Raw genomic sequence first — 72,089 nt, 5'->3', positions numbered from 1 at the left:
ATCGGTGACGAGTTCGGCTACATCCGCAGGGCGAAGCCTGTGCGTTAAGCTGCTCCGGAACTCTGCAAGGGCTTCGTCGTCGGTAGGTTTATTGGACATCAAGTCAGTGTAATAAGTTTGAACGGCGTCTCTGATATCGTGTTGCCGAGTTAGAATCGTGCCGTCTTCGGATTGTAGTTCAGTTAAGATCTTTGTCCGTGCTCGTTTAGTTTCACGTATCAGGTGATAAATGGATGGCTGTTCGCCTTTTGCCATAGTCGAAACCCGACCTCTAATTTTGTAACCTTCCATCTGTTTTCGTTTCAAAAGTAATATTTTTGCTTGCAGTCTTTTAATGCGGGGGTAGTTGTCAATCACAGTGGCATCAAGAGTATATAAGTCTCGAAGACATTGATAATAAAACTCCATCGTTCTCTTAAACCACCAGTTCTTATTCCGGGAATATTGTATCATGGATTTACGAATTTTCGGTTTAGCGCATTCGAGCCACCATTGCAATGCCGAGCCGTACGTACTGAATTTGGCTTCACTTTCATTCCACGCTCGAGTGAAGGCTTCTCTGCATTCAGGATCGTCTAAATGTGCAACATTTAGTTTCCATAGTCCTTTGCCTCGGTAGGTTTCCTGTTTCCCCAAATTCAGCGTGCAAATATAAGCCGCATGGTCGGAGAAACTGGTTGGCCAGACCTCAGTTTGTAAAATTCGCTGTCTGAGAGTGTCCGATACGTAAATGCGGTCCAATCTACTCGCTGAATGATTCGTGACGTGAGTAAAACCAGGTGTTGTACCAAACTTGTGCTCCCACGTATCGACTAAACGTAAATCCTTGACGATCTGTTCTAATTCAATCGATTTATTGAAATGCGGCGTCTGATCTTTGGCGTTAAGTACACAGTTAAAATCTCCCGCCAATATTAGGTGGTCATATTGTGTTGCAAAAAGCGGAAGTATTTCTTCCTTGAAAAAGTCCGCTCGGCGTCGCCTATTAGTTGAGCCGGATGGTGCATACAGATTTAGGAGTCTAACATTATTGATAGTCACGCCAATTCCCCTACAACTTATGAGTCGTTCTACATTCTGGACGATAATTCCTTCTTTCGTGAGAATAGCGGTGCCTAAATCGGAACCGTGTCCCGGATTGGCCGTCACATTATAACCGGGAATGTGGTTCAAAGCAATGTCGGCGACCTCCTGAAGCAAGAGGATATCAATGTCGGCGGCGTATAAGAGGTCTACGATGTTGTCGAGTTTGAGGGAACTGCGGATTTTATTTATATTTAATGTACCAATTTTATACGCCTGCTGATCAGTCATTCACGCTCTTACGAGAGTAAGAAGGAATCGGCGCCGTTTTAAAAGAAGTCAGAGTCCTCTTCTTTGTTTGCCTGCCGTGGATCCAGTAACTTATCATCATGTGCCGGTTCTACTGCCGTAGAAGGCTGTTCGGGAAATCGGGAAGTGACTGGAATATCAGTTGCATCAGCGTCCATGTGTTCGACCTCTGGTTCCGCCGCCCAGTCTATAGTGCTGGGGTTCTTGGACGCAAGAGGATGATGTTGTCGTTGTTCTTTTAAACAATGATCAACATCGTCACTGCACATGGGAGACACCTGGCCGGTAGCATCGCGAGAGGGCTCAGTTAGCGTGATTGCACGATCTTCATCCCGCAGGTGTGCAGAAGTTAGCGCCTGTTGTCGGGAGGATTCTGGTGATTTTGCACTGACTTTGTCCATGATTTGCTGCACCTTTCCCCGCAACGACGCCGCCGCCTCTTCCGCACCCTGGCGGGCGATTCTGCGTTTCTTGTTCTTCCGCGGGGATTTAGCAGGTGGACAACGCTCATCGGAATCCGAGATTTCATGGTGGGGTTGTGGGGAACGACATTCAGCAGTCACAGTCCTGACCTGCGTCTCTGAGGAGGTGGAATTTTGTTCTGTTGACAGAGTCGGGGACTGCGCTACGGAATCAACCACGTCACTCAGACTCAGGTGTTGCTCTTGTCGCTCAGAAATGTCAACAAGTTGCTCGGCCGTTGGAGGAAGGGTTGGTTGGGGGCGAATGTCTACTTCGGTATCCATGGGCAGTTGGTCGGTCGGTTGGTCGCGAGCCACCGAAGCGTAAGTGGTGGACAAAATAGTCATCTCCGCGGACTTCACCGGTTCACCTGTCGGCAGCTGCACAACACGTCTTTGAATACATTCAGAACGAATATGACCTGGAGAATTGCAAGCTGCACACGTTCGTGGTTGACCATCATAAATGACGATACCTCGATAACCGCAAACATTAATGTAAGACGGAATATGTCGTAATAAGTCCACCTTCAACTGCCTGACACCGTTCAAAACCGGATATTTGTGAGCACCGGACCATTTTTCTGCAAAATTACTGAGGACCTTCCCAAAGGGTGCAATAACAAGATTGATCGCATCTGTAGGAACTTCAAAGGGTAGCTCAAAAATTCGAATTGTTCGAATACCAAGTCCCACATGATCGACAGTAACTTCGCCAATATTTCCATCACTGTGTTTAAACTTAAGCTTACCACCGGTATTATTGACAACTCGTTCGCATAACTCAGGGTTTTTCAGCTTCAAGTACATCACACTACTCACAATTGACAAGTGAAAACCAACAGTATCTTCAAACGGAACTTGAACAACTTCCTCTAACCAATCCTCAATTTCGAAAGATTTAGGTCGAGCAAAACGTCGATCAAAGGTAAATTTCAGAGTGTCCTTTCTACTAAGTTGAGCCATTACTGCATTTTTCGAACGTTGACAGAATATCTAACTACTGCGAAACGCCGGCGAAAACGCACAGACTTACACAGCGGATGTAAACAAAGCCAGCCGCAGAGCGAAGCACAGCACGACGAACCGCTCGCCACCGCCGCTGCAGGCAGACTGCTCCATTAGGCCACACGGTCACGACGACGACGAAGATCGCGAGAGGCTCTGAGATATGTGAGAAATACATCTATAAAATGTAATTCAGACTGCCTCGTCCCACATTATGCTGTACCGCTTTGGCAAATGCTTTATCTGCGCCATTCGCCTTAATCGCATATGAGAGTGATTCTTAAAAAAACGCCTGTCGCTAATTGTTCGTCATCACAGGTACTGTTTGCTATACGGCCACGACGCGCAACTGATTTCCAAAATTCATCTTTCTCCTGTGAGGATGGAACTTACGACCCCTGGTTTATTAGACCAGTGCTCTACCACTGAGCTAAAGAGGCGCGGCCTAGCGGTACTCTTGGGTACTTCGTCCTTACGGTCGTCTGCATCATCAGACTTTAGCTGACAACACTTCATATTACCGGCTAATATTTGCAGCTATGGCGACAAATTACTGCTTGGCTACACATCTGACACGTAACCGATGTGCTCTCCAAACAACAACACTTGCATATCAGAACATGTCTTTCACACATGTCTACAAAATCACCTTCACCTTCAAATACAGCTTCATTGCGACTGACAGAGACGTAGGCAAAGTTTAAAGTTGCTATTTCCATTAAATCTCGTTAATCAGAAAAACGGTAATTTACACTTGCAGCGGAACAAAATTCCGTTCCGCCCAGCGTCTGGCTCGAACCCACGACCCTGGGATTAAGAGTCTGACGCTCTACCGACTGAGCTAGCCGGCTACCTCGGTGAATACCTGCCGGGTAGCACGTCACACAGTACTCGTTTGGGTTGGGTGGTCCCATACAGAATCTCTCCATGATGCCTAATGTTTTCCTAACGTCACACTCGTCACGTACTTCACTTTTATGTCATAATCATTTCTGAGAGGTAAAGAAATTGCATGACAACATGCACAGCTAGTGGCGTCAAAATTAACGCACATACTTTATGTGACTCAAAAGCCGAACGAGTTACTTTCCGACGTTGTTTTAGATGTGCAAGTGATAGTCAAAACTCGCTGTGTCGGCACTCTGCCGACCATTTCGATAGTTAACACCGGTCTTGTTGTGTGTGTTTCAAGCTCAAGAGCATCTCCAAGCAAAAAATGGTCAACAGCAACATTCAGACGGTTTCGTACTGCTCAATTGCTACATTCAAACGTTATGTTTCTTTTTCAGAACTGGAAAAACACAAGCGTGACAACATTCGAACCTGTAATCTTCAGATCCGAAGTCCGACGCCTTATCCATTAGGCCACACGGTCACTGACGACCATCATTTACATGTATACGACTCATCTCGAAACGCTCACACCCCTGAGGATTTGTGTTTTCGTTCTACACAGCCGCTGCCCCTTGCTCTTTCCCACCCATTCGTTACATTCAACCTCTGACGAGACCGACCAAATATAGACTGAGAAACAAGACCACACACTTTGTGCATTCGGAATCGAAGGCAGGGCGTCCCTCGCCGCATTTGCTACGATTGCCATTTGCTACTTCTGCAGAAGCGGCGGCGGCGGCGACGACGACGACGACGAATATCGCGAGAGGCTCTGAGATATGTGAGAAATACATCTATAAAATGTAATTCAGACTGCCTCGTCCCACCTTATGCTGTACCGCTTTGGCAAATGCTTTATCTGCGCCATTCGCCTTAATCGCATCTGAGAGTGATTCTTAAAAAAACGCCTGTCGCTAATTGTTCGTCATCACAGGTACTGTTTGCTATACGGCCACGACGCGCAACTGATTTCCAAAATTCATCTTTCTCCTGTGAGGATGGAACTTACGACCCCTGGTTTATTAGACCAGTGCTCTACCACTGAGCTAAAGAGGCGCGGCCTAGCGGTACTCTTGGGTACTTCGTCCTTACGGTCGTCTGCATCATCAGACTTTAGCTGACAACACTTCATATTACCGGCTAATATTTGCAGCTATGGCGACAAATTACTGCTTGGCTACACATCTGACACGTAACCGATGTGCTCTCCAAACAACAACACTTGCATTTCAGAACATGTCTTTCACACATGTCTACAAAATCACCTTCACCTTCAAATACAGCTTCCTTGCGACTGACAGAGACGTAGGCAAAGTTTAAAGTTGCTATTTCCATTAAATCTCGTTAATCAGAAAAACGGTAATTTACACCTGCAGCGGAACAAAATTCCGTTTCGCCCAGCGTCTGGCTCGAACCCACGACCGTGGGATTAAGAGTCTGACGCTCTACCGACTGAGCTAGCCGGCTACCTCGGTGAATACTTGCCGGGTAGCACGTCACACAGTACTCGTTTGGGTTGGGTGGTCCCATACAGAATCTCTCCATGATGCCTAATGTTTTCCTAACGTCACACTCGTCACGTACTTCACTTTTATGTCATAATCATTTCTGAGAGGTAAAGAAATTGCATGACAACATGCACAGCTAGTGGCGTCAAAATTAACGCACATACTTTATGTGACTCAAAAGCCGAACGAGTTACTTTCCGACGTTGTTTTAGATGTGCAAGTGATAGTCAAAACTCGCTGTGTCGGCACTCTGCCGACCATTTCGCTAGTTAACACCGGTCTTGTTGTGTGTGTTTCAAGCTCAAGAGCATCTCCAAGCAAAAAATGGTCAACAGCAACATTCAGACGGTTTCGTACTGCTCAATTGCTACATTAAAACGTTATGTTTCTTTTTCAGAACTGGAAAAACACAAGCGTGACAGCATTCGAACCTGTAATCTTCAGATCCGAAGTCCGACGCCTTATCCATTAGGCCACACGGTCACGACGACGACGAAGATCGCGAGAGGCTCTGAGATATGTGAGAAATACATCTATAAAATGTAATTCAGACTGCCTCGTCCCACATTATGCTGTACCGCTTTGGCAAATGCTTTATCTGCGCCATTCGCCTTAATCGCATATGAGAGTGATTCTTAAAAAAACGCCTGTCGCTAATTGTTCGTCATCACAGGTACTGTTTGCTATACGGCCACGACGCGCAACTGATTTCCAAAATTCATCTCTCTCCTGTGAGGATGGAACTTACGACCCCTGGTTTATTAGACCAGTGCTCTACCACTGAGCTAAAGAGGCGCGGCCTAGCGGTACTCTTGGGTACTTCGTCCTTACGGTCGTCTGCATCATCAGACTTTAGCTGACAACACTTCATATTACCGGCTAATATTTGCAGCTATGGCGACAAATTACTGCTTGGCTACACATCTGACACGTAACCGATGTGCTCTCCAAACAACAACACTTGCATATCAGAACATGTCTTTCACACATGTCTACAAAATCACCTTCACCTTCAAATACAGCTTCATTGCGACTGACAGAGACGTAGGCAAAGTTTAAAGTTGCTATTTCCATTAAATCTCGTTAATCAGAAAAACGGTAATTTACACTTGCAGCGGAACAAAATTCCGTTCCGCCCAGCGTCTGGCTCGAACCCACGACCCTGGGATTAAGAGTCTGACGCTCTACCGACTGAGCTAGCCGGCTACCTCGGTGAATACCTGCCGGGTAGCACGTCACACAGTACTCGTTTGGGTTGGGTGGTCCCATACAGAATCTCTCCATGATGCCTAATGTTTTCCTAACGTCACACTCGTCACGTACTTCACTTTTATGTCATAATCATTTCTGAGAGGTAAAGAAATTGCATGACAACATGCACAGCTAGTGGCGTCAAAATTAACGCACATACTTTATGTGACTCAAAAGCCGAACGAGTTACTTTCCGACGTTGTTTTAGATGTGCAAGTGATAGTCAAAACTCGCTGTGTCGGCACTCTGCCGACCATTTCGATAGTTAACACCGGTCTTGTTGTGTGTGTTTCAAGCTCAAGAGCATCTCCAAGCAAAAAATGGTCAACAGCAACATTCAGACGGTTTCGTACTGCTCAATTGCTACATTCAAACGTTATGTTTCTTTTTCAGAACTGGAAAAACACAAGCGTGACAACATTCGAACCTGTAATCTTCAGATCCGAAGTCCGACGCCTTATCCATTAGGCCACACGGTCACTGACGACCATCATTTACATGTATACGACTCATCTCGAAACGCTCACACCCCTGAGGATTTGTGTTTTCGTTCTACACAGCCGCTGCCCCTTGCTCTTTCCCACCCATTCGTTACATTCAACCTCTGACGAGACCGACCAAATATAGACTGAGAAACAAGACCACACACTTTGTGCATTCGGAATCGAAGGCAGGGCGTCCCTCGCCGCATTTGCTACGATTGCCATTTGCTACTTCTGCAGAAGCGGCGGCGGCGGCGACGACGACGACGACGACGAATATCGCGAGAGGCTCTGAGATATGTGAGAAATACATCTATAAAATGTAATTCAGACTGCCTCGTCCCACCTTATGCTGTACCGCTTTGGCAAATGCTTTATCTGCGCCATTCGCCTTAATCGCATCTGAGAGTGATTCTTAAAAAAACGCCTGTCGCTAATTGTTCGTCATCACAGGTACTGTTTGCTATAAGGCCACGACGCGCAACTGATTTCCAAAATTCATCTTTCTCCTGTGAGGATGGAACTTACGACCCCTGGTTTATTAGACCAGTGCTCTACCACTGAGCTAAAGAGGCGCGGCCTAGCGGTACTCTTGGGTACTTCGTCCTTACGGTCGTCTGCATCATCAGACTTTAGCTGACAACACTTCATATTACCGGCTAATATTTGCAGCTATGGAGACAAATTACTGCTTGGCTACACATCTGACACGTAACCGATGTGCTCTCCAAACAACAACACTTGCATTTCAGAACATGTCTTTCACACATGTCTACAAAATCACCTTCACCTTCAAATACAGCTTCCTTGCGACTGACAGAGACGTAGGCAAAGTTTAAAGTTGCTATTTCCATTAAATCTCGTTAATCAGAAAAACGGTAATTTACACTTGCAGCGGAACAAAATTCCGTTCCGCCCAGCGTCTGGCTCGAACCCACGACCCTGGGATTAAGAGTCTGACGCTCTACCGACTGAGCTAGCCGGCTACCTCGGTGAATACCTGCCGGGTAGCACGTCACACAGTACTCGTTTGGGTTGGGTGGTCCCATACAGAATCTCTCCATGATGCCTAATGTTTTCCTAACGTCACACTCGTCACGTACTTCACTTTTATGTCATAATCATTTCTGAGAGGTAAAGAAATTGCATGACAACATGCACAGCTAGTGGCGTCAAAATTAACGCACATACTTTATGTGACTCAAAAGCCGAACGAGTTACTTTCCGACGTTGTTTTAGATGTGCAAGTGATAGTCAAAACTCGCTGTGTCGGCACTCTGCCGACCATTTCGATAGTTAACACCGGTCTTGTTGTGTGTGTTTCAAGCTCAAGAGCATCTCCAAGCAAAAAATGGTCAACAGCAACATTCAGACGGTTTCGTACTGCTCAATTGCTACATTAAAACGTTATGTTTCTTTTTGAGAACTGGAACAACACAATCGTGACAGCATTCGAACCTGTAATCTTCAGATCCGAAGTCCGACGCCTTATCCATTAGGCCACACGGTCACTGACGACCAACATTTACATGTATACGACTCATCTCGAAACGCTCACACCCCTGAGGATTTGTGTTTTCGTTCTACACAGCCGCTGCCCCTTGCTCTTTCCCACCCATTCGTTACATTCAACCTCTGACGAGACCGACCAAATATAGACTGAGAAACAAGACCACACACTTTGTGCATTCGGAATCGAAGGCAGGGCGACCCTCGCTGCATTTGCTACGCTGGTCATTTGCTACTTCTGCAGAAGCGGCGGCGACGACGACGACGACGACGACGAATATCGCGAGAGGCTCTGAGATATGTGAGAAATACATCTATAAAATGTAATTCAGACTGCCTCGTCCCACCTTATGCTGTACCGCTTTGGCAAATGCTTAATCTGCGCCATTCGCCTTAATCGCATCTGAGAGTGATTCTTAAAAAAACGCCTGTCGCTAATTGTTCGTCATCACAGGTACTGTTTGCTATACGGCCACGACGCGCAACTGATTTCCAAAATTCATCTTTCTCCTGTGAGGATGGAACTTACGACCCCTGGTTTATTAGACCAGTGCTCTACCACTGAGCTAAAGAGGCGCGGCCTGGCGGTACTCTTGGGTACTTCGTCCTTACGGTCGTCTGCATCATCAGACTTTAGCTGACAACACTTCATATTACCGGCTAATATTTGCAGCTATGGCGACAAATTACTGCTTGGCTACACATCTGACACGTAACCGATGTGCTCTCCAAACAACAACACTTGCATATCAGAACATGTCTTTCACACATGTCTACAAAATCACCTTCACCTTCAAATACAGCTTCCTTGCGACTGACAGAGACGTAGGCAAAGTTTAAAGTTGCTATTTCCATTAAATCTCGTTAATCAGAAAAACGGTAATTTACACTTGCAGCGGAACAAAATTCCGTTCCGCCCAGCGTCTAGCTCGAACCCACGACGCTGGGATTAAGAGTCTGACGCTCTACCGACTGAGCTAGCCGGCTACCTCGGTGAATACCTGCCGGGTAGCACGTCACACAGTACTCGTTTGGGTTGGGTGGTCCCATACAGAATCTCTCCATGATGCCTAATGTTTTCCTAACGTCACACTCGTCACGTACTTCACTTTTATGTCATAATCATTTCTGAGAGGTAAAGAAATTGCATGACAACATGCACAGCTAGTGGCGTCAAAATTAACGCACATACTTTATGTGACTCAAAAGCCGAACGAGTTACTTTCCGACGTTGTTTTAGATGTGCAAGTGATAGTCAAAACTCGCTGTGTCGGCACTCTGCCGACCATTTCGATAGTTAACACCGGTCTTGTTGTGTGTGTTTCAAGCTCAAGAGCATCTCCAAGCAAAAAATGGTCAACAGCAACATTCAGACGGTTTCGTACTGCTCAATTGCTACATTCAAACGTTATGTTTCGTTTTCAGAACTGGAAAAACACAAGCGTGACAGCATTCGAACCTGTAATCTTCAGATCCGAAGTCCGACGCCTTATCCATTAGGCCACACAGTCACTGACGACCATCATTTACATGTATACGACTCATCTCGAAACGCTCACACCCCTGAGGATTTGTGTTTTCGTTCTACACAGCCGCTGCCCCTTGCTCTTTCCCACCCATTCGTTACATTCAACCTCTGACGAGACCGACCAAATATAGACTGAGAAACAAGACCACACACTTTGTGCATTCGGAATCGAAGGCAGGGCGTCCCTCGCCGCATTTGCTACGATTGCCATTTGCTACTTCTGCAGAAGCGGCGGCGGCGGCGACGACGACGACGACGACGACGACGACGAATATCGCGAGAGGCTCTGAGATATGTGAGAAATACATCTATAAAATGGAATTCAGACTGCCTCGTCCCACCTTATGCTGTACCGCTTTGGCAAATGCTTTATCTGCGCCATTCGCCTTAATCGCATCTGAGAGTGATTCTTAAAAAAACGCCTGTCGCTAATTGTTCGTCATCACAGGTACTGTTTGCTATAAGGCCACGACGCGCAACTGATTTCCAAAATTCATCTTTCTCCTGTGAGGATGGAACTTACGACCCCTGGTTTATTAGACCAGTGCTCTACCACTGAGCTAAAGAGGCGCGGCCTAGCGGTACTCTTGGGTACTTCGTCCTTACGGTCGTCTGCATCATCAGACTTTAGCTGACAACACTTCATATTACCGGCTAATATTTGCAGCTATGGAGACAAATTACTGCTTGGCTACACATCTGACACGTAACCGATGTGCTCTCCAAACAACAACACTTGCATTTCAGAAAATGTCTTTCACACATGTCTACAAAATCACCTTCACCTTCAAATACAGCTTGCTTGCGACTGACAGAGACGTAGGCAAAGTTTAAAGTTGCTATTTCCATTAAATCTCGTTAATCAGAAAAACGGTAATTTACACTTGCAGCGGAACAAAATTCCGTTCCGCCCAGCGTCTGGCTCGAACCCACGATCCTGGGATTAAGAGTCTGACGCTCTACCGACTTTTTTTTTTTTTTTTTAAGTAACAGTTTTTTTTTAGACATAATAATTAACATTACCACTTGGAATCTTACTCTAAACAGAATATACAAGCATTTAGAACAATTATACACAGTAGTAATTTTGTAGAGTATTCATCATTCATCTGGCGTCGAAAACAACTAATCTTTTTGTTCTCTTCTTGTACATAATTCTGTAGCCACATTCTCGACATCGAATTGGGTCGCGTGCTCTTATTTCATTTTCATGATGACATTCTCCACATGTGTATACCATCGGGATTTTAACTTGTTCCTTTGGCTGGTCCATGGCCACCTGCACAAAATGTCAGAAATCTTGATCCCAAATTCCATGACATTGTTGAATGAAAATAAGCAAAGTATACTGTGCAACTGAAAGACCTCCGTTTCTCTCTCACAGCGTGGCCAAGGTGTAGGAAAAAAATTAAGACAGAAGCAACAAAAATCTTCCTTAGTTGATGAAGTGCATTTACGTTATACTCTACACGCGGATCCTTATTGAAAGTTTCTTTGTTGCTACACTGTATCGCTGTAAGTACAATTGTTGGTAGAACTGTTCTACCTTAGATCGCTGTGACAAACCTGTTGAACACAAGTTAGATCTTCTTCGCACCACTACTAACAGTAAGCAGCATAATGTTGGCCGTCACACCTCGTTGTGGATCGACTCAGTTAAGCATTCAAAATCTTCAATTAACTAACAACAATCATTTGTTTGGTCATAAAATTCATGCCCGTGAGAGTATTAGCTGTAATCATCCTAGGTACATAGAACATATTTTTTTAAAAAAAACAATGTAACGCCAGATTTATTATAGCCCTACACTGAGCGTGAAGAATGAATAAGTAACTAAAAATAAAAATGTTTGACCCCGACGTGATTTTTTTTTTTTTTTTTTTTTGGAGAACAAAGTTTATTTACCACAACATAACAGTATCACAGTGGTATCAACACATGTATTCAGACAACAAAAACAAGTTCCTAGGCAATAGCCTTGATTTAAATAAAATTAAACAGTAAAATGAACTAGAATAGTACAATGAATTTTTAGATTGGAGCGACTGGTGATTACCCTGTGAAATTTTGTCAATAAAGCATTTTTATAAGTTTTTTTTAAATATTTAAAGGGAATTATAGGAATTAAAGAAAACGCCCTCCTGGCAGAACAGACAAAGCAGCATCCGCGTCCCGCCAACTTGTGGGTAGACGCACACCGAATCCCAAGGCAGTCAAGCATGTTCCAGGCACGTCTTCACGAAGAATATTGCATTTTCCGGTACATGGGACTGAGTCCTGGTATTACACACTCTCATTGAAGTCATCTTCTCATACCTGGGACACCCCAGCTGCAGGGGGGATCGAAGAAGGCACTACCCAAAAAGTTGGCATAGTACTGACGGTATCGCGGATGGTGCATGAGAAAAGTAAAGCGATCTTGCAGGAATGTCCAAAAATCAAGAACACTCTTATCACCTTCATGGAACAAATAAGAGATCGAGAGACCTTTTATCCAGATCACAGCGTTGGTCTTCGTACTTGGGAAGTATGTCTCATCTGGGAACAGAAGAGATTTCGGTGTAATGGCATGGGGATCCGTACGTAGAAGAAAGGCAAGCATCTTCTGAATCAGCTGCCACACCTCTGCAGAAGATCCACACATCAGTCGATGTTCGTCCGTATCAAGCGTTTGACAGCGAGGACACAGCGGCGAATCTGTCATTTTTATGGCATGTAGACGAAGTTGTGTCATGTATTTTCCATTAACGACCAAATACCAGGTCGCACGTGCGCTCGTGTCTAGGTATATATGGTGTACAGAACGCCATACCACGGGCCATGCGATCGTAGGATATCGCCTTTCCACAACATTCCAAGTGTGATTTCTCATCATGATTCGGTAAACATCACGTGCCATAGGGGGTCTGGTACTAGGCAAGTCGGCATGGACATAACTGTATTCGATGAAAAAGGTCCGGATATGTGAGAGAGGGGAAGAAATATGGGCTACTGCAACGGGTGCCACTCGAGAGGGAGGGGCCACTTCATCAATCAGGCTTCCCGATAATCCGTTTCGGCGGCGGATCCACGATTTAACCATCGTACTTACATAAAGGGCAGCTGCTCTCGCTCGGACGTTGACAAGGCCGAGGCCGCCATCTCGAGGAGGAAGTGTCAGCGTGTCGTAGCGGACTTTGAAGATAAGACCCGCGCTAACAAAGTGGCCGAACGAAGCCTGAAGTCTGTGTGCCATTGCATCGGTAAAATCTGTGCTAAATGGGGTAGTCGCGAGACTAGATGAGTGTTAACAAAATCCACCCTTTGTAACATGTCCAATGCTCTCAGGAGGTTGCCACGAACGTTCGTGCGGATAGCTTGAAGCAGGCGTTTGTAGTTAAATGAGATCGTGCGCTGTATATCACGCGTGAAGGTGATCCCCAGACATTTGAGCTTGTCCACTAATGGCAATGGTGCCACACTCTCAGCTGGAAGGCCTCTACCGACGGACATAGCACTAGATTTCGTCAGGTTCACACGGCTGCCCGCAGCAGCCCCGTACTGGTTGATCCACGCCAGTGCCTCTCGCACTTCATCCTCCGATAGAACCAAGAACACCAAGTCATCTGCATAGGCGCGGCAGATGAAAGAAGTCCCCCTCATTGTTATGCCTGTCAACCGGCTCCTCAAACCGTGTAATAGTGGCTCAAGGGCAATGGCGAAAAGCAGCATCGACAGCGGACATCCTTGACGGACCGACCGCATGACGTTAATAGGGCCCGCCACGCGGCCATTGACCAGCACCCGCGACGTGGCACCTCGGAGAAGCCGCAAGACGAGGTGTATAAACCTGTGGGGAAAGGCCATCCGTCGAAGTACGTTTTCGAGAAAGTCATGACTCACTCTATCAAAGGCGTGGACGAAGTCCACTGTCACTAAGGCACCACGACTGCGACAGGTCATGGTCAGGGCTATAACGTCACGGTAATCGCTGAGTGCCGTCTGAATGTTACTGTCACCTCCAAAGCACGTTTGATCCAGAGAGATAACTTGAGGGACGACGCGCCTAATGCGAGCGCCAAGAATCCGGGTAAAAATCTTGAAGTCACAATTTAACATGGTCAGCGGCCGATAATGTTCCACTCCTCGACCTCCCGATGGCTTGGAGATCGGGATAAGCAAGCCTTCTACGAATTCGGGTGGGAGAGGAAAGTCAGGGTTCATCAGTTCTTCATACATCGCAGTCCAGCGTGAGCCCATGATGTCATGAAATGTGCGGTAAAACTCCAGCGGGAACCCATCTGGACCTGGGGCTTTGTTTGCCGCACCCTTATGAAGAGCATCGGCGACGTCATCAGCCGTAATTGTCGCCGTGAGAATCTCCGCAGCAGACTCGTCCAGGGTATCTGTCAAGGAACGGAGGACATCAGACATTACCGCCACGTTCCGGTCCTCTGCTGCATAGAACTCGTTGTAGTGATCCACAAAGGCTCTTACGATATCATTCTGGGACGTCAATCGACGACCATCTGGCATGTCGAGGGCGTTGATCAACTTTCTACGACACCGCTGCTTCTCTCGGATAACATGATGCATGGACGGGAGCTCTCCTGGTACACATTCGTGACATCTTGCGCGTACTACTGTGCCTTCAAGGCGGTGACGCATAAGAGAAATTATCTTCGCCTTAATACGTTGAATTTCAACCTGTCGTTGAACTGAGGGGGCAAGGTTTGAGAGTTCCCGGAGAATTGTGAAATAGTATTCCATGGTATGTCGGTGCCATAACATTTTATCGCGACCGTAATTCATCATAGAACGACGTAAAGCAGGCTTGGCGCAGTCGATCCACCACCGAAGTGTTGAAGGATACGCTGGAAGGCGTCTCACACAGTTGTTCCACGTCGTCTCTACGACCTGCCTAAATTCCGGATCCTTGAGATGGGCCACATTCAGCTTCCACAGGCCTCGACCGCGCCACACCTTCTGCCTCTGGAGCGAAACAGTGCAAATGTAGGCGATATGGTCGGAAAAGGCGGTAGGCCATAACTCAGCGTCAAGCGTGGCAGTTACGAGTCCTGGGGACACGTAGACACGGTCAAGACGACTTGCTGAATGGCTGGTGACGTACGTATATCCAGGCCGATCGCCATGCACGCGGTCCCAAGTATCGGTGAGTTTCAGTTCATGCACAAGCAGCTTGAGTTCCTGGCATGTGGTGAAATGGGGATGTTGGTCCTTTTGGGATAACACACAATTGAAGTCGCCGCCAAGAACAATATGGTCGTAGCGTCCGACAAACAAAGGAGCGATCTGTTCTGAATAGAATCGCGACCGCTCCCGTCGCTTGGCCGTGCCCGAGGGAGCGTAAACATTGATGACTCGAACACCGTGGAAAGTCACAGCAAGACCCCTAGCCGATGGTAGGTAAATCACGTCATCTACATCAATGCCTTCCTTTAAAAGAATAGCTGTCCCACTGCCACCGTCGGCACACGGCGTGAGGTAGGAAACATAGCCATAGACATTAGGAAACGTCGCCAGGCGAACTTCCTGCAAAAGGGCAACATCTAGGTCCGACGCCCTCAACATATCACGGAGCAATTGTAGTTTGACAGGGGTGCCAATGGTGTTGACATTGATGGAGCCAATCCTGTAAGCTTGTTGTAGAATTGGGACTACAGGGACGCTCATGGAGGCACGAAGAGCAGCAGCGAACAAGAATGTTGTCCCAGTAGGCTGCACATCCCCATCCTGTAACCCTGTCGATTAGGAGTCGTGGGCTGGAGCAGCGGCATTCGCGGCTGTCTCACTAGTTGGTGTTTCGTCGGCTACATCGTCAGACCACGCAAGGGTGCGTGGATGGTGTGCGTCCAGTGGAGTACCAGCAGAGTCTGAAGGCAGTGTCACGTCGGTGGTGGAAGAGTTGTCCTGGCTCAGCTGTTGTTCAACGTCCATAGGTACAGCGCCTGGTGCATGCAAGGATGGTTGTACGTCCGACGGAGTGCAAGTTGGTGCTTCCACCATAGATTCGTCCTTCGGAGGAACAACTTGATAATTTTGATCTTCATCGTCTTGAGACTGCGTCCTGCAGGTGTCAGACGGGGCGATCCGCCGTTTCCGACGTCTCTTTGGCGACCGTTGCTTGCGCACGTGATCTTCAGTGTCCGAAGACGCCTGGGGATCCGGATGTTCAGACACAAAAGCATCGGTAGGCACAATCATGGAGTCAAGGGCCATCCTCTGTCCTTGAGATTGCTCACCACTGCACACGTCGGGAGGAGGAGGCAAGGGCGTTGGTCCGTCCGCAACAGCCTGAGGCAGTACCGGAGACGACGATGTACCAGTAGTAGGAGCCAGTGGTGTTCGCGGTCGGGGGTCGCTATGGAGAGCTTCGACAAACGTCAGCGGTAGCGAAGTCGGAGCGGTCGTGGCCGGCAGGTCCGCAGGCGGTAACTGTGTGATTCTGCGCTGCAGACAGCTGGAACGGAGGTGTCCTTCTTTGCCACATCCCGAGCATGTCTTCGGCTGTCCATCATAAATAATAATTGCACGGCAGCCACCAATATATAAGTAGGACGGCACATGTTTGGTTAGTTCTATGCGGATCTGCCGTACTCCATTGAGAACCGGGTATGTAGTGAACTGAACCCACTTCTCAGCTGTGTGGCTAATCACTTTTCCATATGGATGGAATGCAGATACCACTACCTCTGAAGGCACCTCGAAAGGGAGTTCAAAAACACGTATCGTGCGCAGTCCAAGTCCCGCATGTTCCACAGTTACGTCACCGATGTGTCCATCAGAGTGACGGAACTTAAGACCACTTCGAGTTGCATCTAGAATTTTTTCACATATGTCTTCGTTGACCAATTTCACGTATACCACACTGCTCACTATAGAAAGGTGGATGCCAACAAGATCGTTGCAGTCAATCTTGACTTCATCTCTGATAAACTGTTCGATTTCCAGTGCTTTTGGTCGGGCATATTCAGGTGCAAAGCTAATCTTCAGTGTCGATTTTCGGTGGGCATAAGCCATTCTCTGTCGAATGAAATATAGCGCGCTAAGACGGCAGAATCACGTAAACAACTCCGCGAGCGAGCTGCGCGGCGAGGACGTAAACAAGACGTCCGTGCCGCTAGCGTGCCGAAAGGCGACTGGAATTCATCTTTCTCCTGTGAGGATGGAACTTACGACCCCTGGTTTATTAGACCAGTGCTCTACAACTGAGCTAAAGAGGCGCGGCCCGACTGAGCTAGCCGGCTACCTCGGTGAATACCTGCCGGGTAGCACGTCACACAGTACTCGTTTGGGTTGGGTGGTCCCATACAGAATCTCTCCATGATGCCTAATGTTTTCCTAACGTCACACTCGTCACGTACTTCACTTTTATGTCATAATCCTTTCTGAGAGGTAAAGAAATTGCATGACAACATGCACAGCTAGTGGCGTCAAAATTAACACACATACTTTATGTGACTCAAAAGCCGAACGAGTTACTTTCCGACGTTGTTTTAGATGTGCAAGTGATAGTCAAAACTCGCTGTGTCGGCACTCTGCCGACCATTTCGCTAGTTAACACCGGTCTTGTTGTGTGTGTTTCAAGCTCAAGAGCATCTCCAAGCAAAAAATGGTCAACAGCAACATTCAGACGGTTTCGTACTGCTCAATTGCTACATTAAAACGTTATGTTTCGTTTTCAGAACTGGAAAAACACAAGCGTGACAGCATTCGAACCTGTAATCATCAGATCCGAAGTCCGACGCCTTATCCATTAGGCCACACGGTCACTGACGACCAACATTTACATGTATACGACTCATCTCGAAACGCTCACACCCATGAGGATTTGCGTTTTCGTTCTACACAGCCGCTGCCCCTTGCTCTTTCCCACCCATTCGTTACATTCAACCTCTGACGTGACCGACCAAATATAGACTGAGAAACAAGACCACACACTTTGTGCATTCGGAATCGAAGGCAGGGCGACCCTCGCCGCATTTGCTACGATTGCCATTTGCTACTTCTGCAGAAGCGGCGGCGGCGGCGACGACGACGACGACGACGACGACGAATATCGCGAGAGGCTCTGAGATATGTGAGAAATACATCTATAAAATGTAATTCAGACTGCCTCGTCCCACCTTATGCTGTACCGCTTTGGCAAATGCTTTATCTGCGCCATTCGCCTTAATCGCATCTGAGAGTGATTCTTAAAAAAACGCCTGTCGCTAATTGTTCGTCATCACAGGTACTGTTTGCTATACGGCCACGACGCGCAACTGATTTCCAAAATTCATCTTTCTCCTGTGAGGATGGAACTTACAACCCCTGGTTTATTAGACCAGTGCTCTACCACTGAGCTAAAGAGGCGCGGCCTAGCGGTACTCTTGGGTACTTCGTCCTTACGGTCGTCTGCATCATCAGACTTTCGCTGACAACACTTCATATTAGCGGCTAATATTTGCAGCTATGGCGACAAATTACTGCTTGGCTACACATCTGACACGTAACCGATGTGCTCTCCAAACAACAACACTTGCATTTCAGAACATGTCTTTCACACATGTCTACAAAATCACCTTCACCTTCAAATACAGCTTCCTTGCGTCTGACAGAGACGTAGGCAAAGTTTAAAGTTGCTATTTCCATTAAATCTCGTTAATCAGAAAAACGGTAATTTACACCTGCAGCGGAACAAAATTCCGTTCCGCCCAGCGTCTGGCTCTAACCCACGACCCTGGGATTAAGAGTCTGACGCTCTACCGACTGAGCTAGCCGGCTACCTCGGTGAATACCTGCCGGGTCGCACGTCACACAGTACTCGTTTGGGTTGGGTGGTCCCATACAGAATCTCTCCATGATGCCTAATGTTTTCCTAACGTCACACTCGTCACGTACTTCACTTTTATGTCATAATCCTTTCTGAGAGGTAAAGAAATTGCATGACAACATGCAGAGCTAGTGGCGTCAAAATTAACACACATACTTTATGTGACTCAAAAGCCGAACGAGTTACTTTCCGACGTTGTTTTAGATGTGCACGTGATAGTCAAAACTCGCTGTGTCGGCACTCTGCCGACCATTTCGATAGTTAACACCGGTCTTGTTGTGTGTGTTTCAAGCTCAAGAGCATCTCCAAGCAAAAAATGGTCAACTGCAACATGCAGACGGTTTCGTACTGCTCAATTGCTACATTAAAACGTTATGTTTCTTTTGCAGAACTGGAAAAACACAAGCGTGACAGCATTCGAACCTGTAATCTTCAGATCCGAAGTCCTACGCCTTATCCATTAGGCCACACGGTCACTGACGACCAACATTTACATGTATACGACTCATCTCGAAACGCTCACACCCCTGAGGATTTGCGTTTTTGTTCTACACAGCCGCTGCCCCTTGCTCTTTCCCACCCATTCGTTACATTCAACCTCTGACGTGACAGACCAAATATAGACTGAGAAACAAGACCACACACTTTGTGCATTCGGAATCGAAGGCAGGGCGTCCCTCGCCGCATTTGCTACGATTGCCATTTGCTACTTCTGCAGAAGCGGCGGCGACGACGACGACGACGACGACGACGACGACGACGACGACGACGACGACGAATATCGCGAGAGGCTCTGAGATATGTGAGAAATACATCTATAAAATGTAATTCAGACTGCCTCGTCCCACCTTATGCTGTACCGCTTTGGCAAATGCTTTATCTGCGCCATTCGCCTTAATCGCATCTGAGAGTGATTCTTAAAAAAACGCCTGTCGCTAATTGTTCGTCATCACAGGTACTGTTTGCTATACGGCCACGACGCGCAACTGATTTCCAAAATTCATCTTTCTCCTGTGAGGATGGAACTTACGACCCCTGGTTTATTAGACCAGTGCTCTACCACTAAGCTAAAGAGGCGCGGCCTAGCGGTACTCTTGGGTACTTCGTCCTTACGGTCGTCTGCATCATCAGACTTTAGCTGACAACACTTCATATTACCGGCTAATATTTGCAGCTATGGCGACAAATTACTGCTTGGCTACACATCTGACACGTAACCGATGTGCTCTCCAAACAACAACACTTGCATTTCAGAACATGTCTTTCACACATGTCTACAAAATCACCTTCACCTTCAAATACAGCTTCCTTGCGACTGACAGAGACGTAGGCAAAGTTTAAAGTTGCTATTTCCATTAAATCTCGTTAATCAGAAAAACGGTAATTTACACTTGCAGCGGAACAAAATTCCGTTCCGCCCAGCGTCTGGCTCGAACCCACGACCCTGGGATTAAGAGTCTGACGCTCTACCGACTTTTTTTTTTTTTTTTAAGTAACAGTTTTTTTTTTAGACATAATAATTAACATTACCACTTGGAATCTTACTTTAAACAGAATATACAAGCATTTAGAACAATGATACACAGTAGTAGTTTTGTAGAGTATTCATCATTCATCTGGCGTCGAAAACAACTAATCTTTTTGTTCTCTTCTTGTACATAATTCTGTAGCCACATTCTCGACATCGAATTGGGTCGCGTGCTCTTATTTCATTTTCATGATGACATTCTCCACATGTGTATACCATCGGGATTTTAACTTGTTCCTTTGGCTGGTCCATGGCCACCTGCACAAAATGTCAGAAATCTTGATCCCAAATTCCATGACATTGTTGAATGAAAATAAGCAAAGTATACTGTGCAACTGAAAGACCTCCGTTTCTCTCTCACAGCGTGGCCAAGGTGTAGGAAAAAAATTAAGACAGAAGCAACAAAAATCTTCCTTAGTTGATGAAGTGCATTTACGTTATACTCTACACGCGGATCCTTATTGAAAGTTTCTTTGTTGCTACACTGTATCGCTGTAAGTACAATTGTTGGTAGAACTGTTCTACCTTAGATCGCTGTGACAAACCTGTTGAACACAAGTTAGATCTTCTTCGCGCCACTACTAACAGTAAGCAGCATAATGTTGGCCGTCACACCTCGTTGTGGATCGACTCAGTTAAGCATTCAAAATCTTCAATTAACTAACAACAATCATTTGTTTGGTCATAAAATTCATGCCCGTGAGAGTATTAGCTGTAATCATCCTAGGTACATAGAACATATTTTTTAAAAAAAACAATGTAACGCCAGATTTATTATAGCCCTACACTGAGCGTGAAGAATGAATAAGTAACTAAAAATAAAAATGTTTGACCCCGACGTGATTTTTTTTTTTTTTTTTTTTTTTGGAGAACAAAGTTTATTTACCACAACATAACAGTATCACAGTGGTATCAACACATGTATTCAGACAACAAAAACAAGTTCCTAGGCAATAGCCTTGATTTAAATAAAATTAAACAGTAAAATGAACTAGAATAGTACAATGAATTTATAGATTGGAGCGACTGGTGATTACCCTGTGAAATTTTGTCAATAAAGCATTTTTATAAGTTTTTTTTTAAATGTTTAAAGGGAATTATAGGAATTAAAGAAAACGCCCTCCTGGCAGAACAGACAAAGCAGCATCCGCGTCCCGCCAACTTGTGGGTAGACGCACACCGAATCCCAAGGCAGTCAAGCATGTTCCAGGCACGTCTTCACGAAGAATATTGCATTTTCCGGTACATGGGACTGAGTCCTGGTATTACACACTCTCATTGAAGTCATCTTCTCATACCTGGGACACCCCAGCTGCAGGGGGGATCGAAGAAGGCACTACCCAAAAAGTTGGCATAGTACTGACGGTATCGCGGATGGTGCATGAGAAAAGTAAAGCGATCTTGCAGGAATGTCCAAAAATCAAGAACACTCTTATCACCTTCATGGAACAAATAAGAGATCGAGAGACCTTTTATCCAGATCACAGCGTTGGTCTTCGTACTTGGGAAGTATGTCTCATCTGGGAACAGAAGAGATTTCGGTGTAATGGCATGGGGATCCGTACGTAGAAGAAAGGCAAGCATCTTCTGAATCAGCTGCCACACCTCTGCAGAAGATCCACACATCAGTCGATGTTCGTCCGTATCAAGCGTTTGACAGCGAGGACACAGCGGCGAATCTGTCATTTTTATGGCATGTAGACGAAGTTGTGTCATGTATTTTCCATTAACGACCAAATACCAAGTCGCACGTGCGCTCGTGTCTAGGTATATATGGTGTACAGAACGCCATACCACGGGCCATGCGATCGTAGGATATCGCCTTTCCACAACATTCCAAGTGTGATTTCTCATCATGATTCGGTAAACATCACGTGCCATAGGGGGTCTGGTACTAGGCAAGTCGGCATGGACATAACTGTATTCGATGAAAAAGGTCCGGATATGTGAGAGAGGGGAAGAAATATGGGCTACTGCAACGGGTGCCACTCGAGAGGGAGGGGCCACTTCATCAATCAGGCTTCCCGATAATCCGTTTCGGCGGCGGATCCACGATTTAACCATCGTACTTACATAAAGGGCAGCTGCTCTCGCTCGGACGTTGACAAGGCCGAGGCCGCCATCTCGAGGAGGAAGTGTCAGCGTGTCGTAGCGGACTTTGAAGATAAGACCCGCGCTAACAAAGTGGCCGAACGCCGCCTGAAGTCTGTGTGCCATTGCCTTTGGCATCGGTAAAATCTGTGCTAAATGGGGTAGTCGCGAGACTAGATGAGTGTTAACAAAATCCACCCTTTGTAACATGTCCAATGCTCTCAGGAGGTTGCCACGAACGTTCGTGCGGATAGCTTGAAGCAGGCGTTTGTAGTTAAATGAGATCGTGCGCTGTATATCACGCGTGAAGGTGATCCCCAAACATTTGAGCTTGTCCACTAATGGCAATGGTGCCACACTCTCAGCTGGAAGGCCTCTACCGACGGACATAGCACTAGATTTCGTCAGGTTCACACGGCTGCCCGCAGCAGCCCCGTACTGGTTGATCCACGCCAGTGCCTCTCGCACTTCATCCTCCGATAGAACCAAGAACACCAAGTCATCTGCATAGGCGCGGCAGATGAAAGAAGTCCCCCTCATTGTTATGCCTGTCAACCGGCTCCTCAAACCGTGTAATAGTGGCTCAAGGGCAATGGCGAAAAGCAGCATCGACAGCGGACATCCTTGACGGACCGACCGCATGACGTTAATAGGGCCCGCCACACGGCCATTGACCAGCACCCGCGACGTGGCACCTCGGAGAAGCCGCAAGACGAGGTGTATAAACCTGTGGGGAAAGGCCATCCGTCGAAGTACGTTTTCGAGAAAGTCATGACTCACTCTATCAAAGGCGTGGACGAAGTCCACTGTCACTAAGGCACCACGACTGCGACAGGTCATGGTCAGGGCTATAACGTCACGGTAATCGCTGAGTGCCGTCTGAATGTTACTGTCACCTCCAAAGCACGTTTGATCCAGAGAGATAACTTGAGGGACGACGCGCCTAATGCGAGCGCCAAGAATCCGGGTAAAAATCTTGAAGTCACAATTTAACATGGTCAGCGGCCGACAATGTTCCACTCCTCGACCTCCCGATGGCTTGGGGATCGGGATAAGCAAGCCTTCTACGAATTCGGGTGGGAGAGGAAAGTCAGGGTTCATCAGTTCTTCATACATCGCAGTCCAGCGTGAGCCCATGATGTCATGAAATGTGCGGTAAAACTCCAGCGGGAACCCATCTGGACCTGGGGCTTTGTTTGCCGCACCCTTATGAAGAGCATCGGCGACGTCATCAGCCGTAATTGTCGCCGTGAGAATCTCCGCAGCAGACTCGTCCAGGGTATCTGTCAAGGAACGGAGGACATCAGACATTACCGCCACGTTCCGGTCCTCTGCTGCATAGAACTCGTTGTAGTGATCCACAAAGGCTCTTACGATATCATTCTGGGACGTCAATCGACGACCATCTGGCATGTCGAGGGCGTTGATCAACTTTCTACGACACCGCTGCTTCTCTCGGATAACATGATGCATGGACGGGAGCTCTCCTGGTACACATTCGTGACATCTTGCGCGTACTACTGTGCCTTCAAGGCGGTGACGCATAAGAGAAATTATCTTCGCCTTAATACGTTGAATTTCAACCTGTCGTTGAACTGAGGGGGCAAGGTTTGAGAGTTCCCGGAGAATTGTGAAATAGTATTCCATGGTATGTCGGTGCCATAACATTTTATCGCGACCGTAATTCATCATAGAACGACGTAAAGCAGGCTTGGCGCAGTCGATCCACCACCGAAGTGTTGAAGGATACGCTGGAAGGCGTCTCACACAGTTGTTCCACGTCGTCTCTACGACCTGCCTAAATTCCGGATCCTTGAGATGGGCCACATTCAGCTTCCACAGGCCTCGACCGCGCCACACCTTCTGCCTCTGGAGCGAAACAGTGCAAATGTAGGCGATATGGTCGGAAAAGGCGGTAGGCCATAACTCAGCGTCAAGCGTGGCAGTTACGAGTCCTGGGGACACGTAGACACGGTCAAGACGACTTGCTGAATGGCTGGTGACGTACGTATATCCAGGCCGATCGCCATGCACGCGGTCCCAAGTATCGGTGAGTTTCAGTTCATGCACAAGCAGCTTGAGTTCCTGGCATGTGGTGAAATGGGGATGTTGGTCCTTTTGGGATAACACACAATTGAAGTCGCCGCCAAGAACAATATGGTCGTAGCGTCCGACAAACAAAGGAGCGATCTGTTCTGAATAGAATCGCGACCGCTCCCGTCGCTTGGCCGTGCCCGAGGGAGCGTAAACATTGATGACTCGAACACCGTGGAAAGTCACAGCAAGACCCCTAGCCGATGGTAGGTAAATCACGTCATCTACATCAATGCCTTCCTTTAAAAGAATAGCTGTCCCACTGCCACCGTCGGCACACGGCGTGAGGTAGGAAACATAGCCATAGACATTAGGAAACGTCGCCAGGCGAACTTCCTGCAAAAGGGCAACATCTAGGTCCGACGCCCTCAACATATCACGGAGCAATTGTAGTTTGACAGGGGTGCCAATGGTGTTGACATTGATGGAGCCAATCCTGTAAGCTTGTTGTAGAATTGGGACTACAGGGACGCTCATGGAGGCACGAAGAGCAGCAGCGAACAAGAATGTTGTCCCAGTAGGCTGCACATCCCCATCCTGTAACCCTGTCGATTAGGAGTCGTGGGCTGGAGCAGCGGCATTCGCGGCTGTCTCACTAGTTGGTGTTTCGTCGGCTACATCGTCAGACCACGCAAGGGTGCGTGGATGGTGTGCGTCCAGTGGAGTACCAGCAGAGTCCGAAGGCAGTGTCACGTCGGTGGTGGAAGAGTTGTCCTGGCTCAGCTGTTGTTCAACGTCCATAGGTACAGCGCCTGGTGCATGCAAGGATGGTTGTACGTCCGACGGAGTGCAAGTTGGTGCTTCCACCATAGATTCGTCCTTCGGAGGAACAACTTGATAATTTTGATCTTCATCGTCTTGAGACTGCGTCCTGCAGGTGTCAGACGGGGCGATCCGCCGTTTCCGACGTCTCTTCGGCGACCGTTGCTTGCGCACGTGATCTTCAGTGTCCGAAGACGCCTGGGGATCCGGATGTTCAGACACAAAAGCATCGGTAGGCACAATCATGGAGTCAAGGGCCATCCTCTGTCCTTGAGATTGCTCACCACTGCACACGTCGGGAGGAGGAGGCAAGGGCGTTGGTCCGTCCGCAACAGCCTGAGGCAGTACCGGAGACGACGATGTACCAGTAGTAGGAGCCAGTGGTGTTCGCGGTCGGGGGTCGCTATGGAGAGCTTCGACAAACGTCAGCGGTAGCGAAGTCGGAGCGGTCGTGGCCGGCAGGTCCGCAGGCGGTAACTGTGTGATTCTGCGCTGCAGACAGCTGGAACGGAGGTGTCCTTCTTTGCCACATCCCGAGCATGTCTTCGGCTGTCCATCATAAATAATAATTGCACGGCAGCCACCAATATATAAGTAGGACGGCACATGTTTGGTTAGTTCTATGCGGATCTGCCGTACTCCATTGAGAACCGGGTATGTAGTGAACTGAACCCACTTCTCAGCTGTGTGGCTAATCACTTTTCCATATGGATGGAATGCAGATACCACTACCTCTGAAGGCACCTCGAAAGGGAGTTCAAAAACACGTATCGTGCGCAGTCCAAGTCCCGCATGTTCCACAGTTACGTCACCGATGTGTCCATCAGAGTGACGGAACTTAAGACCACTTCGAGTTGCATCTAGAATTTTTTCACATATGTCTTCGTTGACCAATTTCACGTATACCACACTGCTCACTATAGAAAGGTGGATGCCAACAAGATCGTTGCAGTCAATCTTGACTTCATCTCTGATAAACTGTTCGATTTCCAGTGCTTTTGGTCGGGCATATTCAGGTGCAAAGCTAATCTTCAGTGTCGATTTTCGGTGGGCATAAGCCATTCTCTGTCGAATGAAATATAGCGCGCTAAGACGGCAGAATCACGTAAACAACTCCGCGAGCGAGCTGCGCGGCGAGGACGTAAACAAGACGTCCGTGCCGCTAGCGTGCCGAAAGTCGCCTGGAATTCATCTTTCTCCTGTGAGGATGGAACTTACAACCCCTGGTTTATTAGACCAGTGCTCTACAACTGAGCTAAAGAGGCGCGGCCCGACTGAGCTAGCCGGCTACCTCGGTGAATACCTGCCGGGTAGCACGTCACACAGTACTCGTTTGGGTTGGGTGGTCCCATACAGAATCTCTCCATGATGCCTAATGTTTTCCTAACGTCACACTCGTCACGTACTTCACTTTTATGTCATAATCCTTTCTGAGAGGTAAAGAAATTGCATGACAACATGCACAGCTAGTGGCGTCAAAATTAACACACATACTTTATGTGACTCAAAAGCCGAACGAGTTACTTTCCGACGTTGTTTTAGATGTGCAAGTGATAGTCAAAACTCGCTGTGTCGGCACTCTGCCGACCATTTCGCTAGTTAACACCGGTCTTGTTGTGTGTGTTTCAAGCTCAAGAGCATCTCCAAGCAAAAAATGGTCAACAGCAACATTCAGACGGTTTCGTACTGCTCAATTGCTACATTAAAACGTTATGTTTCGTTTTCAGAACTGGAAAAACACAAGCGTGACAGCATTCGAACCTGTAATCATCAGATCCGAAGTCCGACGCCTTATCCATTAGGCCACACGGTCACTGACGACCAACATTTACATGTATACGACTCATCTCGAAACGCTCACACCCATGAGGATTTGCGTTTTCGTTCTACACAGCCGCTGCCCCTTGCTCTTTCCCACCCATTCGTTACATTCAACCTCTGACGTGACCGACCAAATATAGACTGAGAAACAAGACCACACACTTTGTGCATTCGGAATCGAAGGCAGGGCGACCCTCGCCGCATTTGCTACGATTGCCATTTGCTACTTCTGCAGAAGCGGCGGCGGCGGCGACGACGACGACGACGACGACGACGACGACGAATATCGCGAGAGGCTCTGAGATATGTGAGAAATACATCTATAAAATGTAATTCAGACTGCCTCGTCCCACCTTATGCTGTACCGCTTTGGCAAATGCTTTATCTGCGCCATTCGCCTTAATCGCATCTGAGAGTGATTCTTAAAAAAACGCCTGTCGCTAATTGTTCGTCATCACAGGTACTGTTTGCTATACGGCCACGACGCGCAACTGATTTCCAAAATTCATCTTTCTCCTGTGAGGATGGAACTTACAACCCCTGGTTTATTAGACCAGTGCTCTACCACTGAGCTAAAGAGGCGCGGCCTAGCGGTACTCTTGGGTACTTCGTCCTTACGGTCGTCTGCATCATCAGACTTTAGCTGACAACACTTCATATTACCGGCTAATATTTTCAGCTATGGCGACAAATTACTGCTTGGCTACACATCTGACACGTAACCGATGTGCTCTCCAAACAACAACACTTGCATTTCAGAACATGTCTTTCACACATGTCTACAAAATCACCTTCACCTTCAAATACAGCTTCCTTGCGTCTGACAGAGACGTAGGCAAAGTTTAAAGTTGCTATTTCCATTAAATCTCGTTAATCAGAAAAACGGTAATTTACACCTGCAGCGGAACAAAATTCCGTTCCGCCCAGCGTCTGGCTCTAACCCACGACCCTGGGATTAAGAGTCTGACGCTCTACCGACTGAGCTAGCCGGCTACCTCGGTGAATACCTGCCGGGTCGCACGTCACACAGTACTCGTTTGGGTTGGGTGGTCCCATACAGAATCTCTCCATGATGCCTAATGTTTTCCTAACGTCACACTCGTCACGTACTTCACTTTTATGTCATAATCCTTTCTGAGAGGTAAAGAAATTGCATGACAACATGCAGAGCTAGTGGCGTCAAAATTAACACACATACTTTATGTGACTCAAAAGCCGAACGAGTTACTTTCCGACGTTGTTTTAGATGTGCACGTGATAGTCAAAACTCGCTGTGTCGGCACTCTGCCGACCATTTCGATAGTTAACACCGGTCTTGTTGTGTGTGTTTCAAGCTCAAGAGCATCTCCAAGCAAAAAATGGTCAACAGCAACATGCAGACGGTTTCGTACTGCTCAATTGCTACATTAAAACGTTATGTTTCTTTTGCAGAACTGGAAAAACACAAGCGTGACAGCATTCGAACCTGTAATCTTCAGATCCGAAGTCCTACGCCTTATCCATTAGGCCACACGGTCACTGACGACCAACATTTACATGTATACGACTCATCTCGAAACGCTCACACCCCTGAGGATTTGCGTTTTTGTTCTACACAGCCGCTGCCCCTTGCTCTTTCCCACCCATTCGTTACATTCAACCTCTGACGTGACAGACCAAATATAGACTGAGAAACAAGACCACACACTTTGTGCATTCGGAATCGAAGGCAGGGCGTCCCTCGCCGCATTTGCTACGATTGCCATTTGCTACTTCTGCAGAAGCGGCGGCGGCGGCGACGACGACGACGACGACGAATATCGCGAGAGGCTCAGAGATATGTGAGAAATACATCTATAAAATGTAATTCAGACTGCCTCGTCCCACCTTATGCTGTACCGCTTTGGCAAATGCTTTATCTGCGCCATTCGCCTTAATCGCATCTGAGAGTGATTCTTAAAAAAACGCCTGTCGCTAATTGTTCGTCATCACAGGTACTGTTTGCTATACGGCCACGACGCGCAACTGATTTCCAAAATTCATCTTTCTCCTGTGAGGATGGAACTTACGACCCCTGGTTTATTAGACCAGTGCTCTACCACTGAGCTAAAGAGGCGCGGCCTAGCGGTACTCTTGGGTACTTCGTCCTTACGGTCGTCTGCATCATCAGACTTTAGCTGACAACACTTCATATTACCGGCTAATATTTGCAGCTATGGCGACAAATTACTGCTTGGCTACACATCTGACACGTAACCGATGTGCTCTCCAAACAACAACACTTGCATTTCAGAACATGTCTTTCACACATGTCTACAAAATCACCTTCACCTTCAAATACAGCTTCCTTGCGACTGACAGAGACGTAGGCAAAGTTTAAAGTTGCTATTTCCATTAAATCTCGTTAATCAGAAAAACGGTAATTTACACTTGCAGCGGAACAAAATTCCGTTCCGCCCAGCGTCTGGCTCGAACCCACGACCCTGGGATTAAGAGTCTGACGCTCTACCGACTTTTTTTTTTTTTTTAAGTAACAGTTTTTTTTTTAGACATAATAATTAACATTACCACTTGGAATCTTACTTTAAACAGAATATACAAGCATTTAGAACAATGATACACAGTAGTAGTTTTGTAGAGTATTCATCATTCATCTGGCGTCGAAAACAACTAATCTTTTTGTTCTCTTCTTGTACATAATTCTGTAGCCACATTCTCGACATCGAATTGGGTCGCGTGCTCTTATTTCATTTTCATGATGACATTCTCCACATGTGTATACCATCGGGATTTTAACTTGTTCCTTTGGCTGGTCCATGGCCACCTGCACAAAATGTCAGAAATCTTGATCCCAAATTCCATGACATTGTTGAATGAAAATAAGCAAAGTATACTGTGCAACTGAAAGACCTCCGTTTCTCTCTCACAGCGTGGCCAAGGTGTAGGAAAAAAATTAAGACAGAAGCAACAAAAATCTTCCTTAGTTGATGAAGTGCATTTACGTTATACTCTACACGCGGATCCTTATTGAAAGTTTCTTTGTTGCTACACTGTATCGCTGTAAGTACAATTGTTGGTAGAACTGTTCTACCTTAGATCGCTGTGACAAACCTGTTGAACACAAGTTAGATCTTCTTCGCGCCACTACTAACAGTAAGCAGCATAATGTTGGCCGTCACACCTCGTTGTGGATCGACTCAGTTAAGCATTCAAAATCTTCAATTAACTAACAACAATCATTTGTTTGGTCATAAAATTCATGCCCGTGAGAGTATTAGCTGTAATCATCCTAGGTACATAGAACATATTTTTTAAAAAAAACAATGTAACGCCAGATTTATTATAGCCCTACACTGAGCGTGAAGAATGAATAAGTAACTAAAAATAAAAATGTTTGACCCCGACGTGATTTTTTTTTTTTTTTTTTTTTTGGAGAACAAAGTTTATTTACCACAACATAACAGTATCACAGTGGTATCAACACATGTATTCAGACAACAAAAACAAGTTCCTAGGCAATAGCCTTGATTTAAATAAAATTAAACAGTAAAATGAACTAGAATAGTACAATGAATTTATAGATTGGAGCGACTGGTGATTACCCTGTGAAATTTTGTCAATAAAGCATTTTTATAAGTTTTTTTTTAAATGTTTAAAGGGAATTATAGGAATTAAAGAAAACGCCCTCCTGGCAGAACAGACAAAGCAGCATCCGCGTCCCGCCAACTTGTGGGTAGACGCACACCGAATCCCAAGGCAGTCAAGCATGTTCCAGGCACGTCTTCACGAAGAATATTGCATTTTCCGGTACACGGGACTGAGTCCTGGTATTACACACTCTCATTGAAGTCATCTTCTCATACCTGGGACACCCCAGCTGCAGGGGGGATCGAAGAAGGCACTACCCAAAAAGTTGGCATAGTACTGACGGTATCGCGGATGGTGCATAAGAAAAGTAAAGCGATCTTGCAGGAATGTCCAAAAATCAAGAACACTCTTATCACCTTCATGGAACAAATAAGAGATCGAGAGACCTTTTATCCAGATCACAGCGTTGGTCTTCGTACTTGGGAAGTATGTCTCATCTGGGAACAGAAGAGATTTCGGTGTAATGGCATGGGGATCCGTACGTAGAAGAAAGGCAAGCATCTTCTGAATCAGCTGCCACACCTCTGCAGAAGATCCACACATCAGTCGATGTTCGTCCGTATCAAGCGTTTGACAGCGAGGACACAGCGGCGAATCTGTCATTTTTATGGCATGTAGACGAAGTTGTGTCATGTATTTTCCATTAACGACCAAATACCAAGTCGCACGTGCGCTCGTGTCTAGGTATATATGGTGTACAGAACGCCATACCACGGGCCATGCGATCGTAGGATATCGCCTTTCCACAACATTCCAAGTGTGATTTCTCATCATGATTCGGTAAACATCACGTGCCATAGGGGGTCTGGTACTAGGCAAGTCGGCATGGACATAACTGTATTCGATGAAAAAGGTCCGGATATGTGAGAGAGGGGAAGAAATATGGGCTACTGCAACGGGTGCCACTCGAGAGGGAGGGGCCACTTCATCAATCAGGCTTCCCGATAATCCGTTTCGGCGGCGGATCCACGATTTAACCATCGTACTTACATAAAGGGCAGCTGCTCTCGCTCGGACGTTGACAAGGCCGAGGCCGCCATCTCGAGGAGGAAGTGTCAGCGTGTCGTAGCGGACTTTGAAGATAAGACCCGCGCTAACAAAGTGGCCGAACGCCGCCTGAAGTCTGTGTGCCATTGCCTTTGGCATCGGTAAAATCTGTGCTAAATGGGGTAGTCGCGAGACTAGATGAGTGTTAACAAAATCCACCCTTTGTAACATGTCCAATGCTCTCAGGAGGTTGCCACGAACGTTCGTGCGGATAGCTTGAAGCAGGCGTTTGTAGTTAAATGAGATCGTGCGCTGTATATCACGCGTGAAGGTGATCCCCAAACATTTGAGCTTGTCCACTAATGGCAATGGTGCCACACTCTCAGCTGGAAGGCCTCTACCGACGGACATAGCACTAGATTTCGTCAGGTTCACACGGCTGCCCGCAGCAGCCCCGTACTGGTTGATCCACGCCAGTGCCTCTCGCACTTCATCCTCCGATAGAACCAAGAACACCAAGTCATCTGCATAGGCGCGGCAGATGAAAGAAGTCCCCCTCATTGTTATGCCTGTCAACCGGCTCCTCAAACCGTGTAATAGTGGCTCAAGGGCAATGGCGAAAAGCAGCATCGACAGCGGACATCCTTGACGGACCGACCGCATGACGTTAATAGGGCCCGCCACACGGCCATTGACCAGCACCCGCGACGTGGCACCTCGGAGAAGCCGCAAGACGAGGTGTATAAACCTGTGGGGAAAGGCCATCCGTCGAAGTACGTTTTCGAGAAAGTCATGACTCACTCTATCAAAGGCGTGGACGAAGTCCACTGTCACTAAGGCACCACGACTGCGACAGGTCATGGTCAGGGCTATAACGTCACGGTAATCGCCGAGTGCCGTCTGAATGTTACTGTCACCTCCAAAGCACGTTTGATCCAGAGAGATAACTTGAGGGACGACGCGCCTAATGCGAGCGCCAAGAATCCGGGTAAAAATCTTGAAGTCACAATTTAACATGGTCAGCGGCCGATAATGTTCCACTCCTCGACCCCCCGATGGCTTGGGGATCGGGATAAGCAAGCCTTCTACGAATTCGGGTGGGAGAGGAAAGTCAGGGTTCATCAGTTCTTCATACATCGCAGTCCAGCGTGAGCCCATGATGTCATGAAATGTGCGGTAAAACTCCAGCGGGAACCCATCTGGACCTGGGGCTTTGTTTGCCGCACCCTTATGAAGAGCATCGGCGACGTCATCAGCCGTAATTGTCGCCGTGAGAATCTCCGCAGCAGACTCGTCCAGGGTATCTGTCAAGGAACGGAGGACATCAGACATTACCGCCACGTTCCGGTCCTCTGCTGCATAGAACTCGTTGTAGTGATCCACAAAGGCTCTTACGATATCATTCTGGGACGTCAATCGACGACCATCTGGCATGTCGAGGGCGTTGATCAACTTTCTACGACACCGCTGCTTCTCTCGGATAACATGATGCATGGACGGGAGCTCTCCTGGTACACATTCGTGACATCTTGCGCGTACTACTGTGCCTTCAAGGCGGTGACGCATAAGAGAAATTATCTTCGCCTTAATACGTTGAATTTCAACCTGTCGTTGAACTGAGGGGGCAAGGTTTGAGAGTTCCCGGAGAATTGTGAAATAGTATTCCATGGTATGTCGGTGCCATAACATTTTATCGCGACCGTAATTCATCATAGAACGACGTAAAGCAGGCTTGGCGCAGTCGATCCACCACCGAAGTGTTGAAGGATACGCTGGAAGGCGTCTCACACAGTTGTTCCACGTCGTCTCTACGACCTGCCTAAATTCCGGATCCTTGAGATGGGCCACATTCAGCTTCCACAGGCCTCGACCGCGCCACACCTTCTGCCTCTGGAGCGAAACAGTGCAAATGTAGGCGATATGGTCGGAAAAGGCGGTAGGCCATAACTCAGCGTCAAGCGTGGCAGTTACGAGTCCTGGGGACACGTAGACACGGTCAAGACGACTTGCTGAATGGCTGGTGACGTACGTATATCCAGGCCGATCGCCATGCACGCGGTCCCAAGTATCGGTGAGTTTCAGTTCATGCACAAGCAGCTTGAGTTCCTGGCATGTGGTGAAATGGGGATGTTGGTCCTTTTGGGATAACACACAATTGAAGTCGCCGCCAAGAACAATATGGTCGTAGCGTCCGACAAACAAAGGAGCGATCTGTTCTGAATAGAATCGCGACCGCTCCCGTCGCTTGGCCGTGCCCGAGGGAGCGTAAACATTGATGACTCGAACACCGTGGAAAGTCACAGCAAGACCCCTAGCCGATGGTAGGTAAATCACGTCATCTACATCAATGCCTTCCTTTAAAAGAATAGCTGTCCCACTGCCACCGTCGGCACACGGCGTGAGGTAGGAAACATAGCCATAGACATTAGGAAACGTCGCCAGGCGAACTTCCTGCAAAAGGGCAACATCTAGGTCCGACGCCCTCAACATATCACGGAGCAATTGTAGTTTGACAGGGGTGCCAATGGTGTTGACATTGATGGAGCCAATCCTGTAAGCTTGTTGTAGAATTGGGACTACAGGGACGCTCATGGAGGCACGAAGAGCAGCAGCGAACAAGAATGTTGTCCCAGTAGGCTGCACATCCCCATCCTGTAACCCTGTCGATTAGGAGTCGTGGGCTGGAGCAGCGGCATTCGCGGCTGTCTCACTAGTTGGTGTTTCGTCGGCTACATCGTCAGACCACGCAAGGGTGCGTGGATGGTGTGCGTCCAGTGGAGTACCAGCAGAGTCCGAAGGCAGTGTCACGTCGGTGGTGGAAGAGTTGTCCTGGCTCAGCTGTTGTTCAACGTCCATAGGTACAGCGCCTGGTGCATGCAAGGATGGTTGTACGTCCGACGGAGTGCAAGTTGGTGCTTCCACCATAGATTCGTCCTTCGGAGGAACAACTTGATAATTTTGATCTTCATCGTCTTGAGACTGCGTCCTGCAGGTGTCAGACGGGGCGATCCGCCGTTTCCGACGTCTCTTCGGCGACCGTTGCTTGCGCACGTGATCTTCAGTGTCCGAAGACGCCTGGGGATCCGGATGTTCAGACACAAAAGCATCGGTAGGCACAATCATGGAGTCAAGGGCCATCCTCTGTCCTTGAGATTGCTCACCACTGCACACGTCGGGAGGAGGAGGCAAGGGCGTTGGTCCGTCCGCAACAGCCTGAGGCAGTACCGGAGACGACGATGTACCAGTAGTAGGAGCCAGTGGTGTTCGCGGTCGGGGGTCGCTATGGAGAGCTTCGACAAACGTCAGCGGTAGCGACGTCGGAGCGGTCGTGGCCGGCAGGTCCGCAGGCGGTAACTGTGTGATTCTGCGCTGCAGACAGCTGGAACGGAGGTGTCCTTCTTTGCCACATCCCGAGCATGTCTTCGGCTGTCCATCATAAATAATAATTGCACGGCAGCCACCAATATATAAGTAGGACGGCACATGTTTGGTTAGTTCTATGCGGATCTGCCGTACTCCATTGAGAACCGGGTATGTAGTGAACTGAACCCACTTCTCAGCTGTGTGGCTAATCACTTTTCCATATGGATGGAATGCAGATACCACTACCTCTGAAGGCACCTCGAAAGGGAGTTCAAAAACACGTATCGTGCGCAGTCCAAGTCCCGCATGTTCCACAGTTACGTCACCGATGTGTCCATCAGAGTGACGGAACTTAAGACCACTTCGAGTTGCATCTAGAATTTTTTCACATATGTCTTCGTTGACCAATTTCACGTATACCACACTGCTCACTATAGAAAGGTGGATGCCAACAAGATCGTTGCAGTCAATCTTGACTTCATCTCTGATAAACTGTTCGATTTCCAGTGCTTTTGGTCGGGCATATTCAGGTGCAAAGCTAATCTTCAGTGTCGATTTTCGGTGGGCATAAGCCATTCTCTGTCGAATGAAATATAGCGCGCTAAGACGGCAGAATCACGTAAACAACTCCGCGAGCGAGCTGCGCGGCGAGGACGTAAACAAGACGTCCGTGCCGCTAGCGTGCCGAAAGGCGACTGGAATTCATCTTTCTCCTGTGAGGATGGAACTTACAACCCCTGGTTTATTAGACCAGTGCTCTACCACTGAGCTAAAGAGGCGCGGCCCGACTGAGCTAGCCGGCTACCTCGGTGAATACCTGCCGGGTAGCACGTCACACAGTACTCGTTTGGGTTGGGTGGTCCCATACAGAATCTCTCCATGATGCCTAATGTTTTCCTAACGTCACACTCGTCACGTACTTCACTTTTATGTCATAATCCTTTCTGAGAGGTAAAGAAATTGCATGACAACATGCACAGCTAGTGACGTCAAAATTAACACACATACTTTATGTGACTCAAAAGCCGAACGAGTTACTTTCCGACGTTGTTTTAGATGTTTTTGTTTTGTTTTAGATGTGCACGTGATAGTCAAAACTCGCTGTGTCGGCACTCTGCCGACCATTTCGACCACCGGTCTTGTTGTGTGTGTTTCAAGCTCAAGAGCATCTCCAAGCAAAAAATGGTCAACAGCAACATGCAGACGGTTTCGTACTGCTCAATTGCTACATTAAAACGTTATGTTTCTTTTTCAGAACTGAAAAACACAAGCGTGACAGCATTCGAACCTGTAATCTTCAGATCCGAAGTCCTACGCCTTATCCATTAGGCCACACGGTCACTGACGACCAACATTTACATGTATACGACTCATCTCGAAACGCTCACACCCCTGAGGATTTGCGTTTTTGTTCTACACAGCCGCTGCCCCTTGCTCTTTCCCACCCATTCGTTACATTCAACCTCTGACGTGACAGACCAAATATAGACTGAGAAACAAGACCACACTCTTTGTGCATTCGGAATCGAAGGCAGGGCGTCCCTCGCCGCATTTGCTACGATTGCCATTTGCTACTTCTGCAGAAGCGGCGGCGGCGACGACGACGACGACGACGACGACGACGAATATCGCAAGAGGCTCTGAGATATGTGAGAAATACATCTATAAAATGTAATTCAGACTGCCTCGTCCCACCTTATGCTGTACCGCTTTGGCAAATGCTTTATCTGCGCCATTCGCCTTAATCGCATCTGAGAGTGATTCTTAAAAAAACGCCTGTCGCTAATTGTTCGTCATCACAGGTACTGTTTGCTATACGGCCACGACGCGCAACTGATTTCCAAAATTCATCTTTCTCCTGTGAGGATGGAACTTACGACCCCTGGTTTATTAGACCAGTGCTCTACCACTGAGCTAAAGAGGCGCGGCCTAGCGGTACTCTTGGGTACTTCGTCCTTACGGTCGTCTGCATCATCAGACTTTAGCTGACAACACTTCATATTACCGGCTAATATTTGCAGCTATGGCGACAAATTACTGCTTGGCTACACATCTGACACGTAACCGATGTGCTCTCCAAACAACAACACTTGCATTTCAGAACATGTCTTTCACACATGTCTACAAAATCACCTTCACCTTCAAATACAGCTTCCTTGCGTCTCACAGAGACGTAGGCAAAGTTTAAAGTTGCTATTTCCATTAAATCTCGTTAATCAGAAAAACGGTAATTTACACCTGCAGCGGAACAAAATTCCGTTCCGCCCAGCGTCTGGCTCTAACCCACGACCCTGGGATTAAGAGTCTGACGCTCTACCGACTGAGCTAGCCGGCTACCTCGGTGAATACTTGCCGGGTAGCACGTCACACAGTACTCGTTTGGGTTGGGTGGTCCCATACAGAATCTCTCCATGATGCCTAATGTTTTCCTAACGTCACACTCGTCACGTACTTCACTTTTATGTCATAATCCTTTCTGAGAGGTAAAGAAATTGCATGACAACATGCAGAGCTAGTGGCGTCAAAATTAACACACATACTTTATGTGACTCAAAAGCCGAACGAGTTACTTTCCGACGTTGTTTTAGATGTGCACGTGATAGTCAAAACTCGCTGTGTCGGCACTCTGCCGACCATTTCGATAGTTAACACCGGTCTTGTTGTGTGTGTTTCAAGCTCAAGAGCATCTCCAAGCAAAAAATGGTCAACAGCAACATTCAGACGGTTTCGTACTGCTCAATTGCTACATTAAAACGTTATGTTTCTTTTTCAGAACTGGAAAAACACAAGCGTGACAGCATTCGAACCTGTAATCTTCAGATCCGAAGTCCTACGCCTTATCCATTAGGCCACACGGTCACTGACGACCAACATTTACATGTATACGACTCATCTCGAAACGCTCACACCCCTGAGGATTTGCGTTTTTGTTCTACACAACCGCTGCCCCTTGCTCTTTCCCACCCATTCGTTACATTCAACCTCTGACGTGACAGACCAAATATAGACTGAGAAACAAGACCACACACTTTGTGCATTCGGAATCGAAGGCAGGGCGTCCCTCGCCGCATTTGCTACGATTGCCATTTGCTACTTCTGCAGAAGCGGCGGCGGCGACGACGACGACGACGACGACGAATATCGCGAGAGGCTCTGAGATATGTGAGAAATACATCTATAAAATGTAATTCAGACTGCCTCGTCCCACCTTATGCTGTACCGCTTTGGCAAATGCTTTATCTGCGCCATTCGCCTTAATCGCATCTGAGAGTGATTCTTAAAAAAACGCCTGTCGCTAATTGTTCGTCATCACAGGTACTGTTTGCTATACGGCCACGACGCGCAACTGATTTCCAAAATTCATCTTTCTCCTGTGAGGATGGAACTTACGACCCCTGGTTTTTAGACCAGTGCTCTACCACTGAGCTAAAGAGGCGCGGCCCAGCGGTACTCTTGGGTACTTCGTCCTTACGGTCGTCTGCATCATCAGACTTTAGCTGACAACACTTCATATTACCGGCTAATATTTGCAGCTATGGCGACAAATTACTGCTTGGCTACACATCTGACACGTAACCGATGTGCTCTCCAAACAACAACACTTGCATTTCAGAACATGTCTTTCACACATGTCTACAAAATCACCTTCACCTTCAAATACAGCTTCCTTGCGACTGACAGAGACGTAGGCAAAGTTTAAAGTTGCTATTTCCATTAAATCTCGTTAATCAGAAAAACGGTAATTTACACCTGCAGCGGAACAAAATTCCGTTCCGCCCAGCGTCTGGCTCGAACCCACGACCCTGGGATTAAGAGTCTGACGCTCTACCGACTGAGCTAGCAGGATACCTCGGTGAATACTTGCCGGGTAGCACGTCACACAGTACTCGTTTGGGTTGGGTGGTCCCATACAGAATCTCTCCATGATGCCTAATGTTTTCCTAACGTCACACTCGTCACGTACTTCACTTTTATGTCATAATCATTTCTGAGAGGTAAAGAAATTGCATGACAACATGCACAGCTAGTGGCGTCAAAATTAACACACATACTTTATGTGACTCAAAAGCCGAACGAGTTACTTTCCGACGTTGTTTTAGATGTGCAAGTGATAGTCAAAACTCGCTGTGTCGGCACTCTGCCGACCATTTCGCTAGTTAACACCGGTCTTGTTGTGTGTGTTTCAAGCTCAAGAGCATCTCCAAGCAAAAAATGGTCAACAGCAACATTCAGACGGTTTCGTACTGCTCAATTGCTACATTAAAACGTTATGTTTCTTTTTCAGAACTGGAAAAACACAAGCGTGACAGCATTCGAACCTGTAATCTTCAGATCCGAAGTACTACGCCTTATCCATTAGGCCACACGGTCACTGACGACCAACATTTACATGTATACGACTCATCTCGAAACGCTCACACCCCTGAGGATTTGCGTTTTTGTTCTACACAACCGCTGCCCCTTGCTCTTTCCCACCCATTCGTTACATTCAACCTCTGACGTGACAGACCAAATATAGACTGAGAAACAAGACCACACACTTTGTGCATTCGGAATCGAAGGCAGGGCGTCCCTCGCCGCATTTGCTACGATTGCCATTTGCTACTTCTGCAGAAGCGGCGGCGGCGACGACGACGACGACGACGAATATCGCGAGAGGCTCTGAGATATGTGAGAAATACATCTATAAAATGTAGTTCAGACTGCCTCGTCCCACCTTATGCTGTACCGCTTTGGCAAATGCTTTATCTGCGCCATTCGCCTTAATCGCATCTGAGAGTGATTCTTAAAAAAACGCCTGTCGCTAATTGTTCGTCATCACAGGTACTGTTTGCTATACGGCCACGACGCGCAACTGATTTCCAAAATTCATCTTTCTCCTGTTAGGATGGAACTTACGACCCTTGGTTTATTAGACCAGTGCTCTACCACTGAGCTAAAGAGGCGCGGCCCAGCGGTACTCTTGGGTACTTCGTCCTTACGGTCGTCTGCATCATCAGACTTTAGCTGACAACACTTCATATTACCGGCTAATATTTGCAGCTATGGCGACAAATTACTGCTTGGCTACACATCTGACACGTAACCGATGTGCTGTCCAAACAACAACACTTGCATTTCAGAACATGTCTTTCACACATGTCTACAAAATCACCTTCACCTTCAAATACAGCTTCCTTGCGACTGACAGAGACGTAGGCAAAGTTTAAAGTTGCTATTTCCATTAAATCTCGTTAATCAGAAAAACGGTAATTTACACTTGCAGCGGAACAAAATTCCGTTCCGCCCAGCGTCTGGCTCGAACCCACGACCCTGGGATTAAGAGTCTGACGCTCTACCGACTGAGCTAGCCGGCTACCTCGGTGAATACCTGCCGGGTAGCACGTCACACAGTACTCGTTTGGGTTGGGTGGTCCCATACAGAATCTCTCCATGATGCCTAATGTTTTCCTAACGTCACACTCGTCACGTACTTCACTTTTATGTCATAATCATTTCTGAGATGTAAAGAAATTGCATGACAACATGCAGAGCTGGTGGCGTCAAAATTAACACACATACTTTATGTGACTCAAAAGCCGAACGAGTTACTTTCCGACGTTGTTTTAGATGTGCAAGTGATAGTCAAAACTCGCTGTGTCGGCACTCTGCCGACCATTTCGCTAGTTAACACCGGTCTTGTTGTGTGTGTTTCAAGCTCAAGAGCATCTCCAAGCAAAAAATGGTCAACAGCAACATTCAGACGGTTTCGTACTGCTCAATTGCTACATTAAAACGTTATGTTTCTTTTTCAGAACTGGAAAAACACAAGCGTGACAGCATTCGAACCTGTAATCATCAGATCCGAAGTCCGACGCCTTATCCATTAGGCCACACGGTCACTGACGACCAACATTTACATGTATACGACTCATCTCGAAACGCTCACACCCATGAGGATTTGCGTTTTCGTTCTACACAGCCGCTGCCCCTTGCTCTTTCCCACCCATTCGTTACATTCAACCTCTGACGTGACAGACCAAATATAGACTGAGAAACAAGACCACACACTTTGTGCATTCGGAATCGAAGGCAGGGCGTCCCTCGCCGCATTTGCTACGATTGCCATTTGCTACTTCTGCAGAAGCGGCGGCGGCGACGACGACGACGACGACGAATATCGCGAGAGGCTCTGAGATATGTGAGAAATACATCTATAAAATGTAATTCAGACTGCCTCGTCCCACCTTATGCTCTACCGCTTTGGCAAATGCTTTATCTGCGCCATTCGCCTTAATCGCATCTGAGAGTGATTCTTAAAAAAACGCCTGTCGTTAATTGTTCGTCATCACAGGTACTGTTTGCTATACGGCCACGACGCGCAACTGATTTCCAAAATTCATCTTTCTCCTGTGAGGATGGAACTTACAACCCCTGGTTTATTAGACCAGTGCTCTACCACTGAGCTAAAGAGGCGCGGCCTAGCGGTACTCTTGGGTACTTCGTCCTTACGGTCGTCTGCATCATCAGACTTTAGCTGACAACACTTCATATTACCGGCTAATATTTGCAGCTATGGCGACAAATTACTGCTTGGCTACACATCTGACACGTAACCGATGTGCTCTCCAAACAACAACACTTGCATTTCAGAACATGTCTTTCACACATGTCTACAAAATCACCTTCACCTTCAAATACAGCTTCCTTGCGACTGACAGAGACGTAGGCAAAGTTTAAAGTTGCTATTTCCATTAAATCTCGTTAATCAGAAAAACGGTAATTTACACCTGCAGCGGAACAAAATTCCGTTCCGCCCAGCGTCTGGCTCGAACCCACGACCCTGGGATTAAGAGTCTGACGCTCTACCGACTGAGCTAGCCGGCTACCTCGGTGAATACCTGCCGGTTAGCACGTCACACAGTACTCGTTTGGGTTGGGTGGTCCCATACAGAATCTCTCCATGATGCCTAATGTTTTCCTAACGTCACACTCGTCACGTACTTCACTTTTATGTCATAATCATTTCTGAGAGGTAAAGAAATTGCATGACAACATGCAGAGCTAGTGGCGTCAAAATTAACACACATACTTTATGTGACTCAAAAGCCGAACGAGTTACTTTCCGACGTTGTTTTAGATGTGCAAGTGATAGTCAAAACTCGCTGTGTCGGCACTCTGCCGACCATTTCGCTAGTTAACACCGGTCTTGTTGTGTGTGTTTCAAGCTCAAGAGCATCTCCAAGCAAAAAATGGTCAACAGCAACATTCAGACGGTTTCGTACTGCTCAATTGCTACATTAAAACGTTATGTTTCTTTTTCAGAACTGGAAAAACACAAGCGTGACAGCATTCGAACCTGTAATCATCAGATCCGAAGTCCGACGCCTTATCCATTAGGCCACACGGTCACTGACGACCAACATTTACATGTATACGACTCATCTCGAAACGCTCACACCCATGAGGATTTGCGTTTTCGTTCTACACAGCCGCTGCCCCTTGCTCTTTCCCACCCATTCGTTACATTCAACCTCTGACGTGACAGACCAAATATAGACTGAGAAACAAGACCACACACTTTGTGCATTCGGAATCGAAGGCAGGGCGTCCCTCGCCGCATTTGCTACGATTGCCATTTGCTACTTCTGCAGAAGCGGCGGCGGCGACGACGACGACGACGACGACGATGACGACGAATATCGCGAGAGGCTCTGAGATATGTGAGAAATACATCTATAAAATGTAATTCAGACTGCCTCGTCCCACCTTATGCTGTACCGCTTTGGCAAATGCTTTATCTGCGCCATTCGCCTTAATCGCATCTGAGAGTGATTCTTAAAAAAACGCCTGTCGCTAATTGTTCGTCATCACAGGTACTGTTTGCTATACGGCCACGACGCGCAACTGATTTCCAAAATTCATCTTTCTCCTGTGAGGATGAAACTTACGACCCCTGGTTTATTAGACCAGTGCTCTACCACTGAGCTAAAGAGGCGCGGCCTAGCGGTACTCTTGGGTACTTCGTCCTTACGGTCGTCTGCATCATCAGACTTTAGCTGACAACACTTCATATTACCGGCTAATATTTGCAGCTATGGCGACAAATTACTGCTTGGCTACACATCTGACACGTAACCGATGTGCTCTCCAAACAACAACACTTGCATTTCAGAACATGTCTTTCACACATGTCTACAAAATCACCTTCACCTTCAAATACAGCTTCCTTGCGACTGACAGAGACGTAGGCAAAGTTTAAAGTTGCTATTTCCATTAAATCTCGTTAATCAGAAAAACGGTAATTTACACCTGCAGCGGAACAAAATTCCGTTCCGCCCAGCGTCTGGCTCGAACCTACGACCCTGGGATTAAGAGTCTGACGCTCTACCGACTGAGCTAGCCGGCTGCCTCGGTGAATACCTGCCGGGTAGCACGTCACACAGTACTCGTTTGGGTTGGGTGGTCCCATACAGAATCTCTCCATGATGCCTAATGTTTTCCTAACGTCACACTCGTCACGTACTTCACTTTTATGTCATAATCCTTTCTGAGAGATAAAGAAATTGCATGACAACATGCAGAGCTAGTGGCGTCAAAATTAACACACATACTTTATGTGACTCAAAAGCCGAACGAGTTACTTTCCGACGTTGTTTTAGATGTGCAAGTGATAGTCAAAACTCGCTGTGTCGGCACTCTGCCGACCATTTCGATAGTTAACACCGGTCTTGTTGTGTGTGTTTCAAGCTCAAGAGCATCTCCAAGCAAAAAATGGTCAACAGCAACATTCAGACGGTTTCGTACTGCTCAATTGCTACATTAAAACGTTATGTTTCTTTTTCAGAACTGGAAAAACACAAGCGTGACAGCATTCGAACCTGTAATCTTCAGATCCGAAATCCGACGCCTTATCCATTAGGCCACACGGTCACTGACGACCAACATTTACATGTATACGACTCATCTCGAAACGCTCACACCCCTGAGGATTTGTGTTTTCGTTCTACACAGCAGCTGCCCCTTGCTCTTTCCCACCCATTCGTTACATTCAACCTCTGACGAGACCGACCAAATATAGACTGAGAAACAAGACCACACACTTTGTGCATTCGGAATCGAAGGCAGGGCGTCCCTCGCCGCATTTGCTACGATTGCCATTTGCTACTTCTGCAGAAGCGGCGGCGGCGGCGACGACGACGACGACGACGTCGACGACGACGACGACGACGAATATCGCGAGAGGCTCTGAGATATGTGAGAAATACATCTATAAAATGTAATTCAGACTGCCTCGTCCCACCTTATGCTGTACCGCTTTGGCAAATGCTTTATCTGCGCCATTCGCCTTAATCGCATCTGAGAGTGATTCTTAAAAAAACGCCTGTCGCTAATTGTTCGTCATCACAGGTACTGTTCGCTATACGGCCATGACGCGCAACTGATTTCCAAAATTCATCTTTCTCCTGTGAGGATGGAACTTACGACCCCTGGTTTATTAGACCAGTGCTCTACCACTGAGCTAAAGAGGCGCGGCCTAGCGGTACTCTTGGGTACTTCGTCCTTACGGTCGTCTGCATCATCAGACTTTAGCTGACAACACTTCATATTACCGGCTAATATTTGAAGCTATGGCGACAAATTACTGCTTGGCTACACATCTGACACGTAACCGATGTGCTCTCCAAACAACAACACTTGCATTTCAGAACATGTCTTTCACACATGTCTACAAAATCACCTTCACCTTCAAATACAGCTTCTTGCGACTGACAGAGACGTAGGCAAAGTTTAAAGTTGCTATTTCCATTAAATCTCGTTAATCAGAAAAACGGTAATTTACACTTGCAGCGGAACTAAATTCCGTTCCGCCCAGCGTCTGGCTCGAACCCACGACCCTGGGATTAAGAGTCTGACGCTCTACCGACTGAGCTAGCCGGCTACCTCGGTGAATACCTACCGGGTAGCACGTCACACAGTACTCGTTTGGGTTGGGTGGTTCCATACAGAATCTCCCCATGATGCCTAATGTTTTCCTAACGTCACACTCGTCACGTACTTCACTTTTATGTCATAATCATTTCTGAGAGGTAAAGAAATTGCATGACAACATGCAGAGCTAGTGGCGTCAAAATTAACACACATACTTTATGTGACTCAAAAGCCGAACGAGTTACTTTCCGACGTTGTTTTAGATGTGCAAGTGATAGTCAAAACTCGCTGTGTCGGCACTCGGCCGACCATTTCGATAGTTAACACCGGTCTTGTTGTGTGTGTTTCAAGCTCAAGAGCATCTCCAAGCAAAAAATGGTCAACAGCAACATTCAGACGGTTTCGTACTGCTCAATTGCTACATTAAAACGTTATGTTTCTTTTTCAGAACTGGAAAAACACAAGCGTGACAGCATTCGAACCTGTAATCATCAGATCCGAAGTCCGACGCCTTATCCATTAGGCCACACGGTCACTGACGACCAACATATACATGTATACGACTCATCTCGAAACGCTCACACCCCTGAGGATTTGCGTTTTCGTTCTACACAGCCGCTGCCCCTTGCTCTTTCCCACCCATTCGTTACATTCAACCTCTGACGAGACCGAGCAAATATAGACTGAGAAACAGGACCACACACTTTGTGCATTCGGAATCGAAGGCAGGGCGACCCTCGCCGCATTTGCTACGATTGCCATTTGCTACTTCTGCAGAAGCGGCGGCGGCGGCGACGACGACGACGACGACGAATATCGCGAGAGGCTCTGAGATATGTGAGAAATACATCTATAAAATGTAATTCAGACTGCCTCGTCCCACCTTATGCTGTACCGCTTTGGCAAATGCTTTATCTGCGCCATTCGCCTTAATCGCATCTGAGAGTGATTCTTAAAAAAACGCCTGTCGCTAATTGTTCGTCATCACAGGTACTGTTTGCTATACGGCCACGACGCGCAACTGATTTCCAAAATTCATCTTTCTCCTGTGAGGATGGAACTTACAACCCCTGGTTTATTAGACCAGTGCTCTACCACTGAGCTAAAGAGGCGCGGCCTTGTGGTACTCTTGGGTACTTCGTCCTTACGGTCGTCTGCATCATCAGACTTTAGCTGACAACACTTCATATTACCGGCTAATATTTGCAGCTATGGCGACAAATTACTGCTTGGCTACACATCTGACACGTAACCGATGTGCTCTCCAAACAACAACACTTGCATTTCAGAACATGTCTTTCACACATGTCTACAAAATCACCTTCACCTTCAAATACAGCTTCCTTGCGACTGACAGAGACGTAGGCAAAGTTTAAAGTTGCTATTTCCATTAAATCTCGTTAATCAGAAAAACGGTAATTTACACTTGCAGCGGAACAAAATTCCGTTCCGCCCAGCGTCTGGCTCGAACCCACGACCCTGGGATTAAGAGTCTGACGCTCTACCGACTGAGCTAGCCGGCTACCTCGGTGAAAACCTGCCGGGTAGCACGTCACACAGTACTCGTTTGGGTTGGGTGGTCCCATACAGAATCTCCCCATGATGCCTAATGTTTTCCTAACGTCACACTCGTCACGTACTTCACTTTTATGTCATAATCATTTCTGAGAGGTAAAGAAATTGCATGACAACATGCAGAGCTAGTGGCGTCAAAATTAACACACATACTTTATGTAACTCAAAAGCCGAACGAGTTACTTTCCGACGTTGTTTTAGATGTGCAAGTGATAGTCAAAACTCGCTGTGTCGGCACTCTGCCGACCATTTCGATAGTTAACACCGGTCTTGTTGTGTGTGTTTCAAGCTCAAGAGCATCTCCAAGCAAAAAATGGTCAACAGCAACATTCAGACGGTTTCGTACTGCTCAATTGCTACATTAAAACGTTATGTTTCTTTTTCAGAACTGGAAAAACACAAGCGTGACAGCATTCGAACCTGTAATCATCAGATCCGAAGTCCGACGCCTTATCCATTAGGCCACACGGTCACTGACGACCAACATTTACATGTATACGACTCATCTCGAAACGCTCACACCCCTGAGGATTTGTGTTTTCGTTCTACACAGCCGCGGCCCCTTGCTCTTTCCCACCCATTCGTTACATTCAACCTCTGACGTGACCGACCAAATATAGACTGAGAAACAAGACCACACACTTTGTGCATTCGGAATCGAAGGCAGGGCGTCCCTCGCCGCATTTGCTACGATTTCCATTTGCTACTTCTGCAGAAGCGGCGGCGGCGACGACGACGACGACGACGACGAAGATCGCGAGAGACTCTGAGATATGTGAGAAATACATCTATAAAATGTAATTCAGACTGCCTCGTCCCACCTTATGCTGTACCGCTTTGGCAAATGCTTTATCTGCGCCATTCGCCTTAATCGCATCTGAGAGTGATTCTTAAAAAAACGCCTGTCGCTAATTGTTCGTCATCACAGGTACTGTTCGCTATACGGCCATGACGCGCAACTGATTTCCAAAATTCATCTTTCTCCTGTTAGGATGGAACTTACGACCCCTGGTTTATTAGACCAGTGCTCTACCACTGAGCTAAAGAGGCGCGGCCTAGCGGTACTCTTGGGTACTTCGTCCTTACGGTCGTCTGCATCATCAGACTTTAGCTGACAACACTTCATATTACCGGCTAATATTTGCAGCTATGGCGACAAATTACTGCTTGGCTACACATCTGACACGTAACCGATGTGCTCTCCAAACAACAACACTTGCATTTCAGAACATGTCTTTCACACATGTCTACAAAATCACCTTCACCTTCAAATACAGCTTCCTTGCGACTGACAGAGACGTAGGCAAAGTTTAAAGTTGCTATTTCCATTAAATCTCGTTAATCAGAAAAACGGTAATTTACACTTGCAGCGGAACAAAATTCCGTTCCGCCCAGCGTCTGGCTCGAACCCACGACCCTGGGATTAAGAGTCTGACGCTCTACCGACTGAGCTAGCCGGCTACCTCGGTGAATACCTACCGGGTAGCACGTCACACAGTACTCGTTTGGGTTGGGTGGTTCCATACAGAATCTCCCCATGATGCCTAATGTTTTCCTAACGTCACACTCGTCACGTACTTCACTTTTATGTCATAATCATTTCTGAGAGGTAAAGAAATTGCATGACAACATGCAGAGCTAGTGGCGTCAAAATTAACACACATACTTTATGTGACTCAAAAGCCGAACGAGTTACTTTCCGACGTTGTTTTAGATGTGCAAGTGATAGTCAAAACTCGCTGTGTCGGCACTCGGCCGACCATTTCGATAGTTAACACCGGTCTTGTTGTGTGTGTTTCAAGCTCAAGAGCATCTCCAAGCAAAAAATGGTCAACAGCAACATTCAGACGGTTTCGTACTGCTCAATTGCTACATTAAAACGTTATGTTTCTTTTTCAGAACTGGAAAAACACAAGCGTGACAGCATTCGAACCTGTAATCATCAGATCCGAAGTCCGACGCCTTATCCATTAGGCCACACGGTCACTGACGACCAACATTTACATGTATACGACTCATCTCGAAACGCTCACACCCCTGAGGATTTGCGTTTTCGTTCTACACAGCCGCTGCCCCTTGCTCTTTCCCACCCATTCGTTACATTCAACCTCTGACGTGACCGACCAAATATAGACTGAGAAACAGGACCACACACTTTGTGCATTCGGAATCGAAGGCAGGGCGACCCTCGCCGCATTTGCTACGATTGCCATTTGCTACTTCTGCAGAAGCGGCGGCGGCGGCGACGACGACGACGACGACGAATATCGCGAGAGGCTCTGAGATATGTGAGAAATACATCTATAAAATGTAATTCAGACTGCCTCGTCCCACCTTATGCTGTACCGCTTTGGCAAATGCTTTATCTGCGCCATTCGCCTTAATCGCATCTGAGAGTGATTCTTAAAAAAACGCCTGTCGCTAATTGTTCGTCATCACAGGTACTGTTTGCTATACGGCCACGACGCGCAACTGATTTCCAAAATTCATCTTTCTCCTGTGAGGATGGAACTTACAACCCCTGGTTTATTAGACCAGTGCTCTACCACTGAGCTAAAGAGGCGCGGCCTTGTGGTACTCTTGGGTACTTCGTCCTTACGGTCGTCTGCATCATCAGACTTTAGCTGACAACACTTCATATTACCGGCTAATATTTGCAGCTATGGCGACAAATTACTGCTTGGCTACACATCTGACACGTAACCGATGTGCTCTCCAAACAACAACACTTGCATTTCAGAACATGTCTTTCACACATGTCTACAAAATCACCTTCACCTTCAAATACAGCTTCCTTGCGACTGACAGAGACGTAGGCAAAGTTTAAAGTTGCTATTTCTATTAAATCTCGTTAATCAGAAAAACGGTAATTTACACTTGCAGCGGAACAAAATTCCGTTCCGCCCAGCGTCTGGCTCGAACCCACGACCCTGTGATTAAGAGTCTGACGCTCTACCGACTGAGCTAGCCGGCTACCTCGGTGAATACCTACCGGGTAGCACGTCAAACAGTACTCGTTTGGGTTGGGTGGTTCCATACAGAATCTCCCCATGATGCCTAATGTTTTCCTAACGTCACACTCGTCACGTACTTCACTTTTATGTCATAATCATTTCTGAGAGGTAAAGAAATTGCATGACAACATGCAGAGCTAGTGGCGTCAAAATTAACACACATACTTTATGTGACTCAAAAGCCGAACGAGTTACTTTCCGACGTTGTTTTAGATGTGCAAGTGATAGTCAAAACTCGCTGTGTCGGCACTCGGCCGACCATTTCGATAGTTAACACCGGTCTTGTTGTGTGTGTTTCAAGCTCAAGAGCATCTCCAAGCAAAAAATGGTCAACAGCAACATTCAGACGGTTTCGTACTGCTCAATTGCTACATTAAAACGTTATGTTTCTTTTTCAGAACTGGAAAAACACAAGCGTGACAGCATTCGAACCTGTAATCATCAGATCCGAAGTCCGACGCCTTATCCATTAGGCCACACGGTCACTGACGACCAACATTTACATGTATACGACTCATCTCGAAACGCTCACACCCCTGAGGATTTGCGTTTTCGTTCTACACAGCCGCTGCCCCTTGCTCTTTCCCACCCATTCGTTACATTCAACCTCTGACGTGACCGACCAAATATAGACTGAGAAACAGGACCACACACTTTGTGCATTCGGAATCGAAGGCAGGGCGACCCTCGCCGCATTTGCTACGATTGCCATTTGCTACTTCTGCAGAAGCGGCGGCGGCGGCGACGACGACGACGACGACGAATATCGCGAGAGGCTCTGAGATATGTGAGAAATACATCTATAAAATGTAATTCAGACTGCCTCGTCCCACATTATGCTGTACCGCTTTGGCAAATGCTTTATCTGCGCCATTCGCCTTAATCGCATCTGAGAGTGATTCTTAAAAAAACGCCTGTCGCTAATTGTTCGTCATCACAGGTACTGTTTGCTATACGGCCACGACGCGCAACTGATTTCCAAAATTCATCTTTCTCCTGTGGGGATGGAACTTACAACCCCTGGTTTATTAGACCAGTGCTCTACCACTGAGCTAAAGAGGCGCGGCCTTGTGGTACTCTTGGGTACTTCGTCCTTACGGTCGTCTGCATCATCAGACTTTAGCTGACAACACTTCATATTACCGGCTAATATTTGCAGCTATGGCGACAAATTACTGCTTGGCTACACATCTGACACGTAACCGATGTGCTCTCCAAACAACAACACTTGCATTTCAGAACATGTCTTTCACACATGTCTACAAAATCACCTTCACCTTCAAATACAGCTTCCTTGCGACTGACAGAGACGTAGGCAAAGTTTAAAGTTGCTATTTCCATTAAATCTCGTTAATCAGAAAAACGGTAATTTACACTTGCAGCGGAACAAAATTCCGTTCCGCCCAGCGTCTGGCTCGAACCCACGACCCTGGGATTAAGAGTCTGACGCTCTACCGACTGAGCTAGCCGGCTACCTCGGTGAAAACCTGCCGGGTAGCACGTCACACAGTACTCGTTTGGGTTGGGTGGTCCCATACAGAATCTCCCCATGATGCCTAATGTTTTCCTAACGTCACACTCGTCACGTACTTCACTTTTATGTCATAATCATTTCTGAGAGGTAAAGAAATTGCATGACAACATGCAGAGCTAGTGGCGTCAAAATTAACACACATACTTTATGTAACTCAAAAGCCGAACGAGTTACTTTCCGACGTTGTTTTAGATGTGCAAGTGATAGTCAAAACTCGCTGTGTCGGCACTCTGCCGACCATTTCGATAGTTAACACCGGTCTTGTTGTGTGTGTTTCAAGCTCAAGAGCATCTCCAAGCAAAAAATGGTCAACAGCAACATTCAGACGGTTTCGTACTGCTCAATTGCTACATTAAAACGTTATGTTTCTTTTTCAGAACTGGAAAAACACAAGCGTGACAGCATTCGAACCTGTAATCATCAGATCCGAAGTCCGACGCCTTATCCATTAGGCCACACGGTCACTGACGACCAACATTTACATGTATACGACTCATCTCGAAACGCTCACACCCCTGAGGATTTGTGTTTTCGTTCTACACAGCCGCTGCCCCTTGCTCTTTCCCACCCATTCGTTACATTCAACCTCTGACGTGACCGACCAAATATAGACTGAGAAACAAGACCACACACTTTGTGCATTCGGAATCGAAGGCAGGGCGTCCCTCGCCGCATTTGCTACGATTGCCATTTGCTACTTCTGCAGAAGCGGCGGCGGCGACGACGACGACGACGACGACGACGACGACGAAGATCGCGAGAGACTCTGAGATATGTGAGAAATACATCTATAAAATGTAATTCAGACTGCCTCGTCCCACCTTATGCTGTACCGCTTTGGCAAATGCTTTATCTGCGCCATTCGCCTTAATCACATCTGAGAGTAAATCTTAAAAAAACGCCTGTCGCTAATTGTTCGTCATCACAGGTACTGTTTGCTATACGGCCACGACGCGCAACTGATTTCCAAAATTCATGTTTCTCCTGTGAGGATGGAACTTACAACCCCTGGTTTATTAGACCAGTGCTCTACCACTGAGCTAAAGAGGCGCGGCCTAGCGGTACTCTTGGGTACTTCGTCCTTACGGTCGTCTGCACCATCAGACTTTAGCTGACAACACTTCATATTACCGGCTAATATTTGCAGCTATGGCGACAAATTACTGCTTGGCTACACATCTGACACGTAACCGATGTGCTCTCCAAACCACAACACTTGCATTTCAGAACATGTCTTTCACACATGTCTACAAAATCACCTTCACCTTCAAATACAGTTTCCTTGCGACTGACAGAGACGTAGGCAAAGTTTAAAGTTGCTATTTCCATTAAATCTCGTTAATCAGAAAAACGGTAATTTACACCTGCAGCGGAACAAAATTCCGTTTCGCCCAGCGTCTGGCTCGAACCCACGACGGTGGGATAAAGTGCCTGACGCTCTACCGACTGAGATAGCCGGCTACCTCGGTGAATACTTGCCGGGTAGCACGCCACACAGTACTCGTTTGGGTTGGGTGGTCCCATACAGCATCTCTCCATGCTGCCTAATGTTTTCCTAACGTCACACTCGTCACGTACTTCACTTTTATGTCATAATCATTTCTGAGAGGCAAAGAAATTGCATGACAACAAGCAGAGCTAGTGGCGTCAAAATTAACACACATACTTTATGTGACTCAAAAGCCGAACGAGTTACTTTCCGACGTTGTTTTAGATGTGCAAGTGCCAGTCAAAACTCGCGGTGTCGGCACTCTGCCGACCATTTCGTTAGTTAACACCGGTCTTGCTGTGTGTGTTTCAAGCTCAAGAGCATCTCCAAGCAAAAAATGGTCAACAGCAACATTCAGACGGTTTCGTACTGCTCAATTGCTACATTAAAACGGTATGTTTCTTTTTCAGAACTGGAAAAACACAAGCGTGACAGCATTCGAACCTGTAATCTTCAGATACGAAGTCCGACGCCTTATCCTTTAGACCACACGGTCACTGACGATCAACATTTACATGTATACGACTCATCTCGAAACGCTCACACCCCTGAGGATTTGTGTTTTCGTTCTACACAGCCGCTGCCCCTTGCTCTTTCCCACCCATTCGTTACATTCAACCTCTGACGAGACCGACCAAATATAGACTGAGAAACAAGACCACACAATTTGTGCATTCGGAATCGAAGGCAGGGCGTCCCTCGCCGCATTTGCTACGATGGCCATTTGCTACTTCTGCAGAAGCGGCGGCGGCGGCGACGACGACGACGACGACGACGACGACGACGACGACGAAGATCGCGAGAGACTCTGAGATATGTGAGAAATACATCTATAAAATGTAATTCAGACTGCCTCGTCCCACCTTATGCTGTACCGCTTTGGCAAATGCTATATCTGCGCCATTCGCCTTAATCACATCTGAGAGTAAATCTTAAAAAAACGCCTGTCGCTAATTGTTCGTCATCACAGGTACTGTTTGCTATACGGCCACGACGCGCAACTGATTTCCAAAATTCATCTTTCTCCTGTGAGGATGGAACTTACAACCCCTGGTTTATTAGACCAGTGCTCTACCACTGAGCTAAAGAGGCGCTGCCTAGCGGTACTCTTGGGTACTTCGTCCTTACGGTCGTCTGCATCATCAGACTTTAGCTGACAACAATTCATATTATCGGCTAATATTTGCAGCTATGGCGACAAATTACTGCTTGGCTACACATCTGACACGTAACCGATGTGCTCTCCAAACCACAACACTTGCATTTCAGAACATGTCTTTTACACATGTCTACAAAATCACCTTCACCTTCAAATACAGTTTCCTTGCGACTGACAGAGACGTAGGCAAAGTTTAAAGTTGCTATTTCCATTAAATCTCGTTAATCAAAAAAACGGTAATTCACACCTGCAGCGGAACAAAATTCCGTTTCGCCCAGCGTCTGGCTCGAACCCACGACGGTGGGATAAAGTGCCTGACGCTCTACCGACTGAGATAGCCGGCTACCTCGGTGAATACTTGCCGGGTAGCACGTCACACAGTACTCGTTTGGGTTGGGTGGTCCCATACAGCATCTCTCCATGCTGCCTAATGTTTTCCTAACGTCACACTCGTCACGTACTTCACTTTTATGTCATAATCATTTCTGAGAGGCAAAGAAATTGCATGACAACAAGCAGAGCTAGTGGCGTCAAAATTAACACACATACTTTATGTGACTCAAAAGCCGAACGAGTTACTTTCCAACGTCGTTTTAGATGTGCAAGTGCCAGTCAAAACTCGCGGTGTCGGCACTCTGCCGACCATTTCGCTAGTTAACACCGGTCTTGCTGTGTGTGTTTCAAGCTCAAGAGCATCTCCAAGCAAAAAATGGTCAACAGCAACATTCAGACGGTTTCGTACTGCTCAATTGCTACATTAAAACGTTATGTTTCTTTTTCAGAACTGGAAAAACACAAGCGTGACAGCATTCGAACCTGTAATCATCAGATCCGAAGTCCGACGCCTTATCCATTAGGCCACACGGTCACTGACGACCAACATTTACATGTATACGACTCATCTCGAAACGCTCACACCCCTGAGGATTTGCGTTTTCGTTCTACACAGCCGCTGCCCCTTGCTCTTTCCCACCCATTCGTTACATTCAACCTCTGACGTGACCGAGCAAATATAGACTGAGAAACAGGACCACACACTTTGTGCATTCGGAATCGAAGGCAGGGCGACCCTCGCCGCATTTGCTACGATTGCCATTTGCTACTTCTGCAGAAGCGGCGGCGGCGGCGACGACGACGACGACGACGACGAATATCGCGAGAGGCTCTGAGATATGTGAGAAATACATCTATAAAATGTAATTCAGACTGCCTCGTCCCACCTTATGCTGTACCGCTTTGGCAAATGCTTTATCTGCGCCATTCGCCTTAATCGCATCTGAGAGTGATTCTTAAAAAAACGCCTGTCGCTAATTGTTCGTCATCACAGGTACTGTTCGCTATACGGCCACGACGCGCAACTGATTTCCAAAATTCATCTTTCTCCTGTGGGGATGAAACTTACAACCCCTGGTTTATTAGACCAGTGCTCTACCACTGAGCTAAAGAGGCGCGGCCTTGTGGTACTCTTGGGTACTTCGTCCTTACGGTCGTCTGCATCATCAGACTTTAGCTGACAACACTTCATATTACCGGCTAATATTTGCAGCTATGGCGACAAATTACTGCTTGGCTACACATCTGACACGTAACCGATGTGCTCTCCAAACAACAACACTTGCATTTCAGAACATGTCTTTCACACATGTCTACAAAATCACCTTCACCTTCAAATACAGCTTCCTTGCGACTGACAGAGACGTAGGCAAAGTTTAAAGTTGCTATTTCCATTAAATCTCGTTAATCAGAAAAACGGTAATTTACACTTGCAGCGGAACAAAATTCCGTTCCGCCCAGCGTCTGGCTCGAACCCACGACCCTGGGATTAACAGTCTGACGCTCTACCGACTGAGCTAGCCGGCTACCTCGGTGAAAACCTGCCGGGTAGCACGTCACACAGTACTCGTTTGGGTTGGGTGGTCCCATACAGAATCTCCCCATGATGCCTAACGTTTTCCTAACGTCACACTCGTCACGTACTTCACTTTTATGTCATAATCATTTCTGAGAGGTAAAGAAATTGCATGACAACATGCAGAGCTAGTGGCGTCAAAATTAACACACATACTTTATGTAACTCAAAAGCCGAACGAGTTACTTTCCGACGTTGTTTTAGATGTGCAAGTGATAGTCAAAACTCGCTGTGTCGGCACTCTGCCGACCATTTCGATAGTTAACACCGGTCTTGTTGTGTGTGTTTCAAGCTCAAGAGCATCTCCAAGCAAAAAATGGTCAACAGCAACATTCAGACGGTTTCGTACTGCTCAATTGCTACATTAAAACGTTATGTTTCTTTTTCAGAACTGGAAAAACACAAGCGTGACAGCATTCGAACCTGTAATCATCAGATCCGAAGTCCGACGCCTTATCCATTAGGCCACACGGTCACTGACGACCAACATTTACATGTATACGACTCATCTCGAAACGCTCACACCCCTGAGGATTTGCGTTTTCGTTCTACACAGCCGCTGCCCCTTGCTCTTTCCCACCCATTCGTTACATTCAACCTCTGACGTGACCGAGCAAATATAGACTGAGAAACAGGACCACACACTTTGTGCATTCGGAATCGAAGGCAGGGCGACCCTCGCCGCATTTGCTACGATTGCCATTTGCTACTTCTGCAGAAGCGGCGGCGGCGGCGACGACGACGACGACGACGAATATCGCGAGAGGCTCTGAGATATGTGAGAAATACATCTATAAAATGTAATTCAGACTGCCTCGTCCCACCTTATGCTGTACCGCTTTGGCAAATGCTTTATCTGCGCCATTCGCCTTAATCGCATCTGAGAGTGATTCTTAAAAAAACGCCTGTCGCTAATTGTTCGTCATCACAGGTACTGTTTGCTATACGGCCACGACGCGCAACTGATTTCCAAAATTCATCTTTCTCCTGTGGGGATGGAACTTACAACCCCTGGTTTATTAGACCAGTGCTCTACCACTGAGCTAAAGAGGCGCGGCCTTGTGGTACTCTTGGGTACTTCGTCCTTACGGTCGTCTGCATCATCAGACTTTAGCTGACAACACTTCATATTACCGGCTAATATTTGCAGCTATGGCGACAAATTACTGCTTGGCTACACATCTGACACGTAACCGATGTGCTCTCCAAACAACAACACTTGCATTTCAGAACATGTCTTTCACACATGTCTACAAAATCACCTTCACCTTCAAATACAGCTTCCTTGCGACTGACAGAGACGTAGGCAAAGTTTAAAGTTGCTATTTCCATTAAATCTCGTTAATCAGAAAAACGGTAATTTACACTTGCAGCGGAACAAAATTCCGTTCCGCCCAGCGTCTGGCTCGAACCCACGACCCTGGGATTAACAGTCTGACGCTCTACCGACTGAGCTAGCCGGCTACCTCGGTGAAAACCTGCCGGGTAGCACGTCACACAGTACTCGTTTGGGTTGGGTGGTCCCATACAGAATCTCCCCATGATGCCTAATGTTTTCCTAACGTCACACTCGTCACGTACTTCACTTTTATGTCATAATCATTTCTGAGAGGTAAAGAAATTGCATGACAACATGCAGAGCTAGTGGCGTCAAAATTAACACACATACTTTATGTAACTCAAAAGCCGAACGAGTTACTTTCCGACGTTGTTTTAGATGTGCAAGTGATAGTCAAAACTCGCTGTGTCGGCACTCTGCCGACCATTTCGATAGTTAACACCGGTCTTGTTGTGTGTGTTTCAAGCTCAAGAGCATCTCCAAGCAAAAAATGGTAAACAGCAACATTCAGACGGTTTCGTACTGCTCAATTGCTACATTAAAACGTTATGTTTCTTTTTCAGAACTGGAAAAACACAAGCGTGACAGCATTCGAACCTGTAATCATCAGATCCGAAGTCCGACGCCTTATCCATTAGGCCACACGGTCACTGACGACCAACATTTACATGTATACGACTCATCTCGAAACGCTCACACCCCTGAGGATTTGTGTTTTCGTTCTACACAGCCGCTGCCCCTTGCTCTTTCCCACCCATTCGTTACATTCAACCTCTGACGTGACCGACCAAATATAGACTGAGAAACAAGACCACACACTTTGTGCATTCGGAATCGAAGGCAGGGCGTCCCTCGCCGCATTTGCTACGATTGCCATTTGCTACTTCTGCAGAAGCGGCGGCGGCGACGACGACGACGACGACGACGAAGATCGCGAGAGACTCTGAGATATGTGAGAAATACATCTATAAAATGTAATTCAGACTGCCTCGTCCCACCTTATGCTGTACCGCTTTGGCAAATGCTTTATCTGCGCCATTCGCCTTAATCACATCTGAGAGTAAATCTTAAAAAAACGCCTGTCGCTAATTGTTCGTCATCACAGGTACTGTTTGCTATACGGCCACGACGCGCAACTGATTTCCAAAATTCATGTTTCTCCTGTGAGGATGGAACTTACAACCCCTGGTTTATTAGACCAGTGCTCTACCACTGAGCTAAAGAGGCGCGGCCTAGCGGTACTCTTGGGTACTTCGTCCTTACGGTCGTCTGCACCATCAGACTTTAGCTGACAACACTTCATATTACCGGCTAATATTTGCAGCTATGGCGACAAATTACTGCTTGGCTACACATCTGACACGTAACCGATGTGCTCTCCAAACCACAACACTTGCATTTCAGAACATGTCTTTCACACATGTCTACAAAATCACCTTCACCTTCAAATACAGTTTCCTTGCGACTGACAGAGACGTAGGCAAAGTTTAAAGTTGCTATTTCCATTAAATCTCGTTAATCAGAAAAACGGTAATTTACACCTGCAGCGGAACAAAATTCCGTTTCGCCCAGCGTCTGGCTCGAACCCACGACGGTGGGATAAAGTGCCTGACGCTCTACCGGCTGAGATAGCCGGCTACCTCGGTGAATACTTGCCGGGTAGCACGCCACACAGTACTCGTTTGGGTTGGGTGGTCCCATACAGCATCTCTCCATGCTGCCTAATGTTTTCCTAACGTCACACTCGTCACGTACTTCACTTTTATGTCATAATCATTTCTGAGAGGCAAAGAAATTGCATGACAACAAGCAGAGCTAGTGGCGTCAAAATTAACACACATACTTTATGTGACTCAAAAGCCGAACGAGTTACTTTCCGACGTTGTTTTAGATGTGCAAGTGCCAGTCAAAACTCGCGGTGTCGGCACTCTGCCGACCATTTCGTTAGTTAACACCGGTCTTGCTGTGTGTGTTTCAAGCTCAAGAGCATCTCCAAGCAAAAAATGGTCAACAGCAACATTCAGACGGTTTCGTACTGCTCAATTGCTACATTAAAACGGTATGTTTCTTTTTCAGAACTGGAAAAACACAAGCGTGACAGCATTCGAACCTGTAATCTTCAGATACGAAGTCCGACGCCTTATCCATTAGACCACACGGTCACTGACGATCAACATTTACATGTATACGACTCATCTCGAAACGCTCACACCCCTGAGGATTTGTGTTTTCGTTCTACACAGCCGCTGCCCCTTGCTCTTTCCCACCCATTCGTTACATTCAACCTCTGACGAGACCGACCAAATATAGACTGAGAAACAAGACCACACAATTTGTGCATTCGGAATCGAAGGCAGGGCGTCCCTCGCCGCATTTGCTACGATGGCCATTTGCTACTTCTGCAGAAGCGGCGGCGGCGGCGACGACGACGACGACGACGACGACGACGACGACGACGACGACGAAGATCGCGAGAGACTCTGAGATATGTGAGAAATACATCTATAAAATGTAATTCAGACTGCCTCGTCCCACCTTATGCTGTACCGCTTTGGCAAATGCTTTATCTGCGCCATTCGCCTTAATCACATCTGAGAGTAAATCTTAAAAAAACACCTGTCGCTAATTGTTCGTCATCACAGGTACTGTTTGCTATACGGCCACGACGCGCAACTGATTTCCAAAATTCATCTTTCTCCTGTGAGGATGGAACTTACAACCCCTGGTTTATTAGACCAGTGCTCTACCACTGAGCTAAAGAGGCGCGGCCTAGCGGTACTCTTGGGTACTTCGTCCTTACGGTCGTCTGCATCATCAGACTTTAGCTGACAACAATTCATATTATCGGCTAATATTTGCAGCTATGGCGACAAATTACTGCTTGGCTACACATCTGACACGTAACCGATGTGCTCTCCAAACCACAACACTTGCATTTCAGAACATGTCTTTTACACATGTCTACAAAATCACCTTCACCTTCAAATACAGTTTCCTTGCGACTGACAGAGACGTAGGCAAAGTTTAAAGTTGCTATTTCCATTAAATCTCGTTAATCAGAAAAACGGTAATTCACACCTGCAGCGGAACAAAATTCCGTTTCGCCCAGCGTCTGGCTCGAACCCACGACGGTGGGATAAAGTGCCTGACGCTCTACCGACTGAGATAGCCGGCTACCTCGGTGAATACTTGCCGGGTAGCACGTCACACAGTACTCGTTTGGGTTGGGTGGTCCCATACAGCATCTCTCCATGCTGCCTAATGTTTTCCTAACGTCACACTCGTCACGTACTTCACTTTTATGTCATAATCATTTCTGAGAGGCAAAGAAATTGCATGACAACAAGCAGAGCTAGTGGCGTCAAAATTAACACACATACTTTATGTGACTCAAAAGCCGAACGAGTTACTTTCCGACGTTGTTTTAGATGTGCAAGTGCCAGTCAAAACTCGCGGTGTCGGCACTCTGCCGACCATTTCGCTAGTTAACACCGGTCTTGCTGTGTGTGTTTCAAGCTCAAGAGCATCTCCAAGCAAAAAATGGTCAACAGCAACATTCAGACGGTTTCGTACTGCTCAATTGCTACATTAAAACGGTATGTTTCTTTTTCAGAACTGGAAAAACACAGGCGTGACAGCATTCGAACCTGTAATCTTCAGATACGAAGTCCGACGCCTTATCCATTAGACCACACGGTCACTGACGATCAACATTTACATGTATACGACTCATCTCGAAACGCTCACACCCCTGAGGATTTGTGTTTTCGTTCTACACAGCCGCTGCCCCTTGCTCTTTCCCACCCATTCGTTACATTCAACCTCTGACGAGACCGACCAAATATAGACTGAGAAACAAGACCACACAATTTGTGCATTCGGAATCGAAGGCAGGGCGTCCCTCGCCGCATTTGCTACGATGGCCATTTGCTACTTCTGCAGAAGCGGCGGCGGCGACGACGACGACGACGACGACGACGACGACGAAGATCGCGAGAGACTCTGAGATATGTGAGAAATACATCTATAAAATGTAATTCAGACTGCCTCGTCCCACCTTATGCTGTACCGCTTTGGCAAATGCTTTATCTGCGCCATTCGCCTTAATCACATCTGAGAGTAAATCTTAAAAAAACGCCTGTCGCTAATTGTTCGTCATCACAGGTACTGTTTGCTATACGGCCACGACGCGCAACTGATTTCCAAAATTCATCTTTCTCCTGTGAGGATGGAACTTACAACCCCTGGTTTATTAGACCAGTGCTCTACCACTGAGCTAAAGAGGCGCGGCCTAGCGGTACTCTTGGGTACTTCGTCCTTACGGTCGTCTGCATCATCAGACTTTAGCTGACAACAATTCATATTATCGGCTAATATTTGCAGCTATGGCGACAAATTACTGCTTGGCTACACATCTGACACGTAACCGATGTGCTCTCCTAACCACAACACTTGCATTTCAGAACATGTCTTTTACACATGTCTACAAAATCACCTTCACCTTCAAATACAGTTTCCTTGCGACTGACAGAGACGTAGGCAAAGTTTAAAGTTGCTATTTCCATCAAATCTCGTTAATCAGAAAAACGGTAATTCACACCTGCAGCGGAACAAAATTCCGTTTCGCCCAGCGTCTGGCTCGAACCCACGACGGTGGGATAAAGTGCCTGACGCTCTACCGACTGAGATAGCCGGCTACCTCGGTGAATACTTGCCGGGTAGCACGTCACACAGTACTCGTTTGGGTTGGGTGGTCCCATACAGCATCTCTCCATGCTGCCTAATGTTTTCCTAACGTCACACTCGTCACGTACTTCACTTTTATGTCATAATCATTTCTGAGAGGCAAAGAAATTGCATGACAACAAGCAGAGCTAGTGGCGTCAAAATTAACACACATACTTTATGTGACTCAAAAGCCGAACGAGTTACTTTCCGACGTTATTTTAGATGTGCAAGTGCCAGTCAAAACTCGCGGTGTCGGCACTCTGCCGACCATTTCGCTAGTTAACACCGGTCTTGCTGTGTGTGTTTCAAGCTCAAGAGCATCTCCAAGCAAAAAATGGTCAACAGCAACATTCAGACGGTTTCGTACTGCTCAATTGCTACATTAAAACGGTATGTTTCTTTTTCAGAACTGGAAAAACACAAGCGTGACAGCATTCGAACCTGTAATCTTCAGAGCCGAAGTCCGACGCCTTATCCATTAGGCCACACGGTCACTGACGACCAACATTTACATGTATACGACTCATCTCGAAACGCTCACACCCCTGAGGATTTGTGTTTTCGTTCTACACAGCCGCTGCCCCTTGCTCTTTCCCACCCATTCGTTACATTCAACCTCTGACGTGACCGACCATATATAGACTGAGAAACAAGACCACACACTTTGTGCATTCGGAATCGAAGGCAGGGCGTCCCTTGCCGCATTTGCTACGATGGCCATTTGCTACTTCTGCAGAAGCGGCGGCGGCGACGACGACGACGACGACGACGACGACGACGACGACGAAGATCGCGAGAGGCTCTGAGATATGTGAGAAATACATCTATAAAATGTAATTCAGACTGCCTCGTCCCACCTTATGCTGTACCGCTTTGGCAAATGCTTTATCTGAGCCATTCGCCTTAATGACATCTGAGAGTAAATCTTAAAAAAACGCCTGTCGCTAATTGTTCGTCATCACAGGTACTGTTTGCTATACGGCCACGACGCGCAACTGATTTCCAAAATTCATCTTTCTCCTGTGAGGATGGAACTTACAACCCCTCGTTTATTAGACCAGTGCTCTACCACTGAGCTAAAGAGGCGCGGCCTAGCGGTACTCTTGGGTACTTCGTCCTTACGGTCGTCTGCACCATCAGACTTTAGCTGACAACACTTCATATTACCGGCTAATATTTGCAGCTATGGCGACAAATTACTGCTTGGCTACACATCTGACACGTAACCGATGTGCTCTCCAAACCACAACACTTGCATTTCAGAACATGTCTTTCACACATGTCTACAAAATCACCTTCACCTTCAAATACAGTTTCCTTGCGACTGACAGAGACGTAGGCAAAGTTTAAAGTTGCTATTTCCATTAAATCTCGTTAATCAGAAAAACGGTAATTTACACCAGCAGCGGAACAAAATTCCGTTCCGCCCAGCGTCTGGCTCGAACCCACAACCCTGGGATTAGCAGTCTGACGCTCTACCGACTGAGATAGCCGGCTACCTCGGTGAATACTTGCCGGGTAGCACGTCACACAGTACTCGTTTGGGTTGGGTGGTCCCATACAGAATCTCTCCATGCTGCCTAATGTTTTCCTAACGTCACACTCGTCACGTACTTCACTTTTATGTCATAATCATTTCTGAGAGGCAAAGAAATTGCATGACAACAAGCAGAGCTAGTGGCGTCAAAATTAACACACATACTTTATGTGACTCAAAAGCCGAACGAGTTACTTTCCGACGTTGTTTTAGATGTGCAAGTGCCAGTCAAAACTCGCGGTGTCGGCACTCTGCCGACCATTTCGCTAGTTAACACCGGTCTTGCTGTGTGTGTTTCAAGCTCAAGAGCATCTCCAAGCAAAAAATGGTCAACAGCAACATTCAGACGGTTTCGTACTGCTCAATTGCTACATTAAAACGGTATGTTTCTTTTTCAGAACTGGAAAAACACAAGCGTGACAGCATTCGAACCTGTAATCTTCAGAGCCGAAGTCCGACGCCTTATCCATTAGGCCACACGGTCACTGACGACCAACATTTACATGTATACGACTCATCTCGAAACGCTCACACCCCTGAGGATTTGTGTTTTCGTTCTACACAGCCGCTGCCCCTTGCTCTTTCCCACCCATTCGTTACATTCAACCTCTGACGTGACCGACCAAATATAGACTGAGAAACAAGACCACACACTTTGTGCATTCGGAATCGAAGGCAGGGCGTCCCTTGCCGCATTTGCTACGATGGCCATTTGCTACTTCTGCAGAAGCGGCGGCGGCGACGACGACGACGACGACGACGACGACGACGACGACGACGAAGATCGCGAGAGGCTCTGAGATATGTGAGAAATACATCTATAAAATGTAATTCAGACTGCCTCGTCCCACCTTATGCTGTACCGCTTTGGCAAATGCTTTATCTGCGCCATTCGCCTTAATCACATCTGAGAGTAAATCTTAAAAAAACGCCTGTCGCTAATTGTTCGTCATCACAGGTACTGTTTGCTATACGGCCACGACGCGCAACTGATTTCCAAAATTCATCTTTCTCCTGTGAGGATGGAACTTACAACCCCTGGTTTATTAGACCAGTGCTCTACCACTGAGCTAAAGTGGCGCGGGCTAGCGAAACACTTGGGTACTTCGTCCTTACGGTCGTCTGCACCATCAGACTTTAGCTGACAACACTTCATATTACCGGCTAATATTTGCAGCTATGGCGACAAATTACTGCTTGGCTACACATCTGACACGTAACCGATGTGCTCTCCAAACCACAACACTTGCATTTCAGAACATGTCTTTCACACATGTCTACAAAATCACCTTCACCTTCAAATACAGTTTCCTTGCGACTGACAGAGACGTAGGCAAAGTTTAAAGTTGCTATTTCCATTAAATCTCGTTAATCAGAAAAACGGTAATTTACACCAGCAGCGGAACAAAATTCCGTTCCGCCCAGCGTCTGGCTCGAACCCACAACCCTGGGATTAACAGTCTGACGCTCTACCGACTGAGATAGCCGGCTACCTCGGTGAATACTTGCCGGGTAGCACGTCACACAGTACTCGTTTGGGTTGGGTGGTCCCATACAGAATCTCTCCATGCTGCCTAATGTTTTCCTAACGTCACACTCGTCACGTACTTCACTTTTATGTCATAATCATTTCTGAGAGGCAAAAAAATTGCATGACAACAAGCAGAGCTAGTGGCGTCAAAATTAACACACATACTTTATGTGACTCAAAAGCCGAACGAGCTACTTTCCGACGTTGTTTTAGATGTGCAAGTGCCAGTCAAAACTCGCGGTGTCGGCACTCTGCCGACCATTTCGCTAGTTAACACCGGTCTTGCTGTGTGTGTTTCAAGCTCAAGAGCATCTCCAAGCAAAAAATGGTCAACAGCAACATTCAGACGGTTTCGTACTGCTCAATTGCTACATTAAAACGGTATGTTTCTTTTTCAGAACTGGAAAAACACAAGCGTGACAGCATTCGAACCTGTAATCTTCAGAGCCGAAGTCCGACGCCTTATCCATTAGGCCACACGGTCACTGACGACCAACATTTACATGTATACGACTCATCTCGAAACGCTCACACCCCTGAGGATTTGTGTTTTCGTTCTACACAGCCGCTGCCCCTTGCTCTTTCCCACCCATTCGTTACATTCAACCTCTGACGTGACCGACCAAATATAGACTGAGAAACAAGACCACACACTTTGTGCATTCGGAATCGAAGGCAGGGCGTCCCTTGCCGCATTTGCTACGATGGCCATTTGCTACTTCTGCAGAAGCGGCGGCGGCGACGACGGCGGCGACGACGACGACGACGACGACGACGACGACGAAGATCGCGAGAGGCTCTGAGATATGTGAGAAATACATCTATAAAATGTAATTCAGACTGCCTCGTCCCACCTTATGCTGTACCGCTTTGGCAAATGCTTTATCTGCGCCATTCGCCTTAATGACATCTGAGAGTAAATCTTAAAAAAACGCCTGTCGCTAATTGTTCGTCATCACAGGTACTGTTTGCTATACGGCCACGACGCGCAACTGATTTCCAAAATTCATCTTTCTCCTGTGAGGATGGAACTTACAACCCCTGGTTTATTAGACCAGTGCTCTACCACTGAGCTAAAGAGGCGCGGGCTAGCGGTACACTTGGGTACTTCGTCCTTACGGTCGTCTGCACCATCAGACTTTAGCTGACAACACTTCATATTACCGGCTAATATTTGCAGCTATGGCGACAAATTACTGCTTGGCTACACATCTGACACGTAACCGATGTGCTCTCCAAACCACAACACTTGCATTTCAGAACATGTCTTTCACACATGTCTACAAAATCACCTTCACCTTCAAATACAGTTTCCTTGCGACTGACAGAGACGTAGGCAAAGTTTAAAGTTGCTATTTCCATTAAATCTCGTTAATCAGAAAAACGGTAATTTACACCTGCAGCGGAACAAAATTCCGTTCCGCCCAGCGTCTGGCTCGAACCCACGACCCTGGGATTAACAGTCTGACGCTCTACCGACTGAGATAGCCGGCTACCTCGTTGAATACTTGCGTCTGGCTCGAACCCACGACCCTGGGATTAACAGTCTGACGCTCTACCGACTGAGATAGCCGGCTACCTCGTTGAATACTTGCCGGGTAGCACGTCACACAGTACTCGTTTGGGTTGGGTGGTCCCATACAGAATCTCTCCATGCTGCCTAATGTTTTCCTAACGTCACACTCGTCACGTACTTCACTTTTATGTCATAATCATTTCTGAGAGGCAAAGAAATTGCATGACAACAAGCAGAGCTAGTGGCGTCAAAATTAACACAGATACTTTATGTGACTCAAAAGCCGAACGAGTTACTTTCCGACGTTGTTTTAGATGTGCAAGTGCCAGTCAAAACTCGCGGTGTCGGCACTCTGCCGACCATTTCGCTAGTTAACACCGGTCTTGCTGTGTGTGTTTCAAGCTCAAGAGCATCTCCAAGCAAAAAATGGTCAACAGCAACATTCAGACGGTTTCGTACTGCTCAATTGCTACATTAAAACGGTATGTTTCTTTTTCAGAACTGGAAAAACACAAGCGTGACAGCATTCGAACCTGTAATCTTCAGAGCCGAAGTCCGACGCCTTATCCATTAGGCCACACGGTCACTGACGACCAACATTTACATGTATACGACTCATCTCGAAACGCTCACACCCCTGAGGATTTGTGTTTTCGTTCTACACAGCCGCTGCCCCTTGCTCTTTCCCACCCATTCGTTACATTCAACCTCTGACGTGACCGACCATATATAGACTGAGAAACAAGACCACACACTTTGTGCATTCGGAATCGAAGGCAGGGCGTCCCTTGCCGCATTTGCTACGATGGCCATTTGCTACTTCTGCAGAAGCGGCGGCGGCGACGACGGCGGCGACGACGACGACGACGACGACGACGAAGATCGCGAGAGGCTCTGAGATATGTGAGAAATACATCTATAAAATGTAATTCAGACTGCCTCGTCCCACCTTATGCTGTACCGCTTTGGCAAATGCTTTATCTGCGCCATTCGCCTTAATGACATCTGAGAGTAAATCTTAAAAAAACGCCTGTCGCTAATTGTTCGTCATCACAGGTACTGTTTGCTATACGGCCACGACGCGCAACTGATTTCCAAAATTCATCTTTCTCCTGTGAGGATGGAACTTACAACCCCTGGTTTATTAGACCAGTGCTCTACCACTGAGCTAAAGAGGCGCGGGCTAGCGGTACACTTGGGTACTTCGTCCTTACGGTCGTCTGCACCATCAGACTTTAGCTGACAACACTTCATATTACCGGCTAATATTTGCAGCTATGGCGACAAATTACTGCTTGGCTACACATCTGACACGTAACCGATGTGCTCTCCAAACCACAACACTTGCATTTCAGAACATGTCTTTCACACATGTCTACAAAATCACCTTCACCTTCAAATACAGTTTCCTTGCGACTGACAGAGACGTAGGCAAAGTTTAAAGTTGCTATTTCCATTAAATCTCGTTAATCAGAAAAACGGTAATTTACACCTGCAGCGGAACAAAATTCCGTTCCGCCCAGCGTCTGGCTCGAACCCACGACCCTGGGATTAACAGTCTGACGCTCTACCGACTGAGATAGCCGGCTACCTCGTTGAATACTTGCGTCTGGCTCGAACCCACGACCCTGGGATTAACAGTCTGACGCTCTACCGACTGAGATAGCCGGCTACCTCGTTGAATACTTGCCGGGTAGCACGTCACACAGTACTCGTTTGGGTTGGGTGGTCCCATACAGAATCTCTCCATGCTGCCTAATGTTTTCCTAACGTCACACTCGTCACGTACTTCACTTTTATGTCATAATCATTTCTGAGAGGCAAAGAAATTGCATGACAACAAGCAGAGCTAGTGGCGTCAAAATTAACACAGATACTTTATGTGACTCAAAAGCCGAACGAGTTACTTTCCGACGTTGTTTTAGATGTGCAAGTGCCAGTCAAAACTCGCGGTGTCGGCACTCTGCCGACCATTTCGCTAGTTAACACCGGTCTTGCTGTGTGTGTTTCAAGCTCAAGAGCATCTCCAAGCAAAAAATGGTCAACAGCAACATTCAGACGGTTTCGTACTGCTCAATTGCTACATTAAAACGGTATGTTTCTTTTTCAGAACTGGAAAAACACAAGCGTGACAGCATTCGAACCTGTAATCTTCAGAGCCGAAGTCCGACGCCTTATCCATTAGGCCACACGGTCACTGACGACCAACATTTACATGTATACGACTCATCTCGAAACGCTCACACCCCTGAGGATTTGTGTTTTCGTTCTACACAGCCGCTGCCCCTTGCTCTTTCCCACCCATTCGTTACATTCAACCTCTGACGTGACCGACCAAATATAGACTGAGAAACAAGACCACACACTTTGTGCATTCGGAATCGAAGGCAGGGCGTCCCTTGCCGCATTTGCTACGATGGCCATTTGCTACTTCTGCAGAAGCGGCGGCGGCGACGACGACGACGACGACGACGACGACGACGACGACGACGACGACGATCGCGAGAGGCTCTGAGATATGTGAGAAATACATCTATAAAATGTAATTCAGACTGCCTCGTCCCACCTTATGCTGTACCGCTTTGGCAAATGCTTTATCTGCGCCATTCGCCTTAATCACATCTGAGAGTAAATCTTAAAAAAACGCCTGTCGCTAATTGTTCGTCATCACAGGTAGTGTTTGCTATACGGCCACGACGCGCAACTGATTTCCAAAATTCATCTTTCTCCTGTGAGGATGGAACTTACAACCCCTGGTTTATTAGACCAGTGCTCTACCACTGAGCTAAAGTGGCGCGGGCTAGCGAAACACTTGGGTACTTCGTCCTTACGGTCGTCTGCACCATCAGACTTTAGCTGACAACACTTCATATTACCGGCTAATATTTGCAGCTATGGCGACAAATTACTGCTTGGCTACACATCTGACACGTAACCGATGTGCTCTCCAAACCACAACACTTGCATTTCAGAACATGTCTTCCACACATGTCTACAAAATCACCTTCACCTTCAAATACAGTTTCCTTGCGACTGACAGAGACGTAGGCAAAGTTTAAAGTTGCTATTTCCATTAAATCTCGTTAATCAGAAAAACGGTAATTTACACCTGCAGCGGAACAAAATTCCGTTCCGCCCAGCGTCTGGCTCGAACCCACGACCCTGGGATTAACAGTCTGACGCTCTACCGACTGAGATAGCCGGCTACCTCGGTGAATACTTGCCGGGTAGCACGTCACACAGTACTCGTTTGGGTTGGGTGGTCCCATACAGAATCTCTCCATGCTGCCTAATGTTTTCCTAACGTCACACTCGTCACGTACTTCACTTTTATGTCATAATCATTTCTGAGAGGCAAAGAAATTGCATGACAACAAGCAGAGCTAGTGGCGTCAAAATTAACACACATACTTTATGTGACTCAAAAGCCGAACGAGTTACTTTCCGACGTTGTTTTAGATGTGCAAGTGCCAGTCAAAACTCGCGGTGTCGGCACTCTGCCGACCATTTCGCTAGTTAACACCGGTCTTGTTGTGTGTGTTTCAAGCTCAAGAGCATCTCCAAGCAAAAAATGGTCAACAGCAACATTCAGACGGTTTCGTACTGCTCAATTGCTACATTAAAACGGTATGTTTCTTTTTCAGAACTGGAAAAACACAAGCGTGACAGCATTCGAACCTGTAATCTTCAGAGCCGAAGTCCGACGCCTTATCCATTAGGCCACACGGTCACTGACGACCAACACTTACATGTATACGACTCATCTCGAAACGCTCACACCCCTGAGGATTTGTGTTTTCGTTCTACACAGCCGCTGCCCCTTGCTTTTTCCCACCCATTCGTTACATTCAACCTCTGACGAGACCGACCAAATATTGACTGAGAAACAAGACCACACACTTTGTGCATTCGGAATCGAAGGCAGGCCGTCCCTCGCCGCATTTGCTATGATGGCCATTTGCTACTTCTGCAGAAGCGACGACGACGACGACGACGACGACGAAGATCGCGAGAGGCTCTGAGATATGTGAGAAATACATCTATAAAATGTAATTCAGACTGCCTCGTCCCACCTTATGCTGTACCGCTTTGGCAAATGCTTTATCTGCGCCATTCGCCTTAATCACATCTGAGAGTAAATCTTAAAAAAACGCCTGTCGCTAATTGTTCGTCATCACAGGTACTGTTTGCTATACGGCCACGACGCGCAACTGATTTCCAAAATTCATCTTTCTCCTGTGAGGATGGAACTTACAACCCCTGGTTTATTAGACCAGTGCTCTACCACTGAGCTAAAGAGGCGCGGCCTAGCGGTACTCTTGGGTACTTCGTCCTTACGGTCGTCTGCACCATCAGACTTTAGCTGACAACACTTCATATTACCGGCTAATATTTGCAGCTATGGCGACAAATTACTGCTTGGCTACACATCTGACACGTAACCGATGTGCTCTCCAAACCACAACACTTGCATTTCAGAACATGTCTTTCACACATGTCTACAAAATCACCTTCACCTTCAAATACAGTTTCCTTGCGACTGACAGAGACGTAGGCAAAGTTTAAAGTTGCTATTTCCATTAAATCTCGTTAATCAGAAAAACGGTAATTTACACCTGCAGCGGAACAAAATTCCGTTCCGCCCAGCGTCTGGCTCGAACCCACGACACTGGGAATAAGAGTCTGACGCTCTACCGACTGAGATAGCCGGCTACCTCGGTGAATACTTGCCGGGTAGCACGTCACACAGTACTCGTTTGGGTTGGGTGGTCCCATACAGAATCTCTCCATGCTGCCTAATGTTTTCCTAACGTCACACACGTCACGTACTTCACTTTTATGTCATAATCATTTCTGAGAGGCAAAGAAATTGCATGACAACAAGCAGAGCTAGTGGCGTCAAAATTACCACACATACTTTATGTGACTCAAAAGCCGAACGAGTTACTTTCCGACGTTGTTTTAGATGTGCAAGTGCCAGTCAAAACTCGCGGTGTCGGCACTCTGCCGACCATTTCGTTAGTTAACACCGGTCTTGCTGTGTGTGTTTCAAGCTCAAGAGCATCTCCAAGCAAAAAATGGTCAACAGCAACATTCAGACGGTTTCGTACTGCTCAATTGCTACATTAAAACGGTATGTTTCTTTTTCAGAACTGGAAAAACACAAGCGTGACAGCATTCGAACCTGTAATCTTCAGATACGAAGTACGACGCCTTATCCATTAGACCACACGGTCACTGACGATCAACATTTACATGTATACGACTCATCTCGAAACGCTCACACCCCTGAGGATTTGTGTTTTCGTTCTACACAGCCGCTGCCCCTTGCTCTTTCCCACCCATTCGTTACATTCAACCTCTGACGAGACCGACCAAATATAGACTGAGAAACAAGACCACACAATTTGTGCATTCGGAATCGAAGGCAGGGCGTCCCTCGCCGCATTTGCTACGATGGCCATTTGCTACTTCTGCAGAAGCGGCGGCGGCGGCGACGACGGCGACGACGACGACGACGACGACGAATATCGCGAGAGGCTCTGAGATATGTGAGAAATACATCTATAAAATGTAATTCAGACTGCCTCGTCCCACCTTATGCTGTACCGCTTTGGCAAATGCTTTATCTGCGCCATTCGCCTTAATCACATCTGAGAGTAAATCTTAAAAAAACGCCTGTCGCTAATTGTTCGTCATCACAGGTACTGTTTGCTATACGGCCACGACGCGCAACTGATTTCCAAAATTCATCTTTCTCCTGTGAGGATGGAACTTACAACC

This window comes from Schistocerca gregaria, chromosome 3 (genome assembly GCF_023897955.1).
Source record: "Schistocerca gregaria isolate iqSchGreg1 chromosome 3, iqSchGreg1.2, whole genome shotgun sequence".
NCBI classification, from domain to species: Eukaryota; Metazoa; Arthropoda; class Insecta; order Orthoptera; family Acrididae; genus Schistocerca; species Schistocerca gregaria.
This window is presented reverse-complemented; position numbering follows the sequence as displayed.